Below are 72,089 nucleotides of genomic sequence, written 5' to 3'. Positions count from 1 at the left end.
AATGATGGTGGGTTGAAGATTGGAAAGTGCTGGATGGATGCAGATGGGGAGGGGATTATGGGCAAATGGAATCAGATGGGGTGGGGGGGAAGGTGAACCAAGGGAAAAAGGAAACTAGTGAACAGGTAATGAGCGTGGGTGGAGAACACTCAGTGGTGTAAGTTACCTGAAACTGGACAATTCAGTGCTCAAACTAATGGCTATCCAGATGGAATTTGAGATGTACTAGCAACCTTTCCTCTTCCCTTTCAGTCCTGATGCAGGGTTTTGACCCAAAATTCTGACTAACATGTTTTGCCTTCATGGATGCTGATTGATGTACGAAGTTCATACAGCATTCTGCTTTTTGCCTACCGTGGTACTAAGATGCTGTAAACAGGAGGGAACATCCTGAGTAAATATGCCAGTGCAGGAAAATACACCAGGAGAAGACATGTGGACAGAATCAAAGAACGAACTGAATAGATAAACAGATCGTGTGGTAACGCACACCAACTGAGAATAAGCTTCAAGACCTTGGCCTCAATACTTCCTTGTGGAACTGGATTCTTGATTTCCTCACTTATAAACCCAGGCAGTTCAGATTGGCAATGATCTTCCAAGCTCAGGATAGGACTGATGGTAAAAAAGCAAAGATAGCATGAAGTCAGACTATCAGGAAGGGCAGACAGATGATAGATCAAAACTGCAGCCAGCAGTGCATTCAGGATGCAGAATCAAAAAGGGTAATAAATACGGTACTTAAAGTGTTGTACCTCAGTGCATGGAGTATAGGAGATAAAGTGGATGATCTTGTTGCACGATCATAGATTGTTAATATGATGTTGTGGCCATCACTGAATCTTGGCTGAAGGATGGTTGTAGTTGGGAACTGAACGTCCAAGGTTATACATTGTATTGGAAGCACAGGAAGGTAGGCAGAGGCAGTGGGGTGGCTCTGCTGGAAAAGAATGACAACAAATCAGTAGAAAGATATGACAGGGTTGGAGGATGTTCGATCCTTGTAGGTTGAATTAAGAAACTACAAGGGTGAAAGGACCCTGATGTCAGTTACATACAAGCCTCCAGACAGTGGCTGGGAGATGGACCGCAGATTACAACAGGAAATAGAAAAGATGAGTCAAAAGGGCAATGTTATGATAGTCATGAGAGATTACAACATGCAGGTCAATTGGGAAAATCGGATTGGTAGGTCTAAAGAGACTGAGTTTGTTGAATGCCCACTAGATGGCTTTTTTAGCATTGAGCTATACAGGACTGGGTGTTACATAATGAACCAGAAGTGATTACTGAGCTTAAGGTAAACGAACCCTTAGGAGACAATAATCACAATATGATTAAGTTCAACTTGAAATTTGATTAGGAGAATGTAAAGTCTGACATAGCAGTATTTCAATGGAGTAAAGGAAATGACAGTGGTATGAGAGAGGCATTGGCCAAAGTAAATTGAAAGGAGATGCTGGCAGGGGTGACAATGGATCAGCAATGGCGGGAGTTTCTGGGAAAATAAGGAAGATGCAACAATAGTACAACTGTGGCTGATAAGGGAAGTCAAAGCTAATGTAAGAGCAAGGGCAGACAGCAAAGCGAAATTAGCAGGAAGATGGAGGATTGGGACACTTATAAAAACTTACAGATTGAAACTAAAAGAATCATTAGAAGGGAAAAGATGAAAAATGAAATCAATCTAGCAGACAATATCAAAGTGGATAGTAAAAGCTTTTTCAAGTATGTAAAAAATAAAAGAGAGATGAGAGCGGATATACGACCATTAGAAAATGAGGCCGAGAAAATAATAATGGGAAAAAAGGAGATGGCAGATGAACTCATTGAGTATTTTGCATCAGTCTTCACTGTGGAAGATGCTGGAAGTGTGCCAGATGTTGAAGGATGTGAGGGCAGAGAAGTGAGTGGATTTACTATTACAAGGGAAAAGGAGCTCAGAAAGCTGAAACCTAAGGGTATATAAGTCACCCGGAGCAGAAGAACTGCACCCTAGGGTTCTGAAAGAGGTAGCATTAGAGATTGTGGAGACTTTAGTAACGATTTTTTAAAAAATCATCGGACTCTGGCATGGTGCCAGAGGACTGGAAAATTGCAAATGTCACTCCTCTATTTAGGGAAGAAGGAAGGCAGCAGAAAGGAAATTATAGACCTTTCTGACATTTTGACATCAGTGGCTGGGAAGATGTTGGAGTCAATTGTTAAGGATGATGTTATGGAGTACTTGGTGACACAGGACAACGTAGGACAAAGTCATGATGGTTTTCTCACGTGAAAATCTTGCCTGCCAAACCTGTTAAAATTCTTCGAGCAGATTGCAAGTAGGATAGATAAAAGGGGCGCAGTGGATGTTGTATATTTGGACTTTCAGAAGGCCTTTGACAAGGTGCCACACATGAGGCTGCTAACCAAGTTAGGAGGCCATAGTACTATAGGAAAGTTAATGGCATGGTTCAAGCTGATTGGTAGGAGACAAAGGATTCTTTTCTGGTTGGCAGCTGGTGACAAGTGGAGTTCCACAGGGGCTGGTGTTGGGACCGTTGCTTTTTATGCTGTATATCAATGATTTAGGTGATGAAATAGATGGCTTTGCAGCCAACTTTGCAGATGGGTCAAAGATTTGTGAAGGGGCAGTTAGTTTTGAGGAAACAGGTAGCCCGAGGTGGATGTCGACAGATTAGGAGAATGGGCAAGAAAGTGGCAAATGAAATAGAATGTTGGAAATTGCATGGTCATGCACTTTGGTAGTAGAAGTAAATGTGCAGACTATTTTCTAAAATGGGAGAAAATTTAAAAAAAACTGAGATGCAAAGGGACTTGTAAATCCTTGTGCAGAACACCTTCGAGGTTAACTTGCAAGTTGAGTTGGCGGTGACAAAGGTGAATGCAATGTTAACATTCATTTCAAGAGGTCTGGAATACGAAGGTGGGGATGTGATGCTGAGGCCTTTCAAGGCATTGGTGAAGCTGCACCTTGAGTATTGTCAACAGTCTTGGGTTTCTCATCTGAGAAGAGACGTGCTGGCATTGAGAGGATTCGGAGGAGATTCACAAGGATGATTCTGGGAACGCAGGGGTTAACATATGAGGACTGTTTGGCGGCTTTGGGTCTGTACTCACTGGAATTTAGAAGGAAGCAGGGGGATCTCATTAAAACCTATCGAATGTTGAAAGGACCAGGTGGATGTGGAGAGGATGTTCCCTCCGGTGGAGGCCTCCAGAAGTAGAGGGCACAGCCTCAAAATTTAGAACAGAGGAAAGGAGGAATTATTTTAGCCATATAGTAAATCTGCAGATTACTCTGCCACGGACTGCGGTGGAGGCAAAGTCCGTGGGAATATTTAAAGATGAAGTTTAGTGTTTCCTGATTGGTCGGAGCATCAAAGGATATGGCAAGAAGGTAGGTGTATAGGGTTGAGTGGGATCTGGGAAGGGAATGGCAGAGCAGACTCAATGGGCTGAATGGCCTAATTCGGCTCCTCTTTCTTACAGCCTTAGCGCCACTGTGTAATGCAACCACCACCATACTTCAGGGTAGGGATAGTGTGTTTTTGATGATGTGCAGTGTTTGGCTTATGCCAAGCATAACATTTAGACTGATAGACAAAAAGCTCAATTTTGGTTTCATCAGACCATAGAATCTTTTTCCCACTGACATCAGAGTCTCCCACATGCCTTCTGGCAAACTCTATCTGAGATTTCATCTGAGCTCTTTTCAACAGTGGCTTTCTCTTTGCCACTCTCCCATAAAGCTGCAACTGGTAAAGCACCCGGGCAACAGTTGTTGTATCCGCAGTCTCTGCCTTCTCAGCCACTGAAGCTTATAATTCCTCCAGAGTTGTCATAGGCCTTTTGGTGGCCTCCCTCACTCACCCCCTTCTTGCACAGTCACTCAGTTTTTCAGCACGGCCTACTCTAGGCAGGTTTACAGCTGTGCTATATTCTTTCCATTTCTTGATGATTGATTTAACCTTACTCCTGGGGATATTCAGTGACTTGAAAATATTTTTGTACCCATCTCCTGAGTCATGCTTTTCAATAACCTTTTTACAGAGTTGCTTGGACTGTTCTTTTCTCTTCATGCTGTAGTTTGTGCCCAGGGTACTGACTCACCAGCAGTTGGACCTTCGAATACAGGTGTATTTTTACTACAATGCCCTTGACTGTGCACAGGTCTCCAAAATCAGATCTCCATTTAACTAATTATGTGACTTTAAAGCCAATTTGCTGCACCGGTGATGATTTGATGTGTCATATTACAGAGGGACAAATACTTATGCAATCAATTATTTTGTGTTTTATATTTGTAATTAGTTTAAATCGCCTTGCAGAGGTCTGTTTTCACTTTGATACGAAGGAGTCTTTCTCTGTAGATTAATGTCAAAAAGCCAAATTAAATCCACTGTGATTCCATGGGTGGGGGGGGGGGGATATGAATACATTTTATAGGCACTGTATGCTGCAATAGGAGGAGAATCAGAGCCAGGGGCATATTAGAGAAGAAATTTACCAGAGAGGGAAAGAAGAACTGAACCTCCAGTTGTTATATGTGAGTAGATGACTTAGGACTTGAATTCTTATTTAAGTAAGGCTTTCCAGCTAGATAGGACTGGCGGAGACATCAGAGTGAAATATTCTATCGGTGCTGAATCAAAAGAAATCTGGTTGCTACATGATATTAAAAAGGCATGGGAAAAAATCCCGAGAATGACTGCGGGAAAGAAGGAAACATGATTGCTGTTAACATAAACACAAGAGACGCTGGAAATGCAGTAACGCACAGAACATTGGCAATTGTTCATAACTAAGAAAGAGAGAACATGGTCATTTACAAAGTTATTGTGATAGAGAAATCTAAAGAATAGGTAGTGTTGTTACCTGAACAAGGAAAAAGAGAATTGTGACAAAGTACAAGGTCAGTTGAATGAAGAAAGTAAAAAACATCGAAAGGTCTATGAATTACTGGAGAGTTCTGACAGAGCTGAAGCAAACTAGACAATGCTCAGAGAAAACTGGGAATTGATTGAATTGACTTTATTACTTATGTCCTTCATATAGATGAGGAGTAAAAACCTTGTTACGTCTCCATCTCAATATGCAACGTACAATTTATAGTAGTTTGTAATAAATACTATGTACAACAGGACAGTCAATACAGCATAGAAATACAATGGTATCACTGTGAGTTAATCAGCTGATGACCTGGTGGAAGAAGCTGTCCTGGAGCCTGTTGGTCCGGCCTTTTATACTGTGGTACCATTTCCCGGATGGTAGCAGCTGGAACGGTTTGTGAGTGACTCCCCAATGATCCTTTGGGCCCTTTTTACACACCTGTCTTTGTAGATGTCCTGAATAGTGGAAGCTCACAATTACAGATGCGCTGGGCTGTCCGCACCACTCTCTGCAGAGACCTGCGATTGAGGGAAGTACAGTTCCCATACCAGGTAGTGGTGCAGCCAGTCAGGATGCGCTCAGTTGTGCCCCTGTAGAAAGTTCTTAGGATTTGGGGGCCAATACCAAACTTCTCCAACTGGCTGAGGTGAAAGAGATGTTATTGTGCTTTTTCACAACATGGTATGTACAATCCATGTGAGATCCTCAGTGATGTGTATGCCGAGGAACTTAAAGCTGTTCACTCTCAGTTCCATTGATATCAATCGGGGTTAGCCTGTCTCCATTCCTCCTGTAGTCCACCACCAGCTCCTTTGAGGCAGAGTATAGGGAAGCACTAAGATCCTCAGAGGAGCCGTCCTGTCACTGATTCTCCCTCTTTGGACAACCCCCTACAACAGACAATAACCCAAAGCAGCATCTCGATTTGAACTTCGGGGAGTTGCAACTAAACAGGACTGACATAAAAGTGACCCCTAGCGATTCAAACAATGATGAGGAAAACCGGATTGACAGCCATGTCCTAACTTGCTCCATTAAAGGCCAAGCAAGTTAAGTCGTGCAGGAATGAAGACAGGTTGAATAAAAGAAGACATGTGTTTTCTCACATACCTACCAAACCTGAGAAATTGATAGATGACCCCAAGAAGTCCCACTTTAGGAAGCTAGAAGTCCTAAACTGAACTTCAGCACGTTAAGAATCGTGGCTCTGGCTATCATGCTACCTCTTCAGCAAGACAATCAACTGATGCCTGAAAGTGGTGCTGACGTGGGAAATAAACAAAACCTACAAAGTGGGAGGAATGCTACTAAGATGTGGTTGTTTGAACAAACCCCAACACCAGTGGACTCGGAGAGGTACTCAGTTGTAAGAAGACAAATTCTGAGGACATTTCTGAATACGAAGAACACTTTGAAGCATACGATTGAACTTCCCAGGAACGTCATGCAACCAGTTAATGGAATCTGTGGCTAATGTGGAGTGAAGCCTGGACGGTCGAGTGGGACTACCTATTGGCTAAAGAATGAGCGAGTCCAAGACCCAAATAGAGCATTACGGTGGTAGAATGGGACACTAGACTAAAAATTATAGACAGGACCAGAAAGAAATGTCAATGGACACAAGTTCAACCACCAGTTCCACAGTTTTGAAGGATGCTGACCCGAAAGCTCAGTTTCAACAACTAAATCAACAAAAATTTTGTTGATTAACAGAAGTGAACATAACCCCAAAGTCAAGCAATGACTAACTCCTTCCACACAGTACTTTGTCACCCTGATAGAACAAAACAAATGTCCAATATGTAAGCACACTGAATGAAAATGAGTGTGGTGAATTCATGTTGGGTGTTGGAGCTGAGATAATGTTATATGCAAAAATTGTTATTGCCCAAAAAATCCAAGAACCACACAGCAATAATTTGGAAATGTGCTGATGGTGCTGGGGATTCAGAAAATTACCCGAGCCAAAACTACATCACCAGAAGCGCAACTTGATCCTCAAGTACAAAACAATTGCTATTTTCAGTCAGAGAAGTGTCGACTCACCTAGAACTATCTGGAGCCCCTAAATGGTAGTGGAGGAGGAGGTGTAGGGGCAGTTGTAGCACTTGTTCTGCTTGCAAGGATAAGTGCCAGGAGGGAGGTCAGTGGGGAGGAACAAATGGACAAGGCAGTCACGTAGGGAGCGATCCCTCTGAAGAGCAGAAAGTGGGGTGGGAGGGGAAGGGGGAGAGGTACTTGGTGGTGGGGTCCCATTGGAGATGGTGGAAGTTATGTTTCGGATGCAGAAGCTGGTGTGGTGGTAGGTGAGGACAAGAGGAACCTTATCCTTGGTGGGGTTGCAGGCCGAGACACTTCATCAGGACTGGAAAAAAAGATGAGGTGTCACCATAAGACAATGGGGTGGGGGGAGGAGGGAGAAACAACCACAAGGTGATAGGTGCAACCAGGGGGGTGGGGAGGGGTAAAGTAAAGAGCTGGAATGTTGATTGGTGAAAGACGTACAGAGATGCACTATGGTCCATCCACCAGAAAAAGCGGAATCTCCCGGTGGCCACTCATTATAATTCTACTTCCCATTCCAACATGTCAGTCCATGGCCTCCTCTGCTGTCATAATGAGGCCACACTCAGGTTGGAGGAGCAATACCTCATATTCCACTTGAGTAGCCTCCAACATTGATTTCTTGAATTTCCGGTATTGTGCCCCTCCCCCTTCATCATTCTCCATCCCCATTCAATGTTGCCCGGATTTGAGGACATAAGTTATAGGGAAATTTTGAAGAGTTTAGGCATTTATTCCTTAAAGTTTTGAAGGAAGATTTGATAGAGGTATACAAAATTATGAGGGGTAAAGATAGGTAAATGCAATCAGCTTTTTTCCATAGAGTTTGGGTGAGACTAGAAATAAAGATCATGGGTTAAGGGTGAAAGGTGAAATGTTAAGGGGAACATGAGGGGAAAACTTGTTCTTTCAGAGGTTGGTGAGACTGTGGAATGATCTGCCAGCAGAAATGCAAGTTTGATTTTGTTGGCTGTAAGAACTACCATCAGTGAACAAGAATGGGGGGGCATTTTGTGAGACTCCTTCAGACATCCTACCCTGCAAAAACTCATTTCAGGGGGTAGCATCACCATTTCAGGGAGATAGCACCCTGACCCCCTGCAACCCCTTACCCCCCCCCCCCCCCCCGGTTGACCTCCAAGGGTGTATGTAATACTTTGTTTAGTGATTTTGTCTAATCTGTATACCATGTTGGGTATATACAGAAAAAGTGACATTCAAATATGTACTTATATTATCATGGAGTCATTTTTTTATTCTGTTACGACTTTAAGGAAGCCTACAGGGTGTTTGGCCTCATCATGTAGGACATCAATAGAGCAGCTCCTTAGCAGCTAGCCAGCTAGTGTAAATAGCGTTAACTATGCTAATAAACGAATGACACCTGTTAAACTCACCTCAACGTGTCTTTTACATTTTAACCCAAGATGAGCAATAGAAAAGTCACTGTTGCAAACAGTGCAGAGAGCAACACTGTCATTACTTTTGAGGTTGACTGTAAAGCCCGCCCTTAGAGAAAACTGATAGCACGAAGAGAGACCAATCAGGATGCTCCCTCTCACTTTCGCTCTTCCTCTCCCTCTCCCTCTCAAAAAAGTTGACTTCCAGGATATTGTATATCATTTGCGGGCGTCAGGGAGTCGCTATCAATATGTGGGAGACTCCCGGAACTTCCGGGAGAGATGAGATGTCTGCTCCTTGTAGGCGCCATTTTGTGAACTGCTTGATGAATTGATTCTTGCTCTGGGATAACTTAATCAGTGTATTTGACCATGGCCATAAGGAGTTACTGCAAGTGATCTGCTAATCCTGGGAGCAGATAAGAAGCTGTTTATTGTGCAAAATGGTAGATTTTGCCTTTCGGGCCCAGCATCTGGGTGCCCCAGTTTGACTGGTTTGACCCAGTCAGAGTTGAATATAGCAAAAGAAGTCACCAAAAGGTGCAGTTGAAGGCAAAGGTCTAACACAATACTGCTTGTAGCTCTGGTCTGCATCCAATTAGAATCAGGTAATTCAGATGCCCTCGAGCCAATGTCATAGACTGACCTTATAAGAATAAGTATAAAGAAAGAGGATTTGGGGAGCGCAGGCAGTGACAACTCTCCTGAGACCAACCACAGCAGATGTGGAGGGCTGCACAATAGGCATGTGGAGATGAAACTGGGACCACGAGGAATACCTGGCCAGCACAGGCATTTTTACTTCAGTAGTAACTTTTCTCTTGGAGGGTTAGGGAAAGTCAGTAGGTGTGTACACAGGTTGTGTAAATTCACAAATTGTGAACTGAGCCAAGAAAGGTACTTGTCATTAAATGAAAAGTATCTCTGTGCCTAACTGATCATTATTATTAAGGGGTTATCCTTATCACAGAATTTGCATCCCCAGGTGGGCACTCGAGGATAAATCTCCCTGTTGAGTCAGACTGCACTGGCGAGGTACAGCGAGGTCTGAGGCTGGGGTAGCTGTAACTCTCTCTGGATGAAGAAATCAGGGAGGCCTGCAAGTCCAGAAGGCTGGGATTGTTTTGATTGGAGGGAAATGGCCTCATTACGGGGAGTATGCTGGTTGTACTGGAAGTGAAGGGAAAACCACGGGGGACGCTCTTTGGAAGATTGCTGAAGAGAAATTGTGAAACCAGGAATTCAAATAATTTAATCGAGCATTGGACAGAATGTAGATAGAGAGTTAAATTACAGTGAGAAAGATCAGAAGAGGAAAACCTCGAATATTGGCAGTAAGTTAAAGTGAACAGGACAGATGAGCAAAGAAACTTCTGGAATGTCGGCAGAAAACTAAAGTAGAGTGGAGCAGATTAAAAGAGGAAATCAAAAGGCTCCACGATGAGGTGGAAAACTTTAAAGAGAAACTTACTGATTTATAGAGGCAGAGGATTATGGATCTGATATTTATGTGTGTCCCAGTTTCAGTTACTGTGTGAAAAACTGGTTAAAAAAAAAGCGAAGAAGAAGACCAGGTGGCTAAGGCCGAAATGGAGGGTTGAGGAAGCAGTGCAGGGATTTAAAGACAGCTATGAATCTGACATAGAAATCAGTACATGAAAAGAAACTCAGCACTGGAGATCCCGCAAAGTGTTTAAAGCTGACACTAATGCTGCTGGACCAACTTGCCGCACAGCGAGGAATTATATGTGCTCTTGATTGGAGGAGAATGAAGATGGAGATATGGATTGGAATGATGTAACGGATAAGCCGACCAGGAGCCTCCACATGAGGATTCCCTGCCGACAGGCAACCGAAAGGAGCAGGTGCTACTGTTGGCATGATTGGCACCCTCCAGTTACTATTGGGGGCGGGGGCGCCAGGACAGGAAACCAAATCCAGAATATAACATATATTACCCCGTCCAGGGTATAGCTTACTTACTTACAGCCTGTTACACCGCTGGCGTTTAAGGCAGCAACGTCTGTCCTTGGCAGTCTTCTCTATTATGGCCCAGATGTGGTTCAGAGTCCTCACTTCTGCATTGGGAGTACAGCAGCCGAGGGACATTGCTGGGGATATCCGGGCGTATATGCCTGGGGATAGAAACATAGAAAACCTACAGCAAAATGCAGGCCCTTCGGCCCACAAAGCTGAGCCGAACATGTTCTTATAAATTACCTAGGCTTACCCATAGCCCTCCATTTTTCTAAGCTCCATGTTCTGATCCAGAAGTCTGTTAAAAGACCCTATCATTTCCGCTCCACCACTGTTGCCGGTAGCCCATTCCACGCACTCACCACTCTCTGCGTAAAACTCTTACCCCTGACATCAACTATGCTCTCTTGTGCTAGTCATTTCAGCCCTGGGAAAAAAACCCCTGACTATCCACACGACCAATGCCTCCCATCACCTACAACACCTCTATCAGGTCACCTCTCATCCTCTGTCACTCCAAGAAGAAAAGGCCAAGTTCACTCAACCTGGGTGATTCCACGTTCCAGCCAATTAGTTAGCAGAGAGCAATACACAGTCTTGCTGATGCTGAGGAAAGGAGACTGATTATAATGTGCATGCACAGGAATGCAATATTGACCGTTATTGGTAATAACAGGGGGGACTCAACAGATGAGTCACACAAATGTTACTGGCAGAAAGGAGGACACTGGACTGCATTTGTGTCCTGTATATGGATGGTGTTCCAAGGGCTGTATGGATTAACATCACATTGAAATATTTAGAACTATAGAGTCTCATAGCACCGATGAATTTAGAAACATGTTGGAAACACTTGATCCCAGTGACCCTGTACATACAGCGGCATATAGCGGGTTCTGAGGAAAATGGTTAGAGCATGGGAGAAGGAAATGCTGGAGGCAGTTTTTAACTGTTGGAATACCTCAGAGGTGTCTAAAATGTTTCCCCTTCCAGAATATACGCGGGGCATCATGTGGGGAACTGCAGGTCAGAGTAGGAGACAGCAGAGAGACTGTAGAAGGAAAATAACGTAGCTCTAGAATGTACCCTCACCCAGTCAGGAAAACTGTTGTGGGGAGCAAGCAGATGCTGGAAATCCAAAATAACACACAGACATTTCAGGCAGCACCTATGGATAGGAGTACATTCGACGTTTCGGGCTGAGACCCTTCAGCAGGACTTGATAAAAGATGAGGAGTCAGAGCAAGAAAGTGAAGGAGGGGAGGAAGAACCACAAGGTGATAGGTGAAACCAGGAGGGGGGCGGATTGGTGAAACAAAGAGCTGGGAAGTTGATTGGTGAAAGATACAGGGCTGGAGAAGGGGGAATCTGATAGGAGAGGACAGAAGTCCATGGAAGAAAGAAAAGGGGGGAGGAGCTCCAGAGGGAGGTGTTAGGCAGGTAAGGAGATAAGGTGAGAGAGGGAAATGGGGATGGGCAATCTTACTGATAACTTTCCTGAAGGTTTGTGACCAGAACCGCACATTAAACGCCACTTTTGGCCTCACCGATGTTTTAGTCAACTTCAACATAGCATGGTTTTTTTTATAATTCTTTATAAATGACCTGGATGAGGAAGAGAAGGGGTGGGTTAGTAAGTCTGCTGATGACACAAAAGCTGGGGGTGTTGTTGATAGTCTGAAGAGTTGTCAGAGGTTAGAGCGGGACATCGATAGGATGTAGAACTGGGCCGAGAAGTGGCAGATGGAGTTCAACACAGATAAGTGTGAAGTGGTTCATTTCGGTAGCTCAAATTGGAAGGCAGAATATAATGTTAATGGTAAGACTCTTGGCAGTGTGGAGGATCAGCAAGATCTTGGGGTCTGTGTCCACAGGACACTCAAAGTTGCTGCACAAGTTGACAGTGTTGTTAAGAAGACGTATGCTGAGATGGCATTCCTGGGATTGAGTTCAAGAGGCAGGAGGTGTTGTTAAAGCTATATTAGACCTCAGTTAGACCCCACTTGTTCATTTCTGGTCACTTTACTACAGGAAGGATGTGGATACTATAGGGAGAATGCATTGGAGATTTACAAGGATGCTGTCTGGATTGGAGAGCGTGCCTTTCAGAACAGAATGCTTTTTCTTCCTGGAGTGACAGAGGATGCGAGGTGACCTGATAGAGGTGTATGAGACGATGAGGGGCATTGATCGTGTGGATAGTCAGAGGCTTTCTCCCAGGGCTGAAATAACGAGCACGAGAGTGCATAGTTTTAAGGTGCTTGGAAGTAGGTACAGAGGGGATGTCAGGGGTAAGTTTTTCTCACAGAGAGTGGCGGGTGGAATACACTGCTGGAGGTGGATACAATAGGGTTTAAGGGACTTAGATAGGTACATTGAGCTAAGAAAAATGGAGAGCTATGTGACAGGATAACACTAGGCATTTTCTAGAGTAGGTTAAATGGGCAGCACAATATTGTGGGTTGTAATGTGCTGTAGATTTCTATGATTCTTAACATCCCAACTCCTGTACGCAATTCTTTGATTTGTGAAGGCCAATGTGCCGAAAGCTCTCTTTATCCTACCTACCTACCTGTGACACCACTTTCAAGGAATTCCGGATCTGCATTCCCAGATCCCCCGTTCCAGTGCACTCCTGTGTCCTTCCCGTCACTGTGTCGGTCTGACCCTGGTTTGTCCTCCCACAGGACAACATCTCACACTTGTCTGCATTAAACTCCACTTGCCAATTTTCAGCCTATTTCTCCAGCTGGTCCAGGTCCCATTTCAAGATTGGATAGCCTTCCTTGCTGTCCACTACCTTCCCAGTCTTTGTGTCAACAGCAAATCTGCCGATTAGGTTTCCCACATTATAATCAAGATCGTTGATATGGATGACAAACGATAAGAGACCGCAGCAGTCCCTGTAAACAGACTCTAGAAAGGCCTCCAGAACCATCTGCTGCCACTCCCTGGCTTCTCCCACAAAACTGATTGTCAATACCATATACGACCTTATCCTGAATGCCAAGCAACTGAACATTCTTGACCAACATCCTACGCGGGACCTTGTCAAACCTCTTGTTAAAAACCATGTAAACAACAGTCACTGCACTTCCCTCATTAATTTCCCTGTAATCTCCTTGAAAAACTCCATATGATTGGTTAGATGTGAACAAAGCAATATTGACCATCTCTAATAAGTTCCTGTCTCTCCAAATACCTATATATCTGGTCCCTTACAATATCCACTACTGATGTCAGGGTCACCGGCTTATAATTTTTTGGCTCATTCTTAGAGCCTGTCTTATACAACAGTACAACAAGGATGCAATGTTGAGGCTTTATAAAGCACTACTGAGATCTCACTTGGAGTGTTGTGAGCAGTTTTGGGCCCGTAATCTTTGAAAAGATGTGCTGACACTGGGGAGGGTTCAAAGGAATTTCACAAAAATGATCCCAGGATTGAACAGCTCATCATATGAAGAGCGTTTGATGGGTTTGGGCCTTGTATTCAATGGAATTCTGAAGAATGAGGGATAGCCTCATAGAAAACTATTAAATCTTGAAATGCCTCAATAGAGTGGATGTGGAGAGGATGTTTCCTATTGGAGAGTCAAGGATCAGAGGACACAGCCTCAGAATAGAGGGATATCCTTTTAGAACAGATATTAGGAGAAATTTCTTTAGCCAGAGAGTGGTGATTCTGTGCAATTTGTTGCCAGAATCATACAAACTGAACTCTCAAAATTTCACTTTTGGAGGCTTCCCACTTTTCATGCCTTTGCAGGAAAACATCCTGTCCCATTTCACACTTACCAGATCCTTTCTGATACCAGCCAGAATTGGCCTTTCTCCAATATAGTGTCTCCGAAGATCCTAGCAAATTTCTGCAGATGTACCGTGGAGAGCATTCTGCTGGTTACATCACAGCCTCGAAATGAGACTCCAGTGCATGTGGTCAAGACGCTGCAGAGGACTGTAGACTCTGCCAGCTCCATCCCAGGCACAACTCTCCACACATTCAAGTGATGGTGCCTCATGAAGATGGCACCCATCATTAAGAACCCTCAACCGGGGCATGCCCTCTTCTCATTACTGGGGAGAAGGTACAGGAGCTTGAAGACCCTCACTCAACAATTTAGGAACAGCTCTTTCCCTATCATCAGATTTCTAAATGGTGTTTGAACCTATGAACACTACCTTGTTATCAGTCTACCACACTATTTATTGGTTTTGTACGATTTAGTATAGATGGCCAGGCGAAGATATTTTTGTACTAAAGGAGGTGCAAAGCACTCCTCCTCTCTAGCCTGCAGGTCACCCTTGAGCAAAGTGTAGCACCTGCTCAGCCCCTCCCAATCAGGGTGAAGCCGTGGGAGCAGGTGGTGGATGGTCGTACGAGGAACTGGTACATGGCACAAGTCCTGGTTATGTGTCCACTGACACCAGACAGACAATCTCTGAACATTAATGATAATGGCTGGAGTCACCCGCTTTGTAAAGACACTGCCTAGAAGGAGGCAATGGCAACCACTTGCCATATGGTCATGATAATGGAAAGACCACTTTCCATTATGAATGAATGAGCTTATAGTAATTTTTATTTCTTGCATAGTAACAATCTAACAACATACGTCAGTTATAATAAATTTGACAATGATTCTGTTCCCCTGCTTTACAAATTTTGGCTATAGTGTTGGGAGTGAACACGTGTTTCCTGCGTAATACACATGGATAGGCCATACCTGCATCCACTCCAGGGTACAAAGCTGGCTGAAGAACTTGACCCTGCAGTAGGGAGACGATTGAGGAGGAATACATGATAGAGTATACAAGATATTAAGAGGAATAGGTAGAGTGGACAGCCAGCGCCTCTTCCCCAGGGCACCACTGCTCAATACAAGAGGACATGGGTTTAAGGTATGGGGTGTGAAGTTCAAGGGGGATACTAGAGGTTGGTGCGTGGAATGCACTGCCTGAGTCAGTGGTGGAGGCAGATACACTAGTGAAATTTAAGAGACGATGAGACAGGTATATGGAGGAATTTAAAGTGGGGAGGGGGTTATATGGGAGGCAGGGTTTAAGGGTCGGCACAACATTGTGGGCCGAAGGGCCTGTACTGTGCTGTACTATGTTCCATTTGAATTGGCTCGATCTTGGTTCCGGGGCCGATTTGATGGGCTGGAACGCCGCAATCGACGCTGTCGGAGTGTTGTTACGCGGACTGGAAGACCGATCGGCGTTCTCGAACTGTGGTTAAGCGGAATGGAGGGCTGGCATTGACTATCTTGGAGGGCTGTTGGGCGTATTGGAAGACAGATCGGCGAACTGAGTGGGGTGGAGTGGGGGGCTAGAATCGACAATCTCGAAATGTGATCGAGCTCTCCGGAAGACGGTAATCCACACTCTCGGAGTGCGATTGGGTGAGCTGGAGGACCTCGCTCGATGCTCTCGGAGTGCGATTCGGTGAGCTGGAGGAACTGTCTTGATGCTTTCGGAGTGTTTGGCTGGCCTGGAGGACCCAGGTTTGGCGCGTAATAGGAGCGGAGCAGAGACAGCGCGGGCAGGATGGGGATTCAAGGTCTGGCTAAACTCATTGGCGATGTGGCGCCGGCAGCGGTGAAGGAGCAGCAGATGAAGAGCTACTTCGGTAATGGTGGAATGGAAGAATGAATCGGGGGAAGATTACAGAATGAAGGAATGGATGGGGGGTGGTGACAGTGAGAGGATAGGATGAGTGAATGGGGGAAAGGTGTGTACAGAATGGAGGATGCAGTGGGGAGTAGATATGAGGGAAGAGGAGGAGGGGAAAGGAGGGTGTGGTGGATAGGAAAAGGGAAGGAGGGGAGTGGGGACGGGAGGGCTGGGGTGGAGAGAAGATGGGCTAGAAGAGGTGGGGCTAGGGTAGAATAAAAAGATGGGAGGGAGGAGGATAAGAAAAGGTTCAGTGGCTGATTTGATAAGGATAGAGTGCAGTTGTGAGGGGGTTGATAGGGGGAGAAGGGCCTGGAGGGATAATAAACACAAAGTACACTGCAGATGCTGTTGTCAAAACGTACAAACAAACTGGAGGAACACAGCAGGTCGGGCAGCATCCGTGGAAACGTACAGTCAACATCTCACGCCGAGACCCTTCGTCAGGACTGAAGAAGGAGGGGGCAGGGGTCCTATAATGAAGGGGGGGTGGGAGGGTGGGAAGGAGAAGGCTGATGGGTGCCAGGTGAAAAAACAATCAGAGGCAAGATCAATGGGTGGGGGAGGGGATAGGCAGGAAAGGTGAAGAAGGAATGTAAGGGGAAAGCACTACAGTTAGTAGAAGAAGGCAGAATCATGAGAGAGGTGATAGGCAGCTGGAGGAGGAGGTGGAGTGAAACTGGGATGGGGGAAGGGAGAGGGAGGGAATTACCAGAAGTTGGAGAATTCAATGTTCATACCAAGGGGCTGGAGACTACCCAGACGGTATATGAGGTGTTGCTCCTCCAACCTGAGTTTGGCCTCATCATGGCAGTATCCGAATGGGAATGTGAAGCAGAGTTGAGGTGGGTGGCAACCGGGAGATCCTGTCTGTTGTGGTGGACAGAGCGGAGGTGTTAGACAAAGCGGTCCCCCAATCTGCATTTGGTCTCACTGATGTACAGGAGGCAGCACTGGATGCAATAGATGACCCCAATAGACTCACAAGTGAAGTGTTTCCTCACCTGGAAGTACTGTTTGGGGCCCCGAATGGTGGTAAGAGAGGCGGTGTAGGGACAGGTGTAGCACTTAAGCTTGCAGGGATAAGTACTAGGTGGGAGATCTGTGGGGAGGGACGTGTGGACCAGGCAGTCGCGGAGGGAACGATCCCTGCGAAAGGCGGAGAGGCAGGGAAGGCGCAAGGGTTAGGGTTGCTGGACTAATGGGGACAGGAGCATTGCACAGGTGAGGAGAACTGGTTTGGAGGATGAGGGGGAGGTCAGAAACGGGGAAGGACTGGTATTTGATGGGGTTGATTAAGGAGATGGGAATGGGTAGGTAGCGGGAGGTTTGGTCTGTAGGAATGATGGATAGAGACAACAGAGATGTCAATAAAGGAATGAGGGAGTGGGAAGAGATACTGATGGGAAGAGAGGCATTTAAAGGGATGAAGGAGGGAGAGTCATGTTTTGAAGCCCAAAAGATCTGTGCTGACCACGATGCCCAGAAAAGCTGGCCTCATTTACCCACAATGGAGGGGTAGTTAGATAGGGTCACAAGGGCAAGAGAGATCGAAGGAACAGGTGGAGTGACAGATCTGAAATGGAGGTGAAAGAGGCATAATGTTGGGGTGGGGGTGTGGCTGGACTGGGGGACAGTGGCCAAGGGACAAGAGGGATGTTGGGGAAGATGATGAAGCCCCCAGCGGCGGAATCCCATTCCTGATGACCAGTGAACGGGGTTCAGAGCCAAGGCGGTTGGTGTCCTAGGAAACTGCCGTTTCAGTCAGGACTGCAGATTGCTGCTGCCGTGCCTGGGAAGATTGTGGGGCTCCATCGCCCAGACTACATTGAGATCTGCAGCTACAGTCGGAGCAGATTGGAAATCGTATCTTCTCTTTGCTGATAGTCAACAGGCACACCTCTGGGCTCGTGCTTAGGCTGGGGCTCCACTCGCATATCTGTGGCAAGACACAGCTCAAACACCATCTATAAACTTGTCGAGGACACGGCCGGTGTTGGCGATGATGCATTCGGGAATTGGCTGGTGTGGTGTTGTGACAACAATCTTGCACGCAGCCTCAGGAAGGCCAAGGAAATGATTGTGGACTGCATGGTGCCATGGTACTGTCGTTATAGCTTGGGGCGTCAGTGTCCAGAGTTCAATTCTGGTGTTTAATAAGGAGTTTGTATGTTCCCTCCGTGACCACCTGGGTTTTCTCCCACACTCCAAAGATCAGATAAAACTTTTATTTATCCCGAAGGAAATTATTGTTGCAAAGTTGCTGATTCAGAAATACGTACTTTAAAATACTTTAAAATTTTGATAAAAATATTCAAAAAGAAAATACAAGATGTGAGCATTGAGCAACAAAAAATAACTAAATGTGCGTTAAAAAGTAACAGCAAAGTACAGATGTGCAATGACACCGTATACTTGAAGAGGAGTTGTAGAGCCGCAGGGAGAAAGGATTTCAGTGGTGCACCTTCGTGGAATCAGTCAGTTATTAAAGGTGCTCCTCTGTTTGTCCAGTCTGTCATGGAGGGGGTGCAAGGGATTGTCCACAATGCTCCGTGGTTTCTGCAGCGTATTCCTCTCAGACACAACCACCGGGGAATCCAGTTCCACCCCCAGATCGAAACCAGCCTTCCTGACGAGCTTATTGACCTTCTTGCCGTCAGCTGCTCTCACCCTGCCGCCCCAGCAGACTACAGCGTAGAATGGAACGCTGACCGCCACTGAGTCATCAAACATCTGCAGCCTAGTCCTGCAGACATTGAACGACCGATTAATTGTTCTGTGGTTTAGCTCAGGTTAAATAGGTGGGTTGCTGTGCGGAGCGATTCCTGGCGTTGGAAGAGCTTGTTCTGCACTGTATCTGAAGAAATACACAAGGAAGGGGAGGTCAGGAAAACACCCCCCAGTTCTCATCTGGGGGTCAGCAGTGCAAAGAGTGAGCAGCCTCAAGTTCCTGCATGACAACATTTCTGAACACCTGCCCTGGGCCTGATATATAGATTCATTTACAAGTACAGCCAGCGCCTATATTTAATTAAGATTCTGAGGTGATTTGGTACTCTGGCAGATCTTTACAGATGTACCGTGGAGAGCATTCTGACTGGCTGCATCAGTGTCTGGTGTGAAGGTGCCCGTGCACAGGATTAGGAAGAGCTGCAGAGGGTTGTGGACTAGGCCAGGTCCATCATGGGTGCAGCCATTGATATCATCAAAAAGCCAAGCCTGGAGAAGGCAGCATCCATTGCGAAGGACACTCACCACCTCATTCCGACAATCAGTGAGCAAGGACAGGAGCCTGAAGATGCACACATGAAGTTTTAGGGACAGCTTCTTCCCCTCTGCCATCCGATCCGTGGACGCCCCCTCACTCTCTTGCTCTTGTTTTGCACTGTTGTGACGTTTGTCATTGATTCTGAACTGCTCCCATTCGCCGCAGACCCTCGGCTTCAGTGCGTTTCCCTCGTTGCAGGTCGCAAGGTCGCCATCGACGCCTCCATGAGCATCTATCAGTTCCTGATCGCGGTGAGGCAGGACGGCAACGTACTTCAGAGCGAGGATGGAGAGACCACCAGGTGGGAGGGGTGCCTCCGGTGGGGGAGGGGGGAGGGAGCCACCCTGTGCATGGGAGGTTTGCCGTGAACTGTGAATATATAAAATCTCATCGCAGCCAGTGTGACTTCTTTTGGCTTCTTTCGCCATTCGTCTCTACAATTCAACCACCAGGGGCAAGACATGTTAAAGTGCCGGGGTTAGGACTGAGCTTAAATTACCACTCAATGCACTTTAGTAACTATTTAAGAACTTTTTAAAAGCTATTTATTAAAGCTTTTTGGGAGGGTGATTTTAGATGCATATCATTTATATTGAGTTAAATACTTATGTAATTAGTTTTGCTACAATAAGTGTATGGGACAGTGGAAAAATGTTGAATTTCCCCTTGGGGATGAATAAAGTATCTATCTATCTATCTGTCTATCTTTCCGGAGGGCGTAACCTCACTCTCCCTCAATCCTTCGCCCAGCGTGGCGTCACTTCCTCGGCCCTTCCTCCCCTCTCCACCCTCAGCTCTTCTTTCCATTCTGACCAGGACGTCCCTCCCGTCTCCTCTTGCTGACTCTTTCTCCACCCCCGCAGCCACCTAATGGGCATGTTCTACCGCACCATCCGCATTATCGAGAACGGGATCAAGCCAGTCTACGTCTTTGACGGGAAGCCGCCGCAGCTGAAAGCTGGAGAGGTGAGGAAACTCTATCCCCTTGTCCCGAACGCTGGCTCAACCCCGGCCCGGGGGAATCTCGCAAGCTCCACCGGAGGGTCACACCGCAGTGGGTGTGGGGGGGTGCGGTCAAGTGGGGGGGTGAGATGTGGAGGGATGGGTGATGTCTGGGGGAATTCTGGAGGGAGAAGGGTGAGTTTGGGCAGTGTTGGAGGGAGATGGGGAGAGTGGAATGGGAGAGGAAGGGTAGTTTAAGCAATGGTAGGGGGTATGTTGTAGAGGCAAGAAGGTGGGAGTGGTGAAGGCAAAAGGGAAGGAGGATGGAAATGATTTGGGGTGGGGAGAGGTCAGGGTCGCAGGATGGTCTAGTGGAGGGGGTGAGGGGCACTAAGGGGGAGTGGGAGAACATGAGGGGCCCCAGGGGGTGGTGTGACACAGACAGGTGATGAGGGAGATAGGGTAAATTAGGGAGAAACTGGGTGACTATGAGGAGAGGCGAGTGGCCGGTTAGACTGTTGGGTAACGGCTGCCCAGGTCATGGTCAGCTGGAGCTGTTGCCCCTCTCTTCAGACCTGCCCCAGCCCCTGGGGTGTGAAAGACCATTGGTTGAGCCTGTGGTGACCTTCGATCTCTTTCAGCTGAGCAAGCGGAGCGAGCGGAGGGCGGAGGCTGAGAAACAGCTGGCGAATGCCCAAGAGACAGGTGAGTGAGTCTGTTCCATTTCTACCAGTATTCCCCTACCCTTACCCACCCACCCCCCCACCCACCTACCGTAGCCTCTTGAATCAATGCTCACTCTCGGAGAGGTCCTGTCTGCGCACTCTCGCTTCCTTCTTGCCAGAGTTACGAAGGGAGACTCTGGACTGCAGTCTCTGGACTGCAGCTGGTTGGGAGGTGAGCTGAGAGAGGTGCACAGAAATCATGAGGGCCACAGGCAGGGTGAATTGTCACTCTTTTCTGGAGTAAGGAGGCTGAAACTAGAGGGCATGGGTTTGAGGTGAGAGGGGGAAAGATTTGAAGGGGCAAGGTTTTCACACAGATGTGGAATGGGCTGTCAGAGGAAGTGGTAGAAGCCTTGTAGTGATGTTACAAATATACTTGGAGAGTTTAAAAGAATGTGGATAAAAGAAGTGAAAGTGGTGTCTTGGATGAGTTGGGCCGAAGGCCTGTTTCTAAACTAAACCTCTGAGCCGTTGCAAACCCTTCACCTTCCCTGTGGAGTAAAAAGCCCACTGATCCACACGTGTTTGGGACGTGGGAGGGAACCGGAGCATTTGGGAGAAGCCCAGGCGGCAGCAGGGAGAACCTGCAAACGGCTCACGGACAGCGGTAAAGGCCGGGGTCGAACCCGTGTCCCTGGCTCTACCCGCTCCACCACTCACGCTGTGCATTCTGCTCAGTGTTAATCGATGTGATGGTGTTGCCTGCACGTGCACAGGATACTTGGGATGTACTAATCTATTCATATCCGTCTGTTGCACGCTCAGGTCTTGTCCTTTCCATCTCAACTGCAGTTTGGCCAAATCCTGTTTTCAGTTCTTTAAAGGAAAAATCTCCTGAGGGGCTTCCATTTCTCAAAGTTATTATGATGGCAGTACTGACACTGGGTAATGGCAGGATTCTTAACAGTTTGGAGGAATGGCAGTGTCCACATTTGTAGATCCCTCAAAGTTACTGTGCAAGTTGATAGGGTGGTTAAGAAGACGCGTTGTGTCAGCCGTCGTTCATCAGAGGGCTGTGAGTTCAGGATTCATGAAGTGGTGTTGCAGCTCGATAAACTCTGGTAGGAGTATTGTGTTTAGTTCTGACTGCCTCATTATAGGAGGATGTGGAAGTTTTAGTGCGGGTGCGGTGGAAATTTACCAGCGGTTAGCACAATGCTTTACAATACTGGCCACCCAGGTTCAATTCCTGCCGCTGCCTGTAAGGAGTCCCCCCATCCCCCTCGACACTGCATGGGTTTCCTCCCAGAGTCCAAAGACGTACTGGTTGGTAGGATAATTGGTCATTGTAAATTGTCCCGTGATTAAGCAAGGGTTAACTTGGGGATTTGCTGGGCGATGCAGCAATTTTAATAAATAAAATAAAAAAACTGTAGAGCTTGTCTTCTGAAGAAAGCTTGTGAGCCTGACCTTTTCTCAGGATGAGAGCTGATTTGATAAAAGTGTTTGAAATAATAAGAGACATGGATGGACTTTTCCCGTGGTGGAAATGGCTACAGGTTGCCATAATTTTAAGATGATTGTAGGGAAGCGTAAGGGGGATGGCAGAGATAGGGTTCTCTTTTTATTCAGAGCAGGGAGTCTGACTGTCGGGTGGGGGTAGAGACAGATACAGGAGGGGCCTCTAAGAGACAGATTGGCCCGTTATGGAAAATTGGAGGGCTGTATGGAAGGGAAGGGTTAAATTGATCTTGGACTCAGATCAAAGGTTGAAGGGCCTACATTGTACTTTACTGTGCCACAATAGCCTCTATCCCTGCCCTCCCCCCCCCCACTCTTGGACCATGGTCCACAGTTCTGGACTTCCCGTCCTCATCGGGCCCTCATGACAATGTTATCTTTTTGACCGGGACCCCTTTCATATTTCTAAGTGGTGTGGAATTCTCTACCTCGGAGTCATGGGAGCAGAGGCTTTGAAGGAAATTCTTGGGGGGAGGCGCTGGTAACAGATTGGTGGGGGTGCGGAGATGACTGGACAGGCCGAGTGGCCTTTGTGCTCCTGATTCCTGAGTTCAAACAGGTGAGCAAGAGGACAGACAAGGGTTAGATAGTGAGCATTGTCTCTCCGGCCTTTAGCAAGGCTTTTGATGTCTCGTGTGGATGGTTAGATCCAGGGAGAGATAGCTAACTGGATTCAGTGGTTTAAAAGCAGGAAGCAGAGGATGATGAAGGAAAATTGCTTCCTGGATAATCCAGTGGCTGGAAGTGTTCCCGGGGGTCCGTGCCAGGATTGCTGTTTGTCATTTCTATAAACAGTTTGAACGTATAAGCTTGCAAATGATCACTGAAGTAGGCAGTACAGTGACAGTGAAGAAGACCATAAGACAGAGGGGCACAGTTAAGCCATTCATCCCATCATCTGCTCCACCATTCAACTCTGGCTGACTTACTTTCACTTTCAACCCATTCTCTTGCCTTCACCCCGTAACTTTTGATGCCCTTATTAATGAAGAACTTAACATCTGCTTTGATGTACGCAATGCCTAGGCCTCCACAGCTGGCTGGCACTGAATCCCATAGAATCACCACCCTCGGGCTAAAATCCCTCCTCTCTCTCTATCCTGAGGCTGGTCCAAGACTCTCCCGCTATTGGAAACATCCTCTCCATCTCCACTCTATCTAGGCCTTTCAAGAAGGTTATTAAAAATCGTGGGGGTGGGAGAAGTCTTGATCAGCCAGGGAGGTGGGCCGAGCGGCTGGCAGATAGCTTTCAATCCAGATGATTGTGAGGTGTTGCATTTGGGGAAGGCGGATACTCAGACAGAGCGCTGGGAAGTACCTCGGAGAACATAATTCTCTGAATGTGGCGTCGCAGGTAGGCCAGGTGGAGAAGAAGGCATTTGGCGTACTCACACTAATTGGTGAGGGCACTGCATATCAGAAGTTGGTATGTTATGTTGCAATTCCACAAGAAGTGTGGCGGCCGGGAGGGGGGGGGGGGGTGGGGGGACCGTGCCTGCAGAACTGTGTATGGTTTTGGAACATCATTAAACCAGAAACAGTTTAAGAAGATGTGTCAGGATTTGAGGGACGGCATTGTGTTGAGAGGTCGGGAGGCTTGGACACGAGTGAGGGAGATTGAGGGGTGACGTTATCAAAGAGACATCCAGCGTGGAAGCAGTCAATTCTGCCCTGCTTGCCTTTCATATCAATCCCATCACCCAGCCCTTGGCCCTGTCTCTCTATTCTCACCTGGACACTTGTGAAATGGTTCCATTATTATAGAGATGTGTAAAATCACAAGAGGCTAAATGCACAGTCTTTTTTTCTCCAGCATTGGGGTCAAAAACAAGAGGGGGAAGTTTGAGAAGTTTGACGTTTTCACACACAGCATAGTGAATAAATGAGTTGTCAGGCGGGTACAGTAACAACACTCAAAAATCACTTGGACAGTTCTGTGGATCTTTTTCAGCAGAGTCTGAAGAGCCTGCCTCCCTCATATTGAGACGCTAGTGCTTCCACGTCCGGTTTCTCCTGCGTCGACAAGTGTGGCATCTCAGATTAGCCCTGCTTGGAGCTTTGGAAGGGGCCCAGATGTTAGGCTGCCAATATCTTCCCCAACCTCCATTGATACCCCGCTCCCCAAACCCAGTCACCCCCATCAGCAGGTAGAAAGGGTAATCCGTTTGAGGGGGAGGGGAGTGTGGTGGATTAAAACACAAGGAAGTGAGGACTGAACGGATGTGCTGGGGAACAGAGAGGGGTGGAAGGGGGTCTCACCTATGCCCACATAGAGGGGTTGGCTTCTGGACGGAAGGGGCAACCTATGGTTGGGTCAGCAAAGAGCAAAGTTCGTGGAGAAAGGTGACATGGAGGGGAGCGGTGAGGAGTGTGTGTTGGGGTCACAGGTGGGCTTTGGGCTCTCCAAGGGTAGGAGTAAAAGGGATGGGGGGGGGGGGTTGCTGAGGGTCAGGGTCAAAGGTAAAACTGACCTGACTCTTCCATTGCCAGGTGACACTGAGAACATTGAGAGGTTCAACAAGAGACTGGTGAAGGTCACCCAGCAGCACAACGACGAGTGCAAGCGGCTCTTGCGGCTGATGGGCGTCCCGTACATCGAGGTATTTGAGAACGCAAGAGAGGGGGGACGGGCAGAGGCAGGGTGAGGGCCCCATATGTTGAGGTGAGAGGGTGGGGTGGAGGAATGCTGTTCATCGCCGGAAAGAGGGAGGTGTCCATTCGTTGAGGTGACTGGGGGTCCTGTACCTCAAGGTGACAGAGTGGGGTGGAGGTTCCTCAATGTGACATTGCGGGGTAGCAGAGGCAAGGGGAAGGTCCTGCAGGCAGTGAATTATTTCCAGCAGAAATCATCTGAAGTCAGACTTTGCTTCCTCTCTAATCCTGGTTTTCTGTTTGTTTTTTCCATTGGCACTTGCTGTTAAAACAGATATTGGTCACTTCAGGCCAGGTGCTTGTTGACTCTGCTTTATCCAAACCAGTTTTGGGGTTTCCCCCGCTGAAAGTTCAAGTTTCCAAAACACACAAGTCTGGATCATCATAGTGCTGCTGTGCGTCTGTGTTCAAAAATAAAACCTGTACATTTCTCTGCTGCAGATATTGAGTCTCTTTAGGAGTCGAGTCCTGTAACTGCACAATGGTAGGGGATGGACTCTGAAATATTACCATTGTGTGCCCAGTCTTTTGTCCCGTGTGCCCATGAAGGATAAACAATTGTAGAAAGAAAGAGGAGGGAGGGTGGGATCACGTACATCGAGGTAACGTGGAGAGAGGAGGGAACGGTCCTGGTTTGTTAAGGTGACGTGGGGGAGAGGAGGGAATGGTCCCGGTTTGTTAAGGTGACGTGAGAGAGAGGAGGGAACGGTCCCATTTAAGGGGATGTGGGGGAGAGGGGTCCCGGGATGCTCCCTCACTCCTCTGAAATGTTCCAGCCATGTGTGCACTGGTCTGAGGACCGGTTGGGAGAGGTGGGGCTGGTATTGATGCCTGAGCTGAGGTTGTTTTGAGCTGTGTGGGTCAGTAACTGTTTCCGTCACTGCCCCCACCCCCCACCCCACTTCCCTAGGCTCCCTGCGAGGCAGAGGCCAGTTGTGCTGCCCTGGTGAAGGCCGGCAAGGTTTATGCCGTCGCCACAGAGGACATGGACGCCCTGACCTTTGGCACCTCCATCCTCCTCCGGCACATGACAGCCAGCGAGGCCAAGTGAGTGATCCCAACGTCGGGCATCAATAGACGCTATTCTCTCCCTCTCCCCTGACCCACACCGTCCCAACGCACACAGCAGAGTGAGACACAGTGAGGCGCACTCTACACTGTCGGTCACACACTACCGGGGTCAGACAGATTGAGGCTCCCTCCACACCGTCCCATCACACACTACCGGGGTCACAGATTGAGGCTCCCTCCACACTGTCCCATCCCACACTTCCAGGGTCAAACAGAGTGAGGCTCCCTCTACACCGTCCCATCCCACACTACCAGGTCAGACATGGTGAGGCTTCTCTACACCGACCCATCCCACACTACCAGGGTCAGACAGAGTGAGGCTCCCTCCGCACCGTCCCATCCCACACTACCGGGTCAGACATGGTGTGGCTTCTCTACACCGACCCATCCCACACTACCACGGACAGACAGAGTGAGGCTCCCTCCACACTGTCCCATCCCACACTACCACGGTCAGACAAAGTGAGGCTCCCTCTACACCATCCCATCCCCACTACCATGGTCAGACAGAGTGAAGCTCCCTCGACACCGTCCCATCAGATATTTCCAGAGACAGACACAATGAGGCTCCCTTTATACCTTAACATCCCACACTACTGGAGTCAGACAGTGAGACTCCCTCTACACAGTCCCATCACACACTACTGGAGTCAGACACAGTGAGGCTTCCTCGACACTATCCCATCACACACAATCAGGGGCAGGCAGTGTGGTTCCCAATACACCATCCCATCGGACACAATAAGGCTCCCTCTATAGCTTAACAGCACACACTACCAGAGTGAGACACAGTGAGGCTCACTCTGCACCGTCCCATCACACATGAACAGAGTCAGATACCGTGAGGCTTCTTCTACACTGTCCCATCCTAAACTACCAGAATCAGACACCTTGAGACTCTCTACACTGTTACGTCACACACTTCCGGGGTCAGAAACAGTGAGGCTTCCTCTGCATCGTCACATCACACATTTCCGGGGTCAGAAACAGTGAGGCTCCCTCTGCATCAGCCCATCACAAACTAATGGGTTTGATCATACTCCCTCTACACAGTCCTATCAAAGACTACATGCGTCAGACACAGAGTGGCTCTCTCTACGCGGTCCCATCACTCACTACCTTTTTTTTATACAAAATGTCTTTATTACAAATTCAGTGCTATATATACAAACTAGTGACTAACACAATTGCTACAATACACATTAAACTAAAATGTTTCCATCTCTGTCAGTGATGGCAATAATCCCCCACAGTCCTGGAACGCCTTTATGGTTGGCGTGGACAGCGCGTGTTCCTTCTCAATATTGACTATCAGGTACCAAGAACAGTGAAGCTCCCTCTCAAGCCTCCCGTCAGACATTACCAGTGTCAGACACATTGAGGCTGCCTCTGCACCATCCCATCGCACAATGCCGTGGTCAGATACCTTGACACCTTCTCTATACCGGCAGATCTCACACTTCTAGCATCAGACACCGCGAGGCTCCCTCTACACTGTCCCATCACCAACTTCTGGGATAAGACACAGTAGGGCTCCCTCTACATCGTTCCATCATACACTACCGGGATCAGATCTAGTGAGGATGCCTCTATACCATCCCATCACACACTACCAGAGTCAGAAAAAGTGAGGCTCCTTCTACACCATTCCATCATACTGTTGGGGTTAGACACCTTGAGGTTCTCTCTACACAGACCCATAACACATTTCCGGAGTCAGGCACAGTGAGGCTCCCTCTACACTGTCCCATCACACACAATCAGGGACAGACAATGCGCTTCTATACACCGCCTCATCACACATGTCCAGAGTCAGAGACATTGAGGCTCCCTAAATACTGTCCATTGCAGACTTTTGGGTTCAGAGTCAGGAGGCTCACTCTATACTGTTCTGTCACACACTACTGGAGTCAGACACAGAGAGGTTCCCTCTACACCATTCCATCATACACTACACGCGTCAGAAACAGTGAGACTCCCTCTACACGGTCCCGTCACACACTACAGGTGTCGGGCACAATAAGGCTCCCTCTGGACCATCCCATCAGACACAATGAGACTCCCTGTGCATCATCCCATCACGCACTACCAGATTCAGACACAGTGAGGCTCCCTGTACACTGTCTCATCACGCACTACCGGTGTCAAACAGAGTGAGGCTCCTCTACACCGTCCCATCACACACTACTGGAGTCAGCTACAGTGAGCCTCCGTCTACACCATCCCGTCAGTCAGTTATGGTAGTGGTCACCAACCCGTTGATCGCGATCAACTAATCAATCTTTGAGACTTTCCCAGTAGATCCTGAAAAAAAAAAAGAAAAATAAACACGCAAATACTGTTGAGAGATTGTTTCCGGGTTGCGGGGTTTTTAGTTCCGTTCTTTCTGCCCAGTGCGCATGCGTGTAGCTCCCCTGCACTATGCAGTATACTTCAGTGGTCCCCAAGCACCGGGCCACAAGGAAACGATATGAGTCAGCTGCACCTTTCCTCATTCCCTGTCAGCCCACTGTTGGACTTGAATACACGTGAGGTCATCAGTCGGCTAAATGCAGTGACACCCTCACGCCAGGGATCACTGGTTGGCCTCGGGTGGCTGGTGGGAAGTGCCATTGCTATTGGCTTAGAGTGCTGCCTCTAAACCTGTTTAGCACACCGAATGTTTGTGGGGAACCCGTGCTAAAATATTGGCAGACCTAATTCGCGCTCAGCATTTCGAAAGTATCAGAGCAGCTACCTCGCTGCGATCTACGGAAACAAACTTTTGTTGGCCAATAGGTCCTACAAGGGGGGCGGGCAAGGGCCCTGTTGCATTCCTCACTCGGTCGGTCGCTCTGTCCGGACTGCGGCCCTGGCACGGGGACCTCCGGCCCTGACCTCGTCTTCTCACCCCACCCACGGCCAGTGGCCCTGGCACGGGGACCTCCGGCCCTGACCTCACTCCACCCACGACCAGCGGCTCCTGGCACGGGGACCTCCGGCCCTGACATCCTCTCACCCCACCCACGACCAGCGGACCTGGCACGGGGACCTCCGGCCCTGACCTTGTCTTCTCACCCCACCCACGGCCAGCGGCCCTGGCACGGGGACCTCCGGCCCTGACCTCACTCCACCCACGACCAGCGGCCCTGGCACGGGGACCTCCGGCCCTGACCTTGTCTTCTCACCCCACCCACGGCCGGCGGCCCTGGCACGGGGACCTCCGGCCCTGACCTTGTCTTCTCACCCCACCCACGGCCAGCGGCCCTGGCACGGGGACCTCCGGCCCTGACCTCGTCTTCTCACCCCACCCACGACCAGCGGACCTGGCACGGGGACCTCCGGCCCTGACCTTGTCTTCTCACCCCACCCACGACCAGCAGCCCTGGCACGGGGACCTCCGGCCCTGACCTTGTCCTCTCACCCCACCCACGACCAGCAGCCCTGGCACGGGGACCTCCGGCCCTGACCTTGTCCTCTCACCCCACCCACGACCAGCAGCCCTGGCACGGGGACCTCCGGCCCTGACCTCGTCTTCTCACCCCACCCACGACCAGCAGCCCTGGCACGGGGACCTCCGGCCCTGACCTTGTCCTCTCACCCCACCCACGACCAGCAGCCCTGGCACGGGGACCTCCGGCCCTGACCTTGTCCTCTCACCCCACCCACGACCAGCGGCCCTGGCACGGGGACCTCCGGCCCTGACTTTGTCTTCTCACCCCACCCACGGCCAGCAGCCCTGGCACGGGGACCTCCGGCCCTGACCTTGTCCTCTCACCCCACCCACGACCAGCGGCTCCTGGCAGCGAGCGGGCGGGAGACTGGAGTTCGGGCCTGGAGGCTGTCTAATGAGGCAATGAAGCCCTCAAAACTGCTCCGGTACCCTGAGTCCAAGCACCCCGCACTTAAGACAAACCCGCTGAGTTTTTCCAGTGGAAAAAACGTGAGCAGCGCGGGACAAAAGCTAAGTGCCGAGAGCCGCAAAAACTAAATTGCAGAATGGACTGGACATAAGGAACCTGCTTCGAGTATCACTGTTTTCCCGTCGTGTTCAACACCCCCCCCCCCCCCCCCCCACTGTCGGCCGGTCCGCAAGAATATTGTCAATACTAAACCAGTCCGCGCTGCAAAGAAGGGTGGGTACCCTTGGTGTTTATACATTATTTCTACTTCCGTGTTGCGGGGTTTTACCTCTGGTCTTTTCTGCCCCGGTGCGCATCCGTGTAACTAATTGATCTGGGGTCCATCTTGGCTTTCACTAAGGCTGAGGTAGGGGATCTTGGGCTTAAAAAGGTTGGTGACCACTAACCTATGGAGTTAGACACATTGAGGCTCCCTTGACATCGTACCTTCACGCACTTCCGGGGTCAGACAGAGTGAGGCTCCTAATACTTCATCCCTTCGCATGCTACTGGGGTCAGACATACAAGGGTCACACTACTCCTTTCCGTCTTCCATAGTCAGGCAGAGTGAGACTTCCTCCACACCATCCCATCACACACTACCAGGGTGAAACACAGTGTAAGTCCCTCGACACTGCTGCATCGCACACTACTGAGTTTAAACATTGTGATACTCCCTCGGCACCATCCCATTCTCTCACTTCTAGAGTCAGGCACAGTGATGCTCCCTCTACACCGTCCCATAACACACTACCGGGGTCAGACAGATTATGGCTCCTGCTACACCATCCCATCAGAAACTACATGTGCCAGACACCTAGAAGCTCTCACTGCACTGTCCAATCACAGACTACTGGGTCAGACACCCTGAGGCTCTCTCACCACTGTCCCATCACACACTTCAGTTTCAGAGACAGTGAGGCTCCCTCTCCACCATCCCATCACATGTGCCTGGAATCAGAGATAGCGATGCTCACTCTACATCATCTCATCACACGGAATTGGGGACAGACAGCGTGGCTCCCTATACACCATTCCATCAAACACTTCGTGTTCAGCCAGAGTGAGATTGCCTCTACACAGTTCCATCACACATTCCTGGAGTCAGATACTGTGAGGCTCCCTCTACACCAGCACATCACAGACAACCGGGTTCCGACACCTTGCGGCCCTCTACGTCATCCCTTCACACACATCAGGAGTCAGAGACAGTGAGCATCACTGTACACCATCCCATCACAGACGGCTGGGATTGGACATAGTGAGGCTCTCTATACACCGTCCCATCACACACTTTTGAGTTCAGACACAGGAGGCTCCCTCTAAACCATTCCGTCACACACTACTGGAGTCACAGAGAGGTTCCCTCGACACCGTCCCATCATACACTACACGCATCAGAAGCAGAGAATTTACCTCTACACTGTCCCATCCCTAACTACCAGGGTCAGACTCGGTGAGGCTGCCTCTACACCATCCCTTCACAGATGACTGGGGTTAAACACAGTGAGGCTCCTTATACATCTTCCCATTACAAACATTTGGGTTCAGAGACATGAGGCTCACTCTATACCATTCTGTCACACACTACCGGTCAGGCACAGTGAGGCTCCCTCTACTTAGTCCCATCACAGACTACCAGGGTTAGCCACAGTGTGGCGCCCTATACACTGTCCCATCACAGTCTATTGGCATCAGACATAATGAAGCTCCCTCTACATCGTCCCATCACAGACCTCCAGATTCAGAAATAGAGAGGCTCCCTCTGCACTGTTCTTTCACACTTCTTGGGTAAAACGCATTGAGACTCCCTCTGCACCGTCACATCACACAACTGGGGTCAGACACATTCAGGCTCCCTCCAATTGTGACCACACATTCCAGGGTCAGAAACAGAGAGGCTCCCTATACACTGTCCCATCAGACACAGACTCCCTCCATACCGTCCCATCAAATACTTACTGAGTCAGACACATTGAGGCTTCCTCCACACCATCCCTTCACATGCTACTGGAGTCAGAAACAGTGAGGCTCTCTGCACACCGTCGGGGTGAGACGCAGTGAGGCCTGATCGATACCATCCCAACATAAGCTGACAGGGTCAGAGACCTTGGCTCACTGAACACCGTCCCATCGCTCTCTTGCGGAGTCAGGCACATTGAGGCTCCCTCCACTGTGTCACACACTTCCAGGGTCAGACAGAGTGAAGCATTCAATATACCGTCCCTTTGCATACTACTGGGATCAGAGACATGAGGGTCATTCTACACCATTCCATCAGACACTTCCTTAGATACAGTGAGACTCCCTCTACACTGTCCCAACACACACTAGCGGAGTCAGACACAATGAGGCTCCCTTTACACTGGCCCGTTCACAGATTACCAGGGTTAGACAGTGTGGCTCCCTACACACCATCTCATCACAAACTAACGAGGTGAAACACAGTGAGACTCCTTCTATGCTGCCCCATCAGATTTCCAGAGTCGGACACAATGAGGCTCTTTATACACCGTCCCATCACACACTTCCTGAGTCAGACACAGTGAGGCTCACTCTACACTATCCCATCACGCACTTTCAGATTTGGACATATTGAGGCTCCCTCCATGACATCACATCACACACTTCCAGGATCAGACATAGTGAGGCTCCCTCTATACCATCGTCCCATCACACAGTACCAGGATGAGTCACAGTGAGGTGCCCTCTACACTGTTGCATCACACACTGCTGGGGACAGACACAGTGAGGCTTCCTCTATACTGTCCGATTAAACAATACTGTGGTTAAAAAGAGTGAAGCTCACTCTATTCCGTCTCGTTACACACTGACTGAGTCAGACACCGTGTTGCTCCTTTTGCACTGTCTCGTTATAAACTAAAGGGGTCGACACCGACACCGAGACTCGACACCGTCCAATCACTCACTTCCGGTGTCATACACATTCAGGCTCCTTCCACATCGTCACAACACACACTACCAGAGTCAGAACCATTGTGGCTCCTTCTACACCATGCCATCAGAGATGACCGGGGTTAGACACAGTGAGGCTTCCTATACACCTTCCCACCACTCACTTCTGGGTTCAGAGGCATCAGGCTCACTTCTACTGTTCCATCACCACTTCTGAACTCAGACACTGTCAGGCTCCCTCTACACCATCCTGTCAGACATTGCTGGGGTCAGACACAGTGATGCTCCCTCTTCACCATCCTGTCAGACACAGTGAGGCTCCCTCTACACCATCCTGTCAGATATTGCAGTGAGGCTTCCTCTACAGTGTCCCATCACACATTTTGAGAGTCAGACACATTGAGGCTCTTGACACAGTCCCATCCCAAACTGCCAAGGTCGGACTCAGTGCGGCTCCCTCTCCATCGTCCCATCACACACTACAGGCTTCAGGCACTGTGAGGCTCCCTCTCACTGTCCCGTACCTCACGTCCAGGGTCAGACACAGAGTCTTCCTCTACACTGTCCCAGCATAAACTAATGGGGTCAGACACCTTGAGGCTCTCTCTACACCGTCCCATCACACACTACCGTAGTCAGACACAATGAGGCTCCCTCTACACTGTCCCATCACAGATTACAGGAGTTAGATAGTGTGGCTCCCTATACACCATCCCATCACAGACTAATGGGGTCAGATACAGGAGGCTCCCTCTACACCTTTCCATACACATCAAGCACAGAGAGACTCCATCTACACCATCCCATCTCAGAATTCCAGGGTCAGGCACATTGAGGCTCCCTCTTCATCGTCACAAAACACACTTCTGGTGTCAGACAGACTGAAGCTCCCAATACATCGTCCCTTCGCATACTGCTGGGGTCAGGCACAGTGAGACACACTCTACACCATTTCATCACACACTTCCCAAGTCTGACACAGTGAGGCTCCCTCCACACCATCCTATTGCAGAGTACCAGAGTCGGACGCAGTGAGGCTCCCACTACACCGTCTCATCACACACTACCAGTGTGAAACACACTGAGGCTTGCTGAAAACCATACCATCACACATTTCCAGAGTCAGACACATTGGGGTTCCCTTTACACCGGCCCATCACATACTAACTACGGGGGTCAGATGCAGGAAGTTTACTTTACACCATTCCTCACACTCTACCTCGGTGAAGCACATTAATATCCTCTCCACACCATCCCATCACAAACTACCGGGGTAAAACACAGCGAGGCTCCGTCTATCCCATCCCAATCCACCACAGTCAGACTCAGTAATGCTCCCTCTACACTGTCCCATCGCACACTACCAGAATCAGACACAGTGAGGCTCCCTCTGTCACTTCACACTATCGAGGTCAGACACATTCAGATATAGGAGGCTCCCTCTACACCGTGCCATCACACGACTGGGGTCAGACACATGCAGATGTAGGAGGCTCCCTCTACACCGTCCCATCCCACACTACCGGGTCAGACAGAGTGAGGCTCCCTCTATACCACCCCATCCCACACTACCAGGGTCAGACAGAGTGAGGCTCCCACTACACTGTCCTATCATTCATTGCCGGCATCAGAGACATTAAAGCTCCCTCTCCACCATCCCATCCCACACTACTGGCTCAGACATGGTGAGGCTTCTCGACACCGTCTCATCACACACTACTGGGTCTGACATGGTGAGGCTCCATCTGAACCGTCCCATCACACACTACCGGGTCAGACGTTGTGAGGCTTCTCTACACCATCCCATCACACACTACCGGGTCAGACATGGTGAGGCTTCTCTACACCATCCCATCCCACACTACCAGGGTCTGACATTGTGATGCTCCCTCTACACTATCCTATCATTCAGTACCCCCATCCGATAGAGTAAAGCTCCCTCTACACTGTCCCATCACACACTGCCGGGTCAGACATGGTGAGGCTTCTCTACACCGTCTCATCACACACTACCGGTTCAGACATTGTGAAGCTTCTTTACACCGTCCCATCACACATTACCGGGGTTAAACACAGCGAGGCTCCGTCTACAACATCCCATCCCAATCCACCACAGTCTGACTCAGTAATGCTCCCTCGACACTGTCCCATCACACACTACCAGAATCAGACACAGTGGGGCTCCCTTTGTCACTTCACACTATCGAGGTCAGACACATTCAGATATTGGAGGCTCCCTCTGCACCGTCCCATCATACTCCATACGTATCAGGCACAGAGACGGCTCCAACTACGCTGTCCCATCTCAACCTTCCAGGGTCAGGAACATTGAGGCTCCCTCCACATCATCACATCACACAGTTCCAAAGTTCGACAGAGTCAGGCTCCCTCTGCACTGTCCCGTCATAAAGTTCTGCAGTCATGCATGCTGATGCTCCCTTTACGGACTCCTGTCACTCATCAAACGGGGTCAGTCACAGTGAGGCTCCCTCTAAACCTTCCCATCTCACACTACAGGAGTCAAACAGAGTGAGGCTCCCTCCACACTGTCCCATCACACAATACCGGGTCAGACATGGTGAGGCTTCTCTACCCCGGCCCATCACACACTACCGGGTCAGGCATGGTGAGGCTTCTCTACACCGTCCCATCACACAACACCGGGTCAGTCATGTTGAGGCTCCCTCAACACTATTCTATCATTCAGTACCGTCATCCGATAGAGTAAAGCTCCCTCTACACCGTCCCATCACACACTACCTTGTCAGACATGGTGAGGCTTCTCTGCACCATCCCATCACACACTACCGGGTCGGACATTGTGAGGCTTCTCTACACCGTCCCATCACACAATACCGAGTCAGACAGGGTGAGGCTTCTCTACACCGTCCCATCACACACTACCAGGGTCAAACATGGTGAGGCTTCTCTACACCGTCTTATCACACACTACCAGGTCAGACATGGTGAGGCTTCTCTACAACGTCCCATCACACACTACCATCGTCAGACAGAGTGAGGCTCCCTCTGCACTATCCCATCCCACACTACCAGTGTCTGACCTTGTGAGGCTCCCTCTACACTGTCCTATCATTCAGTGCTGGCATCAGATACAGTAAAGCTCCCTCTCCACCGTCCCAACCCACTCTACTGACTCTGACATGGTGAGGCTTCTCAACACCGTCTTATCACACACTACTGGGTCAAACCTGGTGAGGCTCCATCTGAACCGTCCAATCACTCACTACCGGTTCAGACATGGTGAGGCTTCTCTGCACCGTCCCATCACACACTGCCGGGTCAGACAAGGTGAGGCTTCTCTACACTGTCTCATCACACACTACTGGATCAGACATGGTGAGGCTTCTTTACACCGTCCCATCACACAGTACTGGGGTTAAACACAGCGAGGCTCCGTCTACACCATCCCATCCGAATCCACCGCAGTCAGAATCAGTAATGATCCCTCGACACTGTCCCATCACACACTACCAGGATCAGACACAGTGGGGCTCCCTCTGTCACTTCACACTATCGAGGTCAGACACATTCAGATGTAGGAGGCTCCCTCTACACCATCCTATCATTCAGTACCGGCATCCGATAGAGTAAAGCTCCATCTATACCGTCCCATCACACACTACAGTGTCAGACATGGTGAGGCTTCTCTACACCGTCCCATCACACACAACCAGGTCAAACATGGTGAGGCTTCTCTAGACCGTCCCATCACACACTACTGGGTCAGACAAGGTTAGGCTTCTCTACACCATCCCATCCCACACTACCAGGGTCAGACAGTGAGGCTCCCTCTATACCACCCCATCCCACACTACCAGGGTCAGACAGAGTGAGGCTCCCTCGACACTATCCTATCATTCAGTACCCGCATCCGATAGAGTAAAGCTCCCTCTACACTGTCCCATCACACACTGCCGGGTCAGACAATGTGAGGCTTCTCTACACCGTCTCATCACACACTACCAGATGAGACATGGTGAGGCTTCTCTACACCATCCCATCACACACTACCGGTTCAGACATGGTGAGGCTTCTCTACACCGTCCCACCACACACTACTGGGTCAAACCTGGTGAGGCTCCATCTGAACCGTCCAATCACACACTACCGGTTCAGTCATGGTGAGGCTTCTCTACACCATCCCATCACACACACTCCCAGGTCAGACAATGTCAGGCTTCTCTACACCGTCCCATCACACACTACCAGGGTTAAACACAGCGAGGCTCCGTCTACACCATCCCATCCCAATCCACCGCAATCAGACTCAGTAATGCTCCCTCGACACTGTCCCATCACACACTACCAGGATCAGACACAGTGGGGCTCCCTCTGTCACTTCACACTATCGAGGTCAGACACATTCAGATGTAGGAGGCTCCCTCTACACCGTCCCATCACACGACTGGGTTCAGACACATTGAGGTATAGGAGGCTGCCTCTGCACTGTCCCATCATACTCCATACGCATCAGGCACAGAGAGACTACCCACTACACTGTCCCATCTCAAACGTCCAGGGTCAGGCACATTGAGGCTCCCTCCACATCATCACATCACACAGTTCCAAAGTCTGACAGAGTCAGGCTCCCTCTACACTGTCCCGTCATAAAGTTCTGCAGTCATGCATGCTGATGCTCCCTTTACGGACTCCCGTCACTCTCCAACGGGGTCAGTCACAGTGAGGCTCCCTCTGAACCTTCCCATCTCACACTACAGGAGTGAAACAGAGTGAGGCTTCCTCCACACTGTCCCATCACACAAGACCAAGGTCAGACATATTGAGACACCCTCCACACTGTCCCATCACACAATAGCGGGGTCAGACTCAGTCAGGCTCCCTCTACACCATCCCATCCCACACTACCAGGGTGAGACAGAGTGAGGCTCCCTCTACACCATCCCATCCCACACTACCGGGTCAGACATGGTGAGGCTACTCTGCACAGTCGCATCACACACTACCAGGGTCAGACAGAGTAAGGCTCCCTCTACACCATCCCATCGCACACTACAAGGGTCTGACACTGTGAGGCTCCCTCTACACTGTCCTATCATTCAGTAGCGGCATCCGATAGAGTAAAGCTCCCTCTACCCCATCCCATCACACACTACCAGGTCAGGCGTTGTGAGGCTTCTCTACACCGTCCCATCACACACAACCAGGTCAAACATGGTGAGGCTTCTCTAGACCGTCCCATCACACACTACCGGGTCAGACGTTGTGAGGCTTCTTTACACCGTCCCATCACACACAACCAGGACAAACATGGTGAGGCTTGTCTACATCATCCCATCCCACACTACCAGGGTCAGACAGAGTGAGGCTCCCTCTATACCACCCCATCCCACGCTACCTGGGTCAGACAGAGTGAGGCTCCCACTACACTGTCCTATCATTCAGTGCCGGCATCAGAGACATTAAAGCTCCCTCTCCACCATCCCATCCCACACTACTGGCTCAGACATGGTGAGGCTTCTCGACACCGTCTCATCACACACTACTGGCTCTGACATGGTGAGGCTCCATCTGAACCGTCCCATCACACACACCCGGGTCAGACATGGTGAGGCTTCTCTACACCATCCCATCACACACTACCGGGTCAGACATGGTGAGGCTTCTCTACACCATCCCATCCCACACTACCAGGGTCTGACATTGTGAGGCTCCCTCTACACTATCCTATCATTCAGTACCCGCATCCGATAGAGTAAAGCTCCCTCTACACTGTCCCATCACACACTGCCGGGTCAGACAATGTGAGGCTTCTCTACACCGTCTCATCACACACTACCGGATGAGACATGGTGAGGCTTCTCTACACCGTCCCATCACACACTACCGGGTCAGACATGGTAAGGCTTCTCTACACCGTCCCATCACAGACTACCGGGTCAGACATGGTGAGGCTTCTCTGCACTGTCCCATCACACACTACCAGGGTCAGACAGAGTGAGGCTCCCTCTATACCACCCCATCCCACACTAGCAGGGTCTTACACTGTGAGGCTCCCTCTACACTGTCCTATTATTCAGTGCGGGCATCAGATACAGTAAAGCTCCCTCTCCACCGTCCCAACCCACACTACCGGGTCAGACATGGTGAGGCTTCTCTACACCGTCCCAACCCACACTACCGGGTCAGACATGGTGAGGCTTCTCTACACCGTCCCATCACACACTACCGGGTCAGACATGGTGAGGCTTCTCTACACCGTCCCAACCCACACTACCGGGTCAGACATGGTGCTGCTTCTCTACACCGTCTCATCACGTACTACCGTGTCTAACATGGGGAGGCTTCTCTACAACGTCCCATCACAGACTACCGGGTCAGACATGGTAAGGCTTCTCTACACTGTCCCATCACAGACTACCGGGTCAGACATGGTGAGGCTTTTCTGCACCGTCCCATCACACAGTACCGGGGTAAGACAGAGTGAGGCACCCTCTATACCACCCCATCCCACACTACCAGGGTCTTACACTGTGAGGCTCCCTCGACACTGTCCTATTATTCAGTGCCGGCATCAGATACAGTAAAGCTCCCTCTGAACTGACCCATCACACACTACGGGGTCAGACATGGTGAGGCTTCTCTACACCGTCTCATCCCACACTACCGGATCAGACATGGTGAGGCTCCATCTGAACCGTCCCATCAGACACACCCGGGTCAGACATGGTGAGGTTTCTCTACACCATCCCATCCCACACTACCAGGGTCTGACATTGTGAGGCTCCCTCTACACTATCCTATCATTCAGTACCCGCATCCGATAGAGTAAAGCTCCCTCTACACTGTCCCATCACACACTGCCGGGTCAGACAATGTGAGGCTTCTCGACACCGTCTCATCACACACTACCGGATGAGACATGGTGAGGCTTCTCTACACCGTCCCATCACACACTACCGGTTCAGACATGGTGAGGCTTCTTTACACCGTCGCATCACACACTACCGGTTCAGACATGGTGAGGCTTCTCTACACCGTCCCATCACACACTGCCGGGGTTAAACACAGCGAGGCTCCGTCTACACCATCCCATCCCAATCCACCGCAGTCAGACTCAGTAATGCTCCCTCGACACTGTCCCATCACACACTACCAGGATCAGACACAGTGGGGCTCCCTTTGTCACTTCACACTATCGAGGTCAGACACATTCAGATGTAGGAGGCTCCCTCTACACCATCCCATCCCACACTACCCGATCAGACTTGGTGACGCTCCCTCTGAACTGTCCCAGCACACATTACCAGGTCAGACACAGTGGGCTCCCTCTGTCACTTCACACTATCGAGGTCAGACACATTCAGATATTGGCGGCTCCCTCTACACTGTCCCATCACACGACTGGGGTCAGACACATTCAGATGTAGGAGGCTCCCTCTACACCGTCCCATCGCACGACTGGGGTCAGACACATTCAGTTATAGGAGGCTCCCTCTGCACCGTCCCATCATACACCATACGCATCAGGCACAGAGACGGTACCCACTACACTGCCCCATCTAAAACTTCCAGGGACAGGCACATTGAGGCTCCCTCCACATCATCACATCACACAATTCCAAAGTCCGACAGAGTCAGGCTCCCTCTACACAGTCCCGTCATAACGTTCTACAGTCATGCATGGTGATGCTCTTTTTACGGATTCCCGTCACTCACCAACGGTGTCAGTCACAGTGAGGCTCCCTCTACACCTTCCCATCTCACACTACAGGAGTCAAACAGAGTGAGGATCCCTCCACACTGTCCCATCACACAATACCGGAGTCAGACACAGTCAGGTTCCCTCTACACCATCCCATCACAGACTACCAGGGTGAGACAGAGTGAGGCTCCCTCTACACCATCCCATCCCACATTACGGGGTCAGACATGGTGAGGCTTCTCTACACCATCCCATCACACACTACCGGGTCAGTCATGGTGAGGCTTCTCTACACCGTCCCATCACACACTACCAGGGGCAGACAGAGTGAGGCTCCCTCTACACCATCCCATCCCACACTACCAGGGTCAGACACTGTGAGGCTCCCTCTACACTGTCCTATCATTCAGTACCGGCATCAGATACAGTAAAGCTCCCTCTCCACCGTCCCATCCCACACTACCGGGTCAGACATGGTGAGGCTTCTCTACACCGTCCCATCACACACTACCGTGTCAGACATGGTGAGGCTTCTCTGCACTGTCCCATCACACACTACCAGGGTCAGACAGAGTGAGGCTCCCTCTATACCACCCCATCCCACACTAGCAGGGTCTTACACTGTGAGGCTCCCTCTACACTGTCCTATTATTCAGTGCGGGCATCAGATACAGTAAAGCTCCCTCTCCACCGTCCCAACCCACACTACCGGGTCAGACATGGTGAGGCTTCTCTACACCGTCCCATCACAGACTACCGGGTCAGACATGGTGAGGCTTCTCTGCACTGTCCCATCACACACTACCAGGGTCAGACAGAGTGAGGCTCCCTCTATACCACCCCATCCCACACTAGCAGGGTCTTACACTGTGAGGCTCCCTCTACACTGTCCTATTATTCAGTGCGGGCATCAGATACAGTAAAGCTCCCTCTCCACCGTCCCAACCCACACTACCGGGTCAGACATGGTGAGGCTTCTCTACAACGTCTCCTCACACACTACCGGTTCAGACATGGTAAGGCTTCTCTACACCATCTCATCACGTACTACCGTGTCAAACATGGGGAGGCTTCTCTACAACGTCTCCTCACACACTACCGGTTCAGACATGGTAAGGCTTCTCTACACCGTCCCATCACAGACTACCGGGTCAGACATGGTGAGGCTTCTCTGCACTGTCCCATCACACACTACCAGGGTCAGACAGAGTGAGGCTCCCTCTATACCACCCCATCCCACACTAGCAGGGTCTTACACTGTGAGGCTCCCTCTACACTGTCCTATTATTCAGTGCGGGCATCAGATACAGTAAAGCTCCCTCTCCACCGTCCCAACCCACACTACCGGGTCAGACATGGTGAGGCTTCTCTACACCGTCCCAACCCACACTACCGGGTCAGACATGGTGAGGCTTCTCTACACCGTCCCATCACACACTACCGGGTCAGACATGGTGAGGCTTCTCTACACCGTCCCATCACACGGTACCGGGTCAGACATGGTGAGGCTTCTCTACACCATCTCATCAGACACTGCCGGGTCAGACGTTGTGAGACTTCTCTACACCGTCTTATCACACACTACCAGGTCAGACATGGTGAGGCTTCTCTACAACGTCCCATCACACACTACCATCGTCAGACAGAGTGAGGCTTACTCTATACCACCCCATCCCACAATACCAGGGTCAGACAGAGTGAGGCTCCCTCTGCACCGTCCCAACCCACTCTACCGGTTCAGCCATGGTGAGGCTTCTCTACACCGTCCCTTCACACACTGCCGGGTCAGACAATGTGAGGCTTCTCTACACCGTCCCATCACACACTACCGGGGTTAAACACAGCGAGGCTCCGTCTACACCATCCCATCCCAATCCACCGCAGTCAGACTCAGTAATGCTCCCTCGACACTGTCCCATCACACACCACCAGAATCAGACACAGTGGGGCTCCCTCTGTCACTTCACACTATCGAGGTCAGACACATTGAGGTATAGGAGGCTGCCTCTGCACCGTCCCATCATACTCCATACGCATCAGGCACAGAGAGACTACCCACTACACTGTCCCATCTCAAACTTCCAGGGTCAGGGACATTGAGGCTCCCTCCACATCATCACATCACACAGTTCCAAAGTCCGACAGAGTCAGGCTCCCTATACGCTGTCCCGTCATAAAGTTCTGCAGTCATGCATGCTGATGCTCCCTTTACGGACTCCCATCACTCTCCAACGGGGTCAGTCACAGTGAGGCTCCCTCTGAACCTTCCCATCTCACACTACAGGAGTGAAACAGAGTGAGGCTCCCTCCACACTGTCCCATCACACAAGACCGAGGTCAGACATATTGAGACACCCTCCACACTGTCCCATCACACAATACCGGGGTCAGACTCAGTCAGGCTCCCTCTACACCATCCCATCCCACACAACCATCGTCAGACAGAGTGAGGCTTACTCTATACCACCCCATCCCACACTACCATGGTCAGACAGAGTGAGGCTCCCTCTACACCGTCCCATCCCACGACTGGGGTCAGACACATTCAGATATAGGAGGCTCCCTCTGCACCGTCCATCATACACCAGACGCATCAAGCACAGAGAGAGTACCCACTACACTGCCCCATCTAAAACTTCCAGGGACAGGCACATTGATGCTCCCTCCACATCATCACATCACACAATTCCAAAGTCCGACAAATTCAGGCTCCCTCTACACAGACCTGTCATAACGTTCTACAGTCATGCATGGTGATGCTCCCTTTAAGGACTCCCGTCACTCACCAACGGGGTCAGTCACAGTGAGGCTCCCTCTACACCTTCCCATCTCAGACTACAGGAGTCAAACAGAGTGAGGATCCCTCCACACTGTCCCATCACACAGTACCGAGGTCAGACATATTGAGATGCCCTCGACACTGTCCCATCACACACCACCAGAATCAGACACAGTGGGGCTCCCTCTGTCACTTCACACTATCGAGGTCAGACACGTTCAGATGTAGGAGGCTGCCTCTGCACCGTCCCATCATACTCCATACGCATCAGGCACAGAGAGACTACCCACTACACTGTCCCATCTCAAACTTCCAGGGTCAGGCACATTGAGGCTCCCTCCACATCATCACATCACACAGTTCCAAAGTCCGACAGAGTCAGGCTCCCTCTACACTGTCCCGTCATAAAGTTCTGCAGTCTCCCGTCACTCTCCAACGGGGTCAGTCACAGTGAGGCTCCCTCTGAACCTTCCCATCTCACACTACAGGAGTGAAACAGAGTGAGGCTCCCTCCACACTGTCCCATCACACAAGACCGAGGTCAGACATATTGAGACACCCTCCACACTGTCCCATCACACAATACCGGGGTCAGACTCAGTCAGGCTCCCTCTACACCATCCCATACCACACTACCATGTCAGACCTGGTGAGGCTTCTCTACACCGTCCCATCACACACTACCATGTCAGACATGGTGAGGCTTCTCTACACTACCAGGTCAGTCATGGTGAGGCTTCTCTACACCGTCCCATCACACACTACCGTGTCAGACATGGTGAGGCTTCTCTACACTACCAGGTCAGTCATGGTGAGGCTTCTCTACACCGTCCCATCACACACTACCGTGTCAGACATGGTGAGGCTTCTCTACACTACCAGGTCAGTCATGGTGAGGCTTCTCTACACCGTCCCATCACACACTACCGGGTCAGACATGGTGAGGCTTCTCTACACCGTCCCATCACACACTACCGGGTCAGTCCTGGTGAGGCTTCTCTACACCGCCCCATCACACAACACCGGGTCAGACATGGTGAGGCTCCCTCTACACTATCCTATCATTCAGTACCGGCATCCGATAGAGTAAAGCTCCCTCTACCCTATCCCATCACACACTACCGGGTCAGACGTTGTGAGGCTTCTCTACACCGTCCCATCACACACTACCGTGTCAGACATGGTGAGGCTTCTCTACACTACCAGGTCAGTCATGGTGTGGCTTCTCTACACCGTCCCATCACACACTACCGGGTCAGATATGGTGAGGCTTCTCCACCTCGGCCCATCACACACTACCATCGTCAGACAGAGTGAGGCTTACTCTATACCACCCCATCCCATAATACCAGGGTCAGACAGAGTGAGGCTCCCTCTGCACCATCCCATCCCACACTACCAGGGTCTGACATTGTGAGGCTCCCTCTACACTGTCCTATCATTCAGTGCTGACATCAGATACAGTAAAGCTCCCTCTCCACCGTCCCAACCCACTCTACTGGCTCTGAAAAGGTGAGGCTTCTCAACACCGTCTTATCACACACTACTGGGTCAAACCTGGTGAGGCTCCATCTGAACCGTCCAATCACACACTACCGGGTCAGACAATGTCAGGCTTCTCTACACCGTCCCATCACACACTACCGGGGTTAAACACAGCGAGGCTCCGTCTACACCATCCCATCCCAATCCACCGCAGTCAGACTCAGTAATGCTCCCTCGACACTGTCCCATGACACACCACCAGAATCAGACACAGTGGGGCTCCCTCTGTCACTTCACACTATCGAGGTCAGACACATTCAGATGTAGGAGGCTCCCTCTACACCGTCCCTTCACACGACTGGGTTCAGACACATTGAGGTATAGGAGGCTGCCTCTGCACCGTCCCATCATACTCCATACGCATCAGGCACAGAGAGACTACCCACTACACTGTCCCATCTCAAACTTCCAGGGTCAGGCACATTGAGGCTCCCTCCACATCATCACATCACACAGTTCCAAAGTCCGACAGAGTCAGGCTCCCTCTACACTGTCCCGTCATAAAGTTCTGCAGTCATGCATGCTGATGCTCCCTTTACAGACTCCCGTCACTCTCCAACGGGGTCAGTCACAGTGAGGCTCCCTCTGAGCCTTCCCATCTCACACTACAGGAGTGAAACAGAGTCAGGCTCCCTCCACACTGTCCCATCATACAAGACCGAGGTCAGACATATTGAGACACCCTCCACACTGTCCCATCACACAATACCAGGGTCAGACTCAGTCAGGCTCCCTCAACACCATCCTATCCGACACTACCTTGGACAGACAGAGTGAGGCTCCCTCTACACCATCACATCCCACACTACCGGGTCAGACATGGTGGGGCTTCTCTACACCGTCCCATCACACACTACCGGGTCAGACATGGTGAGGCTTCTCTACACTACCAGGTCAGTCATGGTGAGGCTTCTCTACACCGTCCCATCAGACACTACCGGGTCAGATATGGTGAGGCTTCTCTACACTGGCCCATCACACACTGCCAGGTCAGACGTGGTGAGGCTTCTCTGCACCGTCTCAGCACACACTACCGGGTCAGACATGGTGAGGCTTCTCTAAAATGTCCCATCACACACTACCAGGTTCAGACAGAGTGAGGCTCCCTCTATACCATCCCATCCCACACTACCAGGGTCAGACAGAGTGAGGCTCCCTCTGTACCATCCCATCCCACACTACCGGGTCAGACTTGGTGAGGCTCCCTCTGAACCGTCGCATCACACAGTACCGGGTCATACATGGTGAAGCTTCTCTACACCGACCCATCACACACTGTCGAGTCAGACATGGTGAGGCTTCTCTACACCATCCCATCCCAGACAATCAGGGTCTGACACTGTGAGGCTCCCTCTACACTTTCCTATCATTCAGGGCCGGCATCAGAGACAGTAAAACTCCCTCTCCACCGTCCCAACCCACACTACTGGCTCAGACATGGTGAGGCTTCTCGACACCGTCTCATCACTCACTGCCGGGTCAGACATGGTGAGGCTTCTCTACACCGTCTCATCACACACTACCGGGTCAGACATGGTGAGGCTTCTCTACACCGTACCATCACACACTACCGGGTCACACATGGTGAGGCTTGTCTGCAAAGTCCCATCACACACTACCAGGGTCAGACAGAGTGAGGCTCCCCCTACACCATCCCATCTCACACTACCCAGTCAGACTTGGTGATGCTCCCTCTGAACCGTCCCATCACACACTACCGGGTCAGACACAGTGGGCTCCCTCTGTCACTTCACACTATCGAGGTCAGACACATTCAGATATTGGAGGCTCCCTCTACACTGTCCCATCACACGACTGGGGTCAGACACATTCAGATATAGGAGGCTCCCTCTGGACCGTCCCATCATACACCATACGCATCAGGCACAGAGAGAGTACCCACTACACTGGCCCATCTAAAACTTCCAGGGACAGGCACACTGAGGCTCCCTCCACATCATCACATCACACAATTCCAAAGTCCGACAGAGTCAGGCTCCCTCTACACAATCCGGTCATAACGTTCTTCAGTCATGCTTGGTGATGCTCCCTTTACAGACTCCCGTCACTCATCAACGGGGTCAGTCACAGTGAGGCTCCCTCTGAACCTTCCCATCTCACACTACAGGAGTGAAACAGAGTGAGGATCCCTCCACACTGTCCCATCACACAGTACCGAGGTCAGACATATTGAGATGCCCTCCACACTGTCCCATCACACAATACCGGGGTCAGACACAGTCAGGCTCCCTCTACACCATCCCATCACAGACTACCAGGGTGAGACAGAGTGAGGCTCCCTCTACACCATCCCATCCCATACTACGGGGTCAGACGTGAGGCTTCTCTACACCGTCCCATCACACACTACCGGGTCAGTCATGGTGAGGCTTCTCTACACCGTCCCATCACACACTACCAGGGTCAGACAGCGTGAGACTCCCTCTACACCATCCCATTCCACACTACCAGTGTCTGACACTGTGAGGCTCCCTCTACACTCTCCTATCATTCAGTACCGGCATCAGATACAGTAAAGCTCCCTCTCCACCGTCCCAACCCACACTACTGGCTCAGACATGTTGAGGCTTCTCTACACCGTCTCATCACACCCTACTGGGTCAGACATGGTGAGGCTCCATCTGAATCGTCCCATCACACACTACCGTGTCAGACATAGTGCTGCTTCTCTACACCGTCTCATCACGTACTACCGGGTCAGACATGGTTAGGCTTCTCTACACCGTCCGATCACACACTACCGGGTCACACATGGTGAGGCTTGTCTGCAAAGTCCCATCACACACTACCAGGGTCAGACAGAGTGAGGCTCCCTCTATACCATCCCATCCCACACTACCAGGGTCAGACTTGGTGCCGCTCCCTCCGAACCGTCCCATCACACACTACCGGGTCAGACACCGTGGGCTCCCTCTGTCACTTCACACTATCGAGGTCAGACACATTCAGATGTAGGAGGCTCCCTCTACACCGTCCCATCCCACGACTGGGGTCAGACACATTCAGATATAGGAGGCTCCCTCTGGACCGTCCCATCATACTCCATACGCATCAGGCACAGAGAGAGTACCCACTACACTGCCCCATCTAAAACTTCCAGGGACAGGCACATTGAGGCTCCCTCCACATCATCACATCACACAATTCCAAAGTCCGACAGAGTCAGGCTCCCTCTACACAGTCCGGTCATAACGTTCTACAGTCATGCATGGTGATGCTCCCTTTACGGACTCCCGTCACTCACCAACGGGGTCAGTCACAATGAGGCTCCCTCTACACCTTCCCATCTCACACTACAGGAGTCAAACAGAGTGAGGATCCCTCCACACTGTCCCATCACACAGTACCGAGGTCAGACATATTGAGATGCCCTCCACACTGTCCCATCACACAATGCCGGGGTCAGACACAGTCAGGCTCCCTCTACACCATCCCATCCCACACTACGGGGTCAGACATGGTGAGGCTTCTCTACACCGTCCCATCACACACTACCGGGTCAGTCATGGTGAGGCTTCTCTATACCGTCCCATCACACACTACCAGGGTCAGACAGAGTGAGGCTCCCTCTACACCATCCCATTCCACACTACCAGTGTCTGACACTGTGAGGCTCCCTCTACACTGTCCTATCATTCAGTACCGGCATCAGATACAGTAAAGCTCCCTCTCCACCGTCCCATCCCACACTACCGGGTCAGACATGGTGAGGCTTCTCTACACCATCCGATCCCACACTACCAGGGTCAGACAGAGTGAGGCTTCTCTACACCGTCTCATCACACCCTACTGGGTCAGACATGGTGAGGCTCCATCTGAACCGTCCCATCACACACGACCTGGTCAGACATGGTGAGGCTTCTCTACACCATCCCGTCCCACACTACCAGGGTCAGAGAGAGTGAGGCTCCCTCTATACCTCCCCATCACACTCTACCAGGGTCAGACAGGGTGGGGCTCCCTCTACACCATCCCATCCCACACTACCAGGGTCTGTCACTGTGAGGCTTCCTCTACACTGAACTATCATTCAGTACCGGCATCCGATAGAGTAAAGCTCCCTCTCCACTGTCCCATCCCATACTATCGGATCAGAAATGATGAGGCTTCTCTACACCGTCCCATCACACACTTCCGGGTCAGACATGGTGAGGCTTCTCTGCACCGTCCCATCACACACTTCCGGGTCAGACATGGTGAGGCTTCTCTACACCGTCCCATTGCAGACTGCCTGGGTCAGACAAAGTGAGGCTCCCTCTGCACTGTCCCATCAGAAACTACATCGTGACTCTCCCTCTCACAATCTTTCCCATCCCTCCTCCCCTCTTTCCCTGCCTCATACTGTCCCTCCATGCCTTAACAGGAAGTTGCCGATTCAGGAGTTCCACCTGAACAAGGTGCTGCAGGAGTCAGGGCTGACACAAGAGCAGGTGAGTGGCAGGGCGTGGGGATGTGGGGACGCAGGAGATAGGTACAGGGAGGAGTGGGTCTAGCGATTTGTGACGGGGTGCCGAGGGAGGTGTTGTGATGTGGTGGTGTGGGTCTGTGGAGAGGGATTTGGACATGGGTACAATCTGACCTGATGGGGAGTGGAGAGGTACAGGAAGTTGGGTGCAAGGGGGAATGCATAATGTGGAGAGTGAATGGTTGGACATAGATCAGACAGATATAGAATGGGTTTAGCGTGTGTTCAAGGAAGAGCAAGGTAGCGGTGAGGTCTCGGTCCAAGAGGTTGCGGCAGAGGGTGGCTTGGGTGCTAATGGGTTGGGTGGCCGAGAGGGTTGTGGAGATGGGTGATATGGTTGTGGGGGTGGTGCTTTGTGACTGATATTCCTGCTCTGCTTCTTGTCCCTGCCAGTGTTGGGTGGGTGGTTCTGGCACTGCTGCAGTTCCTGGAGTCCACGCCTTCTGACTGTGTCCTCCTCTCATTTTCCCTCCCAACCTGGCGCCACAGTTCGTCGACCTCTGCATTCTCTTAGGCAGTGACTACTGCGAGACGATCCGCGGGATCGGACCCAAACGAGCCATCGACCTGATCCGCCAGCACAAGAGCATCGAGGAGATTGTCAAGCACATAGACACAAGTGTGAGTGAAGGGTGGGGGAGAATGCCGCGGGTCTGCAGGACCCCGAGGACAACTCCACACACGGTATCCGGGGTGTAGCTCCTCCCCCGTCTGGAATATGGAGCATAAAACAGTGCAGGCCCTTCAGCCCACTATGTTCTGCCAGCAGTTTAATCTACTTCAAAGTACATGTATTGTCAAACATTGAGATTCGTCTCCTTACAGGCAGCCACAGAACAAAAAAACCCGTAAATGGAAACTGACGAAAGCCTGATGTGCAGAGAGAGAGAGATTTTTTAAGAACAAATTGCGTAAACAATTAAAGTAAGTAAATAGCATTTGGAATGAAAGTGAGTCGGCAGACACAGGTCCACGGCCTTAGCTGCAGTTCAGCACACAGCGATGTATCCATCGCGGAGCCCGCAGTCGTCAAGCCCAGAGCAGCCAGGACGAGCCCACAGCCTCGGCCTGGGTTCAGCGAAGATCACTCTAACCCTTGCCTCCCACATAGGCTTTGATTTTTCTTCAGTCCATGAGCCTATCTCTTAAATGTCCCTAATGTATCTGCTTCTACCATCACTCCAGGCAGTGCATTCCTTGTGCCCACCACTCTGTTTTTTCAACTAAAACTACCTCTGATGTCTCCCATCTATACCTTCCTCCAATTACCATAAATGTCCTTTCGTATTAGCCACTTTCACCCTGGGAAATGGTTACTGGCTGTCCACTCTATCTATATCATCTTATACACATCTATCAAGCCGGTTCAAACTTTCCTCAGACCCTCTCCCTGGTCTACACCCCACAGTGATCCTGCACACCTCTACCAGACTTGAACAGATGATTAAATGGGCTCTAGACCTTATAATCTACATCATTCTGATCTTGCACTTTATAATTTACATGTGTCACACTTCCTCAGTAGTTTTTATACTTTACTCTGCACTGTTTTATTGTTTAACCTTGTTCTACTTCACTGCATTGTGTAATGAATTGATCTGTATGAACAATATGCAATCCAGGCTTGTCACTGTATTTTGGAGCATGTGACAATAATACACCATTACCATCCTGTCCCAGCCCTGCTCCTGATCTGAGGCTAGTTCTGCTCTGCATCCCCATCCCCCCGGCTCTGGGATCCAAATTCTTCAGATATCAGCAGTCCCTTCAGAGGTTCAGTCCCTGGCAGATGGAGTTGAAGCCAGCCAAATATGAAGGTAGGTTAAACTTAAGGAGACAGTACGCTGTTAAAGGCAAGACCCTGAACAGTGTTGATGAGCAGAGGGATCTGGCGGCTCCTGAATATGACTACACATGGTGATAGGGTGTTTAAGAAGGCATATGGTATGCTTGCCTTTATTAGTTGAGTTCGAAATTCAGCAAGTTATGTCGTAGCTTTATAAAACTGTAGTTAGGCTTCATCTGGAGTATTGAATACAGTTCTTATTCCCCCACCATAGGAACCATGTCAAGGCTTTGCAGTGGGTACAGAAGAAGGAGGTTTACCAGGATGCTGCTGGGATTAGAGGTTATCGGCTATAATGAGGAGGGGCAGACTTGGGTTGTTTTCTATGGAGTAGTGGAGACTGAGGGGACAGCTGATGGAGGTTTATGAGAGGCATGGACAACATCCTTTCCCTGTTTGAATAGTTGAATACCAGAGTGCATGCATTTAAGATGCAAGGGGGTAATTTCAAAAGAGGTGTCTTTTTTTTACAGCGTAGTGGGTGCCTGGAATGCTGGTACGGACAATATTAGAGGTTCTTAAGAGAAGTTTAGATAAGCACATGAATTTGAGGATAGTGGAAGGATGTGGATGTTGTGTAGGCAGAAGGAATGAGTTGAGTTGGCCTTTTGATTACTAATTGAATTGGTTCGCCACAACATTGTGGGTTGAAGAGCCTGTTTCTTTGCTGTCCGTGATTCCCCATACACCCTGCTCCCCCCATGGAAAGAGCAGCCTGTTGATTCCAGGATTTTGAGGGATCCTGGTGGTGTGTAGATGACATGGGGGGGTGGGGTAAGTAGGAAGTGTTCTGCCTCAATCACCAGCCCCGGCAGTGTGTTACATGCACAGACCACCCTGTCTTTGATAAAATACGTACCCCTGACATCTTCCCCACCCCCACCCCCATACTTCCCTTCAATAACTTTAAAATGATGCCCCCTCATATTAGCCATTGCCACCCTGAGAAAATGGCACTGGCTGTCCACTCTGTCTATGCATCACATAATCTTATCAAGTCACCTCTGATCCTTTACTCCAAAGAGAAAAGCCCTAGCTCAATCAGTCTATTCTCATAAAACATGCTCTGTAATCCAGGCAGCTCCCTGGTAAATCTCTGCACTCTAAATCTTCCAGTCCTCCCAATAATGAGGCGACCAGAACTGAACACAGTATTCGAAGTGCAGCCTGACCAGAACTTTATAAAGCTGACATTACTCCACGACTCCTGAACTCATTTCCCGAACTAATAAAGGCCAACACACATATGCCACCTTCCTGAATTACTTAAGTCCATCAGCCCTATTAGCTCGCTGGAGCCCTCTGTCCCGAGTCGTTCTTCCAGGTTATCTCAGGTGCAGCCCATCTTCTTCTTCCTCTTCCATGGATGATGTTTTTGTGCTTTGTTTGGCATTTCTGCAGCAGGGAAATTTTGCCCAACCCTCCTTTTGTATCTGGGCCCATCCATGGCAGAGATCATCCCTTCTTAGCCACCGTATCAAATTGCACGGCAGCTTTGTAGGATGTGTGGACATGGACCCCAAGATCCCTCTGTTCTTCCACATTGCTAAGAATCCTGTATTCTTCCTTAAAGTTTGACTTTCAAAGCGTGTTGTTCCTTTTCGTGCCTTGTGGCATTTTTACGATGCCGAGCTGCTAGCCACTCAACCCAGCACAGATGGAAAGCGTGTAAGGAGCCAGCCGCATTTGAACCTGGGACCATTCACCTCAAAGTTCAGTGCTGATGCCACTAGGCCAGGGGTCGGCAACGTTTACCACTGAAAGAGCCAATATGGACCCATTTCCCACAGAAAAGAAAACACTGGGAGCCACAAAACCCGTTTGACATTTAAAATGAAATAACACTGCATACAACGGTTTTTTTTTGCCTTTATGCTATGTATAAACAAACTATAATGTGTTGCATTTATGAAATTGATGAACTCCTGCAGAGAAAACAAAATTACATTTCTGCATGCAACAAAAACATTTTGAACTCCGAAAAAAAGACGTTGGGTTGAAGGTTACTCCATAGTTAGCCTACCTTGGATCGAAGAATTAAAAGAAAGCGCACACTGGCGGGTGTCAGGCATTGGCAGTGGTGATGTATATTAATAGCGATAAAAAACACGTAGCGGTGTAGCGCTACACGCAGCGCTAAAATAAAGACACTGCAGTCAAAGGTAACTTTATTCGAACTAAACAGCCTTGATTTAAAGCCTCCCTCAACCCGTCCCCGTGGGCGCGGATGCTCCAAAAGACACGTACTCACAAACCCCCGTAGGCTATCTCCCTTAGCCGGAATGGTGGCTAATTGTGAGCCCTTTCGGATGTGCCAGGAAATGGGGTCTCCACAACGTTTTTAGATTGTACAAGATCACCATAACCTTCAAATTTTGAATTACATTTCAAAAACTAACAAACTACGGGGAGCAGCAGCACAGAGATCAAAGAGCCGCAAGCGGCTCCGGAGCCGCGGGTTGACGACCCTTGCACTAGGCCACTAGCTGGTTTCCAAAGTGTATCACTCACACTTTTCCAGGTTGAACTCCATCTGCCTGTTCCCAGCCCAGTTGTCAATGTCCCATTGCGGCCTACAAGAACCATCTGCACGATTGGAATTAAATCAGGAGGGAACTAACTGTTCTGGCACCTGGTAGTGGGTGGCTTCAGTTTTCTGTACCTCCAGGGAAAGCAATCCCAGCCTATCCAGTCTCTCCCTGTGCCTAATATTCTCTGGCCCAGGCATCATGCTGGTGCTCTCCCAGTACTTTTTGCTGACGCGGAGTGACCAGTGCTGGAGCTGCTGTTCCGAGCGGCAAGTCTCTCAAGGAAAGGTGTCGGCAGGTGGCCCCCACCCAACAGTTACTTCCTCACCCAGGACTCCAGACAGTCTAACCTCCCACTTGCAGCAGGTCACTGGAGTGACAGTGGATGGGGGAGGGGGGAGATTCCCTGGTGGAGTAACCAGCATGTCGGAGGGAGTGGCAATGGAGGGGAGGGGAGTTTGGACAGGGGCTTTGCCCTGTTACATTCTGCTTTGTCCTGCAGGCAGGCTGGGGGAGCTTCCAGGGGCCTCCTCCCAGCCCGACAGTGTGAGGCCATTCGTCCCATCAACCACTCGCTTTCAAAACCTAGTACTGCGCAGGAAGTGGCCCTTCTGCCCATGATGCCAATTTCAACTAACTCCCTTCTGCCTGGATGTGATCCCTATCCCAAAATTCCCTAGTCATCCATGTGTTGATCTAACAGCCTCTGTTCTTTACATCATTTATTATTATTTTGTGATTTGCCCTTTGCTGTGCCTATTGTCTTGCACTGTTTTGTGCACTTTATGTAGTCCCGTCCAGGTCTGAAGTCGAATGTAGTTCTGTGTTGTTTCAGGTGGTCTAGTGTAGTTTTTTGTTGTTTCATGTAGCTCCAGGGTCCTGGAAATGACAATAAAGGCGACTTGACTTGGGCAGGGCAAGGTCGTTGGGTATATTCGAATCGGAGGTTGATAGGATCTGATTAGTAAGGGCATCAAAGGTTACAGGGAGAACAGGGCTGAGAAGAAAAATAAATCAACCATGACTGAATGGTGGAGCAGATTCGATGGGCTGAATGGCCTAACTCTGCCCTTATGTCTCATGGCCTTCATTACGATAATCTTAAACCTATCACATAGCCCTAAGACCTGTGAGTGAACACTGCCCTCTGCAACTGGATCCTTGACTTGTTAGGGTCACAGGGAAGATGATAAGACATAAGAGCAGAATTACACCATTCTCCCTGCAACCTCAACCTCTGCTTCAAACATACTCAATGACTTGTTCTCCACAGCCGTCTGTGCAACAGCAGGAGAACGGGGTTAAAAATCACCCATGATTGATGGAGCAGTCTCAATGGGCCGCATTCTGCTCCTATATCATTTGGTCTTATGAACTCTCCCCTTAGCCTCTAACCTGAAACACCTGTCCTCTGGTTTTAGACATTCTTACTCCAGGGAAAAGATTCTGACTACTTTATGCCTCATAATAATTGGGGGGAAAAAACACTACCAATTTCCCTCAGCCTCTACCACTGTAGAGAAATCAACTCAGCTTTGTCCAACCTTTCCTTATAGGTCATGCTTTGTAATCCAGGCAGCATCCTGAAGAACATTTTCAAACCATCCACCTCCTTCCTATTGTGGGCTGACCAGAACTGTGCTATGCTCCACATGCCATTCAACCAGAGCTTTATAAAGCTGCAATGTAACTTCCCACTCTTCAACTCAGTGTCTTGACTAATGAAGACAAGCATGCTGTATCCCTTCTCAGCTTTACTAATGTGCGTGTTTCTGTGACTACAAGAGTTTGTACATAGGTTGGTGTAAGTTATGAACTCATCAGTCTCCCTCTTTAGAGAACCCAGCCCAAGTTTGTCCAGCCTTTCCTTATAGCTAATATCCCCTAATCCACATAACACTCTGCTAAAACTCTTTGGCTCCCTCTCCAAATCCACCCCACCCCACCTATCTGCAACAGGGTGACCAGACCTGCACACACCACCAGGCTCACCAGAGTTTTAAATGATTGCATTGTGACTTGTACTCAATGCCCTGGGTTCAATCCTGCACCGATTCCATTTCATTCTCTGTGTTCCCACAAATATATTTCCCGCAGATTCCCACCCTCGCCTGTACACTGGAGGCAATTTGCAGTGGCCTGATTCCCCACCGACCCACATGCTTTTGGAGTGTAGGAGAGGACCAGAGCGCCCGGGGAAACTGATGGGAGTTGATGGAGAACGAGCAAACTCTGCAGCGACAGTGTCGTGCTGGGCAAGGGTGGTGGAGGTGGAGAGGGTCAAGTGGGCCCTGGGCTGACTCTCGCTTCCCTGCCCTGCAGAAATACACGCTCCCCGAGGACTGGATGTACAAGGAGGCCCGGCAGCTCTTCCTGGAGCCAGAGGTGGTGCAGGCCGAGTCGGTGGACCTGAAGTGGACAGAACCGGACGAGGAGCAGCTGGTGGCCTTCATGTGTGGGGAGAAGCAGTTCAGGTGGGTGGAGAAGCAGTCACGCCTGGGGTTATGTGAATATCGTATCCCTCCCCTACTTCCCTCATCTGTCCCTAACCTGGCACACTATTCCCCTGCTGGGTCCCCTCCCTCGTCTTTGTGGTAGTGAGTTACGGGGGAGGAAGGTGGCTTCCACTGAGCTACGATCCCTCACTGTCTCGCCTCTCTGTTTCTCCGTGCCGTTAGTGAGGATCGAATCCGGAGTGGGGCCAAGAAGCTGCAGAAGAGTCGTCAGGGCAGCACCCAAGGGCGACTGGATGACTTCTTCAAGGTCACCGGGACCCTGACCTCTGGGAAACGCAAGGTGGGTGGTGTTTGGGACAGAGTCCTTCTGTCACTGGGGGTGGGAAGGTGGGAATGCCAGCATATGAGACTCTGACTAACTGAATGAGGGGCTGGGGTGACTGAGAGAGGCTGATTGCAACTGTGTATAGAACAAGAGGGGATGGTGGGAGTCTGATTCACTGGGTGTAGGGCAGGGGTCCCCAACCACCAGGCCACGAGGAAACGATATGATTTGGTGATGTGAAATGATATGTCAGCTGCACCTTTCCTCATTTCTGTGACACCCACTGTTGAACACGAATGCACATGAGGTCATCAGTCACCTAAACGCAGTGACACCCTTGCACCAGGAGTCATTGATTGGCCTCAGGTAACTGGCCGGTGAGAAGCGCCGTTGCTACTGGCCTGGAGTGCCGCCTTTAAACCTGTTTAGCACACCAAATGTTCGTGGCGAACCCTATGATAAAATATTCACAGACGATCTAATTCGGGCTCAGGGTTTCCTAAGTAGCAGAGCAGCTACCTCCCTGCAATCTACTTTAAGTCATACCTCGAGCAAAACTTTTGCCGGCCAATAGATCCTACCTACCTACGGGGAGGGGGAATGGTGGGCACGCGCCCTGTCGCACTCCTCGCTCGGTCGGTCGCTCTCTCTGAACTGTGGCTCCGGCATGGGGACCTCCGGCCCTTACCTTGTCCTCTCACCCCACCCATGACAAGCTGCACCTGGCCAAAGCATCTGGTGGCGGGTGGGCAGGAGGCTGGAGTTCGGGCCCGGAGGCTATCTAATGAGGCAATGAAAACTGCTTTGGCACCTTAAGTCCCAGCGCTTAAAGACAAACCCATTGAGTTTCTTGAGCGGAAAAAATGTGAGCAAGCAAGACAGAAGCAAGTGCTAAGGGCGATGAAACTAAATTGCGGAATAGATAAGGAACCCCTTTTGAGTACCGCTGTTTCCCATCACCCCTCGATGGGACCGTCTTCTTGCAGGCTCCCACTGGTTCATGGATATTGGTGTGTTGCAATGATTTTATATGTTCATATGAGGAAAATATGCACTGTGTGCTTAATATTAAATTTGTTAGATAAACCTTTTTAGAAACGAAATTGCGTGTATTAGCCACTTATAAGGGACTCATAGTTGACTTATCACCTATATTCTGGTCGGCCAGTCCACAAGAATATTGTCAATATTAAACCGGTCCATGGTGCAAAAAAGGTTGGTGACCCCTGATGTAGGGGAAGGGATTATGGTGTAAGGGGGTGGGTTGATGTGGGCAAGAGAGTCTGACTGTGGGTGGGATGAGTGAGTCTGACTTGGTGGGGACTGTGTGACAGGAGAGGGATGGCAGACTGAGGGAGTTTCACTGGGGAGTGGGTGATGGGGTGAGGGGCTCCAACTGTAGGTGTGAAGGGGTTGACAGGGTGAGGGAGTTTCCCTGAGGATAGGAATGTGCCCTCACTGTTCTTGGCACTGACGATTCCATCACCTCCCACCTCCAGGAGCCGGAGCCCAAAGGATCCGCCAAGAAGAAATCGAAATCAGCCTCCAGCTGGAAGAGGGGCAAGTGAGCTCAGCTGGGGAGCGTCAGCCTGGGGAGACCAGCCGCAGGGGTGGGGCGGCCATCTGAGGAGCATTCGCCGGATTGTCGGCGGTGTACCACCTTCAGCCATCTCAACACCCCCCCCCATCCACTCCAGTGATCCTTGCCCAGTTTCTGCTTGTGTGTCCTCCCCCACCCTGTCCCCACCCCAGCACGTCAGTGGGGGAGGTGTCAGTATCAGCGGAGGCTGGACTGTTCAGGAACAGACTGTTGAACTCATTATCCTTTTTTAAATATGCTTCATGCTTTAAATAAAATGTCCTGCAAGGATGGTTCTCGGTTTGCTGCCTCGCCCTCCCTTCCCTCTCAACCCTCTGCCAACTATCTGGCCTTTCTCCTAACAATACATCCTCCCAATTATCAGCCCAATAAGCCCCAAATCTGCTTCCAATGTATCATTGTTCTTCTGTAAAGAAAGAGATGGATGCTGTCCTCGAAACTCTACATTTGAAGGTATGAACATTGATTATTCAAATTTGAGTAACCACTCTCCTCTTTCTCCCCCCTCCTATTTTTTGTTTTCCTCATTCTTGTGCCCCTCTTACCCCTTCTCCACTGCCCATCATCTCTGCACCCCTCCCATCTCTACATACTCAAAAGTGGCAATTTACAGTGGCTGGTTAACCCCACCTGTGGGAATTGCACATGGTTAACGTGCAGACTCTGCAGCATTTGCTATTGAACTCCGTTCTCCGAAGCTGTGGGACCGGACCACTTGTGGGAATTGCACATGGTTAACGTGCAGATTCTGCAGCGTTTGCTATTGAACTCCATTCTCCGAAGCTGTGGGACCGGGCCACTTGTGGGAATTGCACATGGTTAACGTGCAAACTCTGCAGCGTTCGCTATTGAACTCCGTTCTCCGAAGCTGTGGGACCGGGCCAATTGTGGGAATTGCACATGGTTAATGTGCAGACTCTGCAGCATTTGCTATTGAACTCCGTTCTCCGAAGCTGTGGGACCGGGCCACTTGTGGGAATTGCACATGGTTAACGTGCAGACTCTGCAGCGTTCACTATTGAACTCTGTTCTCCGAAGCTGTGGGACCGGGCTACTTGTGGGAATTGCACATGGTTAGCGTGCAGACTCTGCAGCGTTCACTATTGAACTCCGTTCTCCAAAGCTGTGGGACCGGGCCACCTGTGGGCAACTTTGTGCTGTTGACCTTGACCTGATCAATGGAGCTGGTTTCTTACCATCACATGCACTGAGGCACATTGGAAAGCTGATTCTGCATACTTTTCAAATGGATCAAATCACTCTGCGGTGCACTGATGTTGTACAGGTAAAACTCTCAGAATACAGAATGAAATGTGGTGGTTACAGAGAAAGTGCAGTGCAAGATAGATGATAAGGTGCAAGATCATATCGAGGTAGATTGTAAAGTTAAGAGTCCATCTTATCAGACAAGGAAGCTATTCAATAATCTATGACTATGGTGTAGAAGCCTTTGTATCTTCAGCCCGGTGTGGGGTGGGTGGGGTCTTCTGTTAGCTGCTTCACTGAGAAGTGAAGACAGAGTCCATTGAGGGAAGGCTGGTTGCCATGATGTGCTGAGCTGTGCCCACAACTCTCTGCTGTTTCTTACAGTTGTGGCCAGAGCAGATGCCATTCCGAGCTATGATGCATCCAGATAGGATGGTTTCTGTGACGCATGGTGAAGGTTGACGGGAAGGTGCCAAATTACTGTATCCTAGGGAACTGGGGGCATTGGGGAGGTTTTTTGGCTCTGGCATGTACATAGTTGTCTCAACCTCAGCACCGTTGATGTAGACCGGAGAGTGCGTACCCTCTAACACCCACCCCCCCACCAACCCCGAAGTGAATGGGCAGCTCTTTTGCTGACGTTGAGGAAAAGGTTGTCACGCCACTAAACTCTCTATCTCATTGTTGTACTCAGCTCGTCGTTATTTGAGATACAGCCCACTGCTGTGGTATCATCTGCAAAGAGAAAGATCTGATTTTGTTCACTGACAAAGCGGCCCACTTTGTTGCCCGTGCTCCCATCTGCAGCTACACTGCCTGACCTGCTGTGTGTTTACAGTGCTTCTTGTTTTTTGTCTTGTAATTCCTCCTCATCTCTGTTCTAAGGGGACATCTCAAGGATGTGGCCTATAGTCCTAGACTCTCCCAGTACTGGAAATATCCTCTCTCTGTCCACTCTTTGTAAGCCTTTCAGTGTTAGGTAGGTTTCAGTGATACCCCCTCATTCTTCTGAACTCCATTGAGTACAGGCTCAGGGCCATCAAACTCTCTATTGTCAGTCTTTTCATTCCCAGTATTACTCTCATAAACCTCTGGACCCTCCCCAATGCTGGCACATCCTTTCTTAGATATGGGGCCCAAAATTCATCATGGACTAAATGGGCTGAAGGGCCTGTTTCTGTGCTATGCTATGACTAATGTGTGCTGACTAATGTTTTATAAAACCTCAGCATGATGCCCTTGTTTTAATATTCTTGGCTCTTGAAATGGAAGCTAACTTTACATTTGCCTTTCTTCCTACCAACTCAACCTGCAAGTTAACCTTGAGGGAATTCTGCACTCTCAAGTCCCTTTCCACTTAATATTTCTGACTTTTCTGCCCATTGAGAAAATAGTCATCCCTGCTTCCTGAACACTATCTGCCCCTCCACCTCTCTTTGTATCATCCGCAAGCTTGGCCCCAAAGCCATCAGGTCCGTCTTCCAGATCGCTCACCTCTCATGAGCCTGCAGCTATAGCTAAGGTAGCAGATGCCACCCCAGCTTTTCCCATGCGGTGACGATCCGGCAGGAGCGCCGGTTCACCTCCAATAGCTCTCCAGGATCTCGTCACCTCCCGGGACATGGCAGCTTGTCCATCGGTACCTCCGGGCTGAAGTTACGGAGCCGGCGGCAGCAGAAAGAAAATAACCCGCATCCACCAAGGGTGATTTTTCCCAAGTTGGGGCTGGGGTTGTTAGGGCCGCCAGAGGCGAACCTCCCAGCAGCAGGCGGGGGTGGTGAAGACGGGGACGATGAGATGTCTCAATTTAGGCCGCTGTTGAAGTTTGGACGTGTCCCGGAAGAGGGCAGGAAGCGCTGGGCTCGGAAAAACTGGAAGCAAAATCCAGCTGGGACGAAGGAGGCATGAGTTCATACTGGAACTGAAAGGGAGAAGTTAGAATGGGGATTGCCCGTAAATAAGAAGTCTGGACTTGTTTGCGTAAGGACCACTGGGAGTGGGAAGTGGTAGAGTTCGACAGATGGGTGTGTTTGTGGCCTTCAGGTTGAGAAATCACGTTGGCTGGGTCTGTGCCGTGACAGGTGCATTCCTTCCCTACCCTCAGACCCCGGTGGGTGTCCTGTGCTGCCCCAGCTCGTGGATGGGAGGAGAGACGAGTTCAATGAATCGGGAACAGGGCTTGAATTCTACTCCGCTGACTGGAATCTGGCTTGCATCTTGCACAAGAGGCCATAAGATTCATGGGGAGTTTCCTGGCCAAGACTAGACCGCTCTAGACATTTCTCTTCCTCTCCTTTCGAAATCTGAAACACCCCGACTAGTGTGTGTGGAAAATCTCGAGGCTTCCTGTGTGTGTTCGTCCGTCCGTTTCATTGTGCGTCTGTCTACCGGTCGGCGTCGAATGTCACCTTGAGCTTCATTTTCTTGCACGCATAGTAGGTGTGCAACAGAAGACTAACTGCAAATAAATAAATAAATAATGATAATGGATTGCAGAGTCCTTGAAAGCGAGTCTAGGCATGGAATCTGTCGACCCCAGGCTCTGTACCTCCCGCCCGACGGTGCACAAGTTCTCTGAGATGGTAGCGCCAAGGAATTTGAAGTTGTGTGTGTCCATGTCTGTAAACGTCATTTGCGCTGACATTTGTACTTTTATGACCCAGAAATAAAAGTTACACTAGTTACAATAAAAACTGAAATAGTGCAAAGGAGAAACAGCGAGGCGGGGTTCAGGGTTCGTTCAGAAATCTGATGGCGGAGGGGAAGAAGCTGTTCCGAAAACGTTGAGAGGAGGTCATGTCCCTGGTCGTGATGCCTGTTAGGGTGTGTTTATGTATGTGTGCACCTAGCGATGTATGTTCTATGTTTTCTGCTATTGTGTCCGGACCTGTAACTCGCTCCACCTCGGGATGGGGCAGTGAGGTGTGTCTGGAAGCCGTAGGCGGGGTCCTTTGGCCTTAGATGACAGTGGACTGCTTGCTGGATCCCTCGCCCTCCACCCGAGAGGCGCAAGAGTGGGAGGTGCAATAGATATTCTCGTTCCCAGAAACGGCCTGGGAAGATGTTGGGTCTCTCAGAGTCCTGGAGCACAGAAACCGGCCCTTCGGCCCAGCGCCTGCTTACAGGCCTTGTCGCCCACAGACGCTGATCCCACGTGCCTGCATCAGGTCCATATCCTTACAGGCCTTCGCTTTTTCAATGTCTGAAGGTCTCCAAACGCGACGATTGTATCCAATTCTACTGGTGAGGTCCAGATACCAACTACTCTTTATGTAAAGTAAAACGTCCCTCCCCCTCAGTTTCCCGTTAAAACCCCTAACTTCAACCAGTGTACCTTCATGTCAGTAACCTTGTGAATGAACGTGGCCACCTGACCTTGCAGGATGGTCCGCCGGAAGGGCGTGTCGCCCTACCTGCTGAGGGGCATTCGGTCGGTTATGGGGGCCGAAATGCCTTCTTCCACCGCCAAGTTGAAGTTCATGGTTTTCACACACAAGATATAAATGCCATGAAAATTCGCTTTTTTTTTGCAGCGCAATATTCTACAAGGCGAGGGCACAAACTTAAAAACGCATCAATTATGCGTAACTTGCAGGTGTTTAAAATAACCAATACAATAGTAATGATCGCAGTGAAAGACTGCGGGAAAAGAGGGAAAAAATGCGTCCCAACACTCGGCCAGAACACGTCTCATCGCGTGGAAGTTTTTTTCTGTCCAGGTCGCTACTGTGTGGGCGGGAGATACGGGCGGTTTGACAGCGAAGGAGTTAATGGAAGCTAGGCGGAGCTGGCCCGGGTCTATTCCTGGTTGCCTGTAACTGATTTAGCTCCTGGCCAGTGAGGGTTTTGGCAGAGTCTGGGGGAAGGAAAGAGTGCGCAAAGCAGGGAACTGCCTGTCTCTCTTTTTCTCTCCCCCCTTTTCCTTGTTCTACTGTCTCCATCGCCACTCTTTCCTTCTCTTTCTTCCTCCTGCTCACTCTTTTCTATCCAGCTCTCGTCTTTCCATCTCTCCCCGGGAGAGAGCTAAGAGGAGAGGTGCGGGCCGCTGGAGGAAGGCGAGCAGTGGCGGATTCCAAGTCAAAGGTGATGGGTGAGACTTGCACTCCCAATCCCTGCCACCCAAAAAAAAGCTTCGTGAAATAATGGGAGTAGGGGCGGTCATTAGTAAATTTCCCTCTTTCTGTCCTCCTAATAACTGAGTGGGATTATGTCACAGAGCGGGAGGCTGCGAACCTTATCTATGCCCCTCAAGACTAAACGTCTACGAGGCCACCTCCCGGCCTCCTACATTGTAAGGACCTGTCCAGTCTGCTTCAGTCCCAGTAACGTCCCCCATGAAGCCTTTCTGCACCCTCTCCAGCTTAATGACATCCTTCCTACTGTAGAACTCCAAGTGTGATCTCAACAACATCTAGTACACTTGTGACATGGCGTCCCAATTCCTGGGTCAGCACCCCAACCCGTGAACACCGCCCTCTCTCCTTTGACACCATTGTGTGGCTATATCCCGCGGTCTCTGTGGCCTTTTGCTCTTCATAAACTTGGGATAATCTTCATAAATCTCTCGGGATCCCCCTGTACCACTTTGCTCATGCCCTCTTTAAGCCCTCCTGATTTCCTGCTATACTAATCAAGATACTCGGTTGATCCAAGCTGTCTGTACCTTTGTGGGTTTCAAGTAATCCTGGAATAGTTGTTACGTTGCTATTCTTGTTCTGGGTTAACTTCGGATTGGATGGATTGAAATGTAACTCTGCTTGTTAAGAAAAGATATAAACGAGCGAATGGTCCAACTCTGACATAAGTGGCCGAGTTAATTATTACACTGTGTACACAGTAAAAAGGATAAATCAGTGGCGTGGGTCCGGGGGTTGGACGCAGAGCGGAAGATGTCGGATACCCGGGGCGTCAGTGCTAACACCAGCTCTTCAGTACCTATATCAGCCTCCGAAATTGCAGTCGACATGAAACTAGATTGGAGGGTCCTGGAGGAACTTGGATGTCGCGGTGAATTGGAGAGGGAAGGTGCAAATGTGAATGGGGGCTTCTCCACGCTGTTGGGGGATTGTCATCAGAGGAGAGAGACACAGAGGAGGTGCAGCAGGACCTGGGCGTACTTCTGCGCCAGTCTTTGAGGGAGAAAAGGCGTCACGGCGAGGCTGGGATGAGTTCGCAACTGACTGGGTAATGTCACAATGTGACAGGCTGTGGTGCCGTCAGAATGATGTGAGCCATGATATCATAGTTATGCTTGAGGTGTCGCAATGAAGAAGGGGTGATTTCATAAAAAAAAACCCGGCCTGGTGAGCTCACAATGGGAGCCGGTGACTGTCAAAATGACGCCAGAGTGAGAGGAGTGATGTTACAATGTGGAATAAGGGTCAGGCTGGGGGCCAGGTGAGGGAGGAATAATGTCACAAGGCTAGATGAACTTTAGTCGACAGGCCGCTGCTGTGGGAACCCAATCGGCCAGGATGTGGTGGAGCTGCAGCTGCACAGGAAGGGCCAGAGCGGCGACAGTGACGGCACTAGCGAACCACAGAGCGCAGAGGTAAACACAGTTTTGCCGTCCGCAGCAGAGCTGCGTCTCCCTGCTGCCCTGTTTATCACAGCCATCATCCCAGCTGGAGCCACAGGGTGAGGAGAGGAAGTATTTATAGAGCGCGCCAGCAGAGTGAGTCACAGGCCGTCCCGAACACAAAAACAAACACGGCTGCGAAGTCATCATCACGTGCGGTTCACGAGAACGAGGGCCACACGGAGAGAACAACACTCAACCACAGCCACCATGTCTATGCACGCCATCATCAGAAGCAGATGTATCTTTCGAGTCGGTGCCCAGTGTGACAGGATGTGTGCATGTAGTGTGAACACCCCTCGATACCTCGTGTAACACGGGGCTGTAGACGGCAGTGTACACCCGTCAGTGGGGTGTAACGGGCACGGTGGACTGTAACTCGTCGGTATTTGGTGTACGATGATGTAGACTATACTGTGAAACCTCTCAGTGACCCATTTAACATAAGACCAGAGCACCTACAAGTAGGAGCATAATTGGACCACTTGGCCCATCGAGTCTGCTACATCATTCCATCACAGCTGATTTACTATCCCTCTCAACCCCATTCTCCTGCCTTCTCCCCATAACTTTTGACGCCCTAACTAACCAAGAACCCGTCAACCTCTACATTAAATATACTCAATGTCTTAGCCTCCACAGCCACCTGTGGCAACAAGTTCCACAGATTCATTATCCTCTGGTTAAAGAGGTTCCTTTTCATCTCTGTTCTACATGGATATCTTGCTATTCTGAGCTGAGCACTCTGATCCGGGGAACCCTCCAAAGGAAATATCCTCTCCATATTCACTCCGTCTAGGCTTCTCAATATTCATTAGATTTCAAAGACCCCCATCCACCTTTCTTCTAAACTCTAGCGAGTACAGGCCCAGATCCATCAAACCTCATGTGTTCACCCTTTCAATCCTAAATCTTTCTTGTGAACCCCATTTGGCCCCCCTCCAATCCCAGCACATCTTTTCCTAGATAAGGGGCCTAAAACTGCTCAGTGTACCTCAAATGTGGTCTGACCGATTCCTTTTAAAGCCTGAACATCACACTTCTGTTTTTATATTCTGGTCCTCTCAAAATGAATGCTAACCTTCCTTACCACCAACACACCCTTGAAGTTAACATTTAAGGAATCCTGCTCATGGACTCCCAAGTTCCATTGCACCTTGGATTTTTAAATTCCCATTTAGAAAATTGCATATGCTTTTGTTCCTTCTATCAAAGTGCATGATCATACACTTCCCTACACTCTATTCTGTCAACACACACAAAATGCTGGTGGAACACAGCAGGACAGGCAGCATCTATAGGGAGAAGCACTGTCGACATTTCAGGCCGAGACCCTTCGTCAGGACTAACTGAAATGAAAGATAGCAAGAGATTTGAAAGTAGGAGGGGGAGGGGAAATTGCAAAATGATAGGAGAAGACCGGAGGGGGTGGGGTAAAGCTGAGAGCCGGAAAGGTGATCGGCAAAAGGGATACAGGGACGGAGAAGGGAAAGGATCATGGGACGGGAAGCCTAGGGAGAAAGAAAGGGGGAGAGGAGCACCAGAGGGAGATGGAGAACAGGCAGAGTGATGGGCAAAAAGAGAGAAAAAAAAGGAGGGAAAAAAAACTAAATATATCAGGGATGGAGGGAGGAGGGGCATTAATTGAAGTTAGAGAAGTCAATATTCATGCCATCAGGTTGGAGCTACCCAGCCGGTATATAAGGTGTTGTTCCTCCAACCTGAGTGTGGCTTCATCTTGACAGTAGAGGAGGCCATGGATAGACATATCAGAATGGGAATGGGACGTGGAATTAAAATGTGTGACCACTGGGAGATCCTGCTTTCTCTGGTGGACAGAGCGTAGGTGTTCAGCGAAATGGTCTCCCAGTCTGCGTCGGGTCTCACCAATATATAAAAGGCCACACTGGGAGCACTGGACTCAGTATACCACACCAGCTGACTCACAGGTGGTGTCGCCTCACCTGGAAGGACTGTCTAGGGCCCTGAATGGTGGTGAGGGGGGAAGTGTGAGGGCAGGTGTAGCACTTGTTCTGTTTACAAGGATAAGTGCCAGGAGGGAGATCGGTGGGAAGGGATGGGGGGGGGGGAGACAAGTGGACAAGGGAGTCGTGTAGGGAGCGATCCCTGCGGAAAACAGAAGGGGGGGGGGAGGGAAAGATGTGCTTGTTGGCAGACTCTATTCTACCTGCTATTTCTTTGTCCATTCTCTTCATTTGTCCAAGTCCTTCTGCAGACACCCTACTCCCTCAACACTACCTACCCCTCCACCTCCTGTATCTTTATATTATCTACAATCTTGGCCACAAGGCCATTAGGTCCATCATCCAAACTGTCAACATTTAACATGAATAGAAGTGCTCCCAATACCGACCCCTGCAGAATATCATTTGTCAACAGCAACCAACCAGAATAATCCCCATTTCTTCTGACACTCAGCCTCTTGCCAATCAGCCAATCTTTTATCCCCACCCCCTCCTACTTTCAAATCTCTTACTATATTTCCTTTCAGTTAGTCCTGATGAAAGGTCTCGGCCCGAAACTTCGACAGTGCTTCTCCCTATAGATGCTGCCTGGCCTGCTGTGTTCCACCAGCATTTTGTGTGTGTTGCAGCCAATCTTTTATCTTGTACATTTTTCTTGTAATACATTGAGCAGCCTCATGTGTAGCACCTGTCAAAGGCTTTCTGCAAATGCAAGTAAACACGGGTTCAAAGGTTCATTAGTTATCGAAGTATTTATGCAAATGTACAACCCTGAGATTCTTCTTCTCCATTTAGCCATGAAACAAAGAAAAACCATGGAAGTCAGTTCAATGAGAAACAGCAAACCCCCTTCCCCTCACCACACACACAAGAAAAAAATGGCAACATGATCATCAACCCCTAAAATCCACCTGCCCCTGAACATCGGCACCCAAACTCCCCTCCCCGCACAGAACACAAGGTCATTGATCCCAAACAGAAAAAAAGAGAAAGAACGGGTGAAACACAGTACATAAAAACCAGAAGACTGAAGAATTCCATACCCCATAATCCAAATCCAAAACCGCAGAAAATCGGTAAGATTCTCTAACATCATCAAAAGAGAGAGACACTGATTGAACACAGAGGCCTAACTCTGGGCACAGCGATAGGCCACACAGGCTCCTTCTCTAGTAGCTGAACAATGCCATCAGCAATTAAAAGACAGATAGTTGACATCTCAATCTTCCTCGTCACTATAACTGGCAAGTAATGGAAGCACTAATCGCCAAAATTAAGTTGAACATCAGCTTGTGCCAGTTTTGTAGTTCCTTCACTTCAAGGCTCGTGCTCGCTGCTTCCCAGATTCTTGGAGATAACAAAGCACTGGGTCACTCATTGGATCTCCAAACTGTAAATCACGGGTTCTGACAGTTCTAGAAACACATATAAAATGAAAAAAAAGACATAAAATAAGTGAAATAAACAACTTTGTGGTTGGTCTAGAAGATGTTGACTGAGGGAATGTTGTACACAGGCACCATTTGACATCCACAACATCCTTTGTCTATCCTGCTCATTATTTCCTCAATGAATTCCAATAGATTTGTCAGACAAGAATTCCCCATGAAGGAAACCATGCTGACTTTGGTCTATATTGTCATGTGCCTCCATGTATCCAGACTAACTGGCCTATAATTTCCTTTCTTCTGTCTCCTTCTTAAAAACTGTTGTGACATTTGCACTTATCCAGTCTTCCAGAACTATTCCAGAATCTACTGATTCTTGAAAGATTGTTACTAATGCCGCCACAATCTCTTCAGCTACCTGTTTCAGAACACCGGGGTGTGGTCCATCTGATCTAAGTGACCTATCTGCCTTAGAGCTTTCAGCTTCCCAGGCATCTTCTCCCTAGTAATAGCAACTGCACTCCCTTCTGCTCCTGACACTCTCGAATTTCTGTCATATTGCCAGTGTGTTTCACAGCGGAGACTTAATAAGTTTGTCTACTGTTGTTGTCTAGACTGGGGAGCATGGCTGATGAGAATAGGTTGAGTGAACTTGGCCTTTTCTCCGTGGAGTAACGGAGGATGAGAAGTGACTTGATAGAAGTGTATAAGTTGATGAGAAGCATTGATTGTGTGGATAGTCAGAGGCTTTTTCCCAGGGCTGAAATGGCTAACATGAGAGGGCACATTTTTAAGGTGTTTGGAAGTAGGTACAGAGGATATGTCAGGGATAAGTTTATTATGCAGAGAGTGGTGAGTGCGTGGAATGGGCCACCAGTGATGGTGGTGGAGGTGGGTACAATAGGGTATTTTAAGAGACTCTTGGATAGGTATATGGAGCTTTGAAAAATAGAGGGCAATGGGTAACCCTAGGTAACTTCTAAAATAAATACATGCTCGGCACTTCATTGTGGGCTGAAGGGCTTGTACTGTTCTATAGGTTTTCTATGTTTCTATTTCTTTGTTCCCCATCACTACCTCTCCCACATCATTTTTCAGTGGTCCAATATCCACTCTCAATTCTCTTTTACCCTTTATATATTTGAAAAAAAAAGTTTTTGCATCCTCTTTTATGTTATTGGTTAGTTTGCCTTCATATTTCATCTTTTCTCTCATTATGGCTTTGTAGTTGCCTTTTGTTGGTTTTTAAAAGCTTCCCAATCCTCTAACTTCTCACTAATTTTGCTATATTAGAATCCCTATCTTTTGCTTTTATGCTGTCCATGGCTCTTGTCAGCCATGGTTTCCTCATCCTCCATTTGGCATGCTTCTTCATCTTTGGGATGTTCTATCCAGCACCTTCTAAGTTGCCCCTCAGGAACTGCAGCCATTGTTTTCTGCAGGAATCCCTGCTATATGTCCTCTTCCAATCAACTTTGGCCAAGTCTTCTCCCTTGCCTCTGCACTTCCCTTTACTCTACCGTAATGCTGATACATCTGACTTTATCTTCTCTCAAACTGTACAGCAAATTCATTCATATTATGATCACTGCCTCCCAAAGGTTCCTTTACTTGAAACTCCCTGATCAAATCTGGTTAATTACACAATAACCCATCCAGAATTGCCTTTGCTCTAGAGGTTTCAACCACAAGCTGTTCTACAAAGCCATCCTGTGGGCATTCAACAAAGTCCTTCTCTTGGGATCCAGCACCAAACTAATTCTCCCAATCTATCTGCATATTGAAAGTGCTAATGATTGCTGTAACTTTGCCTTTATAATGTGCCTTTTCTATTTTCCTTTAAATTTAATCCCACATCCTGGCTACTGTTTGGAGTCCTGTATATAACTCATATCAGGGTCTTTTTAGCCTTGCAGTTCTGACTCTACCCACAAGAATTCTACATCTTCTGATCCTATGTCACCTCTTTCTAAGAAATCATTTCATTTTTTACCAAAAGAGCTTCTGACTATCCTCTGACTACCAGCCTGTCCTTTTGATAAAAATGTGTATCCTTCAATGTTAAGCTCCCAACTATGATCTTTCTTTGGCCGTGACTCAGTGGAGCCCATGACATAATACTTGCCAATTTCTAACTGTGCTACAAGATCATCTACCTTGTTCTGTATATTATGTGCATTCAAATATAATACCTTCCATCCTGTGTTCGTCATGCTTTTCAATTATTCCCCTTGTTGCACTTCACCTCATCCCACTGACTGCAGCTTTGCCCTGTCATCTGCCTGTCCTTCCTCTGTCTCACTACACACTGCATTGACTTGTATACCAACTGCCCCCATTGTCAGCCCAATCACTCCAATTCCTACCCCCCACTAGATTAACATACAGAGTGTGTAGACACTGGTGTGAACACCCATCAGTGCTTGATGTAACAGAGTTTGAAGAAGTGATATAACAATGTCTGTAGACTATGGTACGACTGGTAGTACTTGGTGTAGCAGTGTGTTCTGTATAGTATGCACATTCAAATTAACACCTTCAGTCCTTATTTCATCACCTTTTGTGTGAACACACACCAGTACTTGGTGTTACAAAATATGTAGATTGTAGAATGAACACCCGTCAGAGCTTAATGTAACAGATTGTGTGGACTGTTGTATGAATACCCATCAGCACACAAAGTAACAGCGTGTGCAGACTATAGTATGTATACTTGTCACTAGCACAGTGTAACAGGGTGTGTAGACTGTAGTATTGAACACCGGTCAGTTACACAGTGTAACAGGGTGTGTAGACTGTAGTGTTGAACACCTGTCAGTAACACAGTGCAACAGGGTGAGTAGACTGTAGTGTTGAACACCCGTCAGTAACACAGTGTAACAGGGTGTGTAGACTGTAGTGTGAACACCCATCACTACCCCAGGGTAACATGGTCTGTAGACTGTACAAACAGACATACTTTATTGATCTGTAGTGTGAACATCCATCAATATCCAATGTAACAGGGTCTGTAAACTGTAGTGTGAACTCCTTTTGTATGCAGTATCACAGAGTACGTAGACTACAGCGTGAACACTCGTCAATATCCAATGTAACAGGGTCTGTAAACTGTAGTGTGAACTCCATTTGTACGCAGTATCACAGAGTACGTAGACTACAGCGTGAACTCGTCAATATCCAATGTAACAGGGTCTGTAAACTGTTTTTCCCTTGCCTCAGCCTGTGCCGTTTCCTGCTGGCTCTGTCTGCTGAGTAATCCGACGCTGCCAGATTGTGTCACTGGAGCTGTTTGCCAGATGTGGTGTCTGGCTCCCTCCCGACTCCTGGAGTGACTTCAACTTCTGGAGCGGTTGTGGGGAGGTCCTCTGGAACTGGTGCCGAACTTCTCTCAGCCAGGCAGGAGGGAGGTCTTTTGCAACTCCCCACACCCCTGCACTCACTCCCGCTTTCCCCAGCTCCTCCTTCACACGTGGCTGCAGACAGAAGCAGGGAAGGTGTCCTTTTTGCAGGGCTGAGACAGAGAATGTGGGACAAACCCTCCCCCATCCCCTTTCACACCAGGAGCAACCCACTTCTCCTCTCCTGCCCCAGAACTGAACCAAACGGTGCACGTAATGTGGAAAGGCAACTCCCTCCGTCATGTGCCCATTCCCACTATTACAGTTTGCACATGTTTGTCCTGTCACTCTCCCAACAGATCAAAGGAAATGGGCTCCCACATTCTTCCTACCCCATTGAGATCACAGCTCCAGTC

At 49.7% G+C, this 72,089-nt stretch overlaps 1 protein-coding gene across 1 annotated transcript; it reads left to right on the top strand.

Annotated features, from left to right (window-relative positions):
- Positions 1-15,742: 15,742 nt before the first annotated feature.
- fen1 (flap structure-specific endonuclease 1) lies at positions 15,743-58,448 on the top strand. Its single transcript, XM_059950710.1, has 11 exons — positions 15,743-15,969; positions 19,480-19,582; positions 20,145-20,247; positions 20,865-20,928; positions 24,900-25,009; positions 25,972-26,108; positions 49,322-49,388; positions 49,913-50,044; positions 56,120-56,271; positions 56,476-56,593; positions 58,078-58,448. The coding sequence occupies exons 1-11, from the start codon at positions 15,888-15,890 to the stop codon at positions 58,144-58,146; spliced, it is 1,137 nt and encodes a 378-aa protein (XP_059806693.1). The 5' UTR covers positions 15,743-15,887; the 3' UTR covers positions 58,147-58,448.
- Positions 58,449-72,089: the final 13,641 nt, after the last annotated feature.

This window comes from Hypanus sabinus, chromosome 26 (assembly GCF_030144855.1).
Source record: "Hypanus sabinus isolate sHypSab1 chromosome 26, sHypSab1.hap1, whole genome shotgun sequence".
Taxonomy (NCBI): domain Eukaryota; kingdom Metazoa; phylum Chordata; class Chondrichthyes; order Myliobatiformes; family Dasyatidae; genus Hypanus; species Hypanus sabinus.
Note: the sequence above shows the minus strand (reverse complement) of the source record. Positions and strands in the feature narration are given on the sequence as shown.

Coding starts and splice junctions, on each gene's coding strand:
- fen1 (XM_059950710.1), top strand. CDS start 15,888: ATGGGGATTCAAGGTCTGGCTAAACTCATTGGCGATGTGGCGCCGGCA. Junction 20,929..24,899: donor GGCGAATGCCCAAGAGACAG/GTGAGTGAGTCT, acceptor TTCCATTGCCAG/GTGACACTGAGAACATTGAG. Junction 25,010..25,971: donor TGGGCGTCCCGTACATCGAG/GTATTTGAGAAC, acceptor CCACTTCCCTAG/GCTCCCTGCGAGGCAGAGGC.